General features: G+C 41.6%; 2 protein-coding genes across 20 annotated transcripts; both read right to left on the bottom strand.

The window, feature by feature from the left end:
• Positions 1-15,285: 15,285 nt before the first annotated feature.
• LOC110877897 (E3 ubiquitin-protein ligase PRT1) lies at positions 15,286-18,873 on the bottom strand. Of its 19 annotated transcripts, none has more exons than XM_035979725.1 (8): positions 18,729-18,873; positions 18,081-18,109; positions 17,811-17,990; positions 17,519-17,725; positions 17,259-17,450; positions 17,020-17,129; positions 15,712-16,044; positions 15,286-15,469 (listed from the first exon to the last, which is right to left on the bottom strand). In XM_035979725.1, exons 1-7 carry the CDS (start codon positions 18,788-18,790, stop codon positions 15,715-15,717), a joined length of 1,110 nt encoding a protein of 369 aa, XP_035835618.1. In that variant the 5' UTR covers positions 18,791-18,873; the 3' UTR covers positions 15,286-15,469; positions 15,712-15,714. The 19 variants fall into 19 exon arrangements, with proteins under 19 accessions (XP_035835618.1, XP_035835616.1, XP_021981812.1 ...); XM_035979723.1 differs by having other exon boundaries at positions 17,519-17,749; XM_022126120.2 differs by having other exon boundaries at positions 17,020-17,132; positions 17,519-17,749.
• A 5,610-nt stretch (positions 18,874-24,483) lies between these two features.
• LOC110875851 lies at positions 24,484-43,190 on the bottom strand. The gene is made up of 3 exons (XM_022124045.1): positions 42,591-43,190; positions 41,608-42,419; positions 24,484-24,607 (listed from the first exon to the last, which is right to left on the bottom strand). The coding sequence occupies exons 1-3, from the start codon at positions 43,188-43,190 to the stop codon at positions 24,484-24,486; spliced, it is 1,536 nt and encodes a 511-aa protein (XP_021979737.1).
• Positions 43,191-72,089: the final 28,899 nt, after the last annotated feature.

Genomic DNA, 72,089 nt, shown 5'->3' on the forward strand with positions numbered 1-72,089 from the left:
GGTATCTTGGGTTGCTGGAGTAGGCCTAATGGTTTCTGATATTCCTCCTTGACTCTCGCACAGGTCAAACATTTGCCGACATAGGTGGCAATGTGGGCCTTCATACTAGGCCACCAATACGTTGTTCTGATATCGTGGTACATCTTATCCGAACCTGGATGTACCGAGTATCGAGACTTATGAGCTTCGTCCATCACAAGTTCTCGTAAACCACCATACAGTGGGACCCAAATACGCCCCGTTACATAATAGGCACCGTCTTCCTTTTGTTCTAATCGTTGCCTTGAGCCACGTTAGGCTTCAGCCCTTATGTTTTCTGGTTTCAATGCTTCCATCTGAGCGACTCGTATCTGTGCACGAAGACTAGACTGAATAGTAAGCTGTAGTGCTCGCATGCGTCTAGGTATAGTGTCTTTTCGACTAACAGCGTCAGCCACAACATTGGCTTTGCCTGGATGGTACTTGATGGCGCATTCATAGTCGTTCAGTAGTTCAACCCATCGACGTTGACGCATGTTCAATTCCTTCTGCTTGAAGATATGCTCGAGACTCCTGTGATCGGTGTAGATAGTGCACTTGGTACCGTACAGGTAGTGTCGCCATGTCTTGAGCGCGAAAACAACAGCTCCCAGCTCTAAATCGTGCGTCGTGTAGTTCCGTTCATGAACCTAGAGTTGGCGCGAAGCGTAAGCAATGACCTTGTCGCGCTGCATTAACACACATCCAAGACCCTGAATGGATGCATCGCAATAAACCACGAAATCGTCCGTGCCCTCTGGCAATGAGAGGATAGGTGCACTGCAAAGTCTATCCTTTAAGTGCTGAAAAGCAGTTTCCTGAGTATTACCCCAACGGTAGGTGACACCCTTCTGTGTCAGTAGTGTAAGCAGCTGCGCAATTTTTGAGAAGTCTTTAATGAATCGTCTGTAATAACCCGCCAAACCTAAGAATTGGCATATTTCCGTTGGTGTACGCGGTGCAGGCCAGTTCCTGATCGAGTCTACCTTAGATGGATCCACATGAATCCCATCCTTGTTCACCACATAGCCTAGAAAATGGACTTCACGAAGCCAGAAGTCGCATTTTGAAAACTTGGCGTACAGTTGTTCCTTTCGAAGAAGTTCCAAGATAAGTCGTAAGTGCTGCTCGTGTTCCTCCTGACTCTTGGAGTAGATCAGGATGTCGTCGATGAATACAATCACAAACTTGTCTAGATAGGGTTTGCACACCCTGTTCATAAGGTCCATAAAGACTGCCGGTGCGTTTGTTAACCCGAATGGCATGACAAGAAACTCGTAGTGGCCGTAGCGAGTTCTGAATGCTGTTTTAGAGACGTCCTCATCCCGGACTCTCAGCTGATGGTAACCTGACCTCAGGTCTATCTTGGAGTAGTAGCTCGACCCTTGCAACTGGTCGAATAAATCATCAATACGTGGAAGAGGGTAGCGGTTCTTCACCGTCACCTTGTTCAGTTCACGGTAATCAATGCACATCCTGAAAGTACCATCCTTCTTCTTCACAAATAGTACTGGAGCTCCCCAAGGCGAAGAGCTAGGTTGGATAAATCCCTTATCCAAGAGCTCTTGTAGTTGTGTCGATAGTTCTTCCAATTCTGATGGAGCTAAGCGATACGGTGCACGTGCTATCGGTGTTGCTCCTGGTGCTAGCTCGATTTGAAACTCGACCTGGCGATGAGGCGGTAGACCAGGTAAATCTTCAGGGAACACCTGAGGAAAGTCGCGTACAACTGGAATATCTTCCAATTTCTTTTCCTTTGCCGATGCATCGGTAACAAGTGCCAGAATGGCAGTGTGGCCCTTACGCAAACACTTCAGAGCCTTTAGAAAGGAGATGATGCCAACCACGGCACCACTCTTGTCGCCTTGAACTTCGAGAGGTTCCCGACCAGAACGAGGGATACGAACAATCTTCTCTTTGCACAAGATCTCTGCGTGATGTTGAGATAACCAGTCCATACCAATGACGATGTCGAAACTACCCAAAGCTATGGGAATGAGATCGATCGAGAAAGTCTGACCCGCGAGGATAAGTTTACAACCCTGAACTATGTGTGTGGCCTCTAGACTCTTACCATTAGCTAATTCTACAACATGCTTGGTGTTTAAGGGAGTTGATGCACGTTTTAACATTTGGCTAACTTTTAGAGACATATAACTTGTATCCGCACCCGAATCAAACAAAACAGTAACATAAAAGTCGTCGAGAAGAAACTTACCCATAACTACGTTGGGATCATTCCTGGCATCACCCTGCCCCAGCACAAATGCACGTCCCCTAGCTTCGTTGCCGTTGTTGTTCCCACCGTTGTTGTTTCCATTGCCTTGGTTATTATTGTTGTTGTTGTTCTGGTTTCGGTTTAACTGGGGGCAGTGTCTTTTGAAGTGACCTTCCGCGCCACAATGAAAGCATCCCTTGTTACCCTGTAGCTGATTCTGTTGTGCTTGCTGTTGCTGCTGATTCTGAGATACAGGCCGTGGGCTCCTACAATCCTTGGCCTCATAACCCATCTTGAGACACCTCTGGCAACGACCCTTGTTGCACTGGCCACTGTGGTGTCTGTTACAGTTGTTACACCTGGGGTGATTTCCGCGATAAACTCTCTGCCCGCGACTACCAGAAGACTGCTGACTGGGACTCTGGTAGTGGTCAGTCTTTTGCTGCTGAACCTGAGACTGAACTGTAGCTGAACCCTTGCTGGAATCCCCCTCCCATTTTCTCTTGTTGTCACTGGGAGTAGCTGGAGTAGCAGAAGTGGTAGTGAAAGCAGTAGCGCTGATACGTTTAGGCAGCCTGTCCTGTTCCACTGCCTGATCCGTGAGGCGATGAGTAAGTCGCTAAATATCCTGGATATTATCGAGGTTAGCCGACGTCACATGGCTCTGGATTTCTGGCGCTAGACCCTTGAGATACAACTCAATGCGCTTGATTGGAGGGTCCACCATGGTTGGACACAAAATGGCCAGTTCGTGTGACTGTGTCGTATAAGCCTCGATTTCCGATCCTGACATCTTTAGGTGATAAAGCTCCACTTCCAACTTGTGGATGTCATCACGCGTGCAGTATTCTCGCTTGATCAGTTCCTTAAAATCGTTCCAAGGGGTGGCGTTAGCAGCTGCCAACCCTAAAATCTGAACTTGCGCGTTCCACCAAGTCAGCGCAATTCCTTCCAAAGTACCAGTGGCGTATTTCACCCTGCGAGCCTCAGGGCATTCACACATTTCGAACACCGAATTGAGCTTCTCAAACCAATGGAGGAGTCCCACTGCTCCTTTCGTGCCACTAAACGTGCTTGGACGACAGTCCTTGAAGTTCTTGAAAGTGCAAACTGGTTGCAGTGCGTGTTGACCTCCTGCGTGTGCAGCTGCAAGTGCCGCAGCAACTTGTTCGTTAATGAGAGTCGTCAACTGGGCTTTAGTCATGTTAACGCGTCCAGACATGATCTTCATAGTAAAGGTAACATAGTGAGGGAGGTTCGCGAAAAGTGCGATGACAGAAAAGAGTAAGCACACAAGTGTTCTCAAGCAATAGTGTCATGTGTATCTAAGCATACTACGAGCAAAGTTTTATGTAATCTAGCAAGTAGGCAATATAACATGTACCATATTACCTAGAATGTTGAGTCTTGCACGTGAAGCGAGGCGTCGTTGTGGATCGTTGAGCACTGTACAGGTTATAGTCTGGTTTTAATAAAAACGTTTTTCCCTTTTTAAAACCAAGTTCTCTATAACCAATGGCTCTGATACCAATCTGTCACACCCCCAAAATCCACCCGCGGAGTACCACCGCTTGGAGGCGTGACATGACCAGGATCAAGCCACCAATCATATTGAACATAAGTGTAAATAATAAATGTCATTCATCAATACGAAAGGTGTTTTCAAAACCAAACATAATCAATTGTGTACGGAAGCATTAATGTAAAAATCCAACATAAGTATCATGTTCTCATAAAGTAAATGATTAACATGGAACTCAACAGTCCATGTGCCCACAATGATCGCGCCTCCCGTGCAAGCTCCATGTACCTATGGTCCTGCAAGGCATGTAACAGAGAGTCGACAACTAGTTGAGCGAGTTCACAGTAAGTATGCTCATGTCGTAACAGGTGGCTCTACTAGGCCGGTAATAAGTTCTATTGGTGGGGGCTTCCCACATTTGTATATACACTAGACTATTTGTAACCATAGTGTTCTTCTTAACCCGAGAACAGTGCTACGTACGAGGTTTACGTAGGTTTTACGTAAGTGTCCTTCTTATCCCGAGGACAGTGGTACGCGGGGGTTTACGTAGGTTTTACGTAAGTGTCCTTCATAACCCTAAGACAGTAGTAAGTATGAGTTTACGTAGGTTTTACGTAAGTGTCCCTCGAACCCTGAGGACAGTGGTAATCACAAGTATTACGTAGGTTTTACGTAAGGGTCCTTCGCAACCGAGGACGATGGTGGATAGTCTAGTAACAGTGTAAATCCAAATAATTCATCAATCCTTTTTCCTTCAATCCCATTCCCTACCCACCGGGAATCCCATGCCTTGGTAAGGGTGTGAACTCACCTTGGTTTGCTCGGCAGATACACAGCAAAGTTCAATTAAGCTATATGGTGGTCAACCACGTCCTACCATGGTTACCATACAAGTCAGGTTCGTATTCAAATAGTGCACGTATGTTCTACACGTATTGTACACAAGTAGTGACCATAGCATACACGTATAATCATGGCAGGTCAACAACAGAACAGTCACGTAAATAAAGTCCAAGTATGCGGCCCAAATGGTTGGGCTCGTAACAGTGTGCAAAGTCCAAAACAGTGTGCCCGTGTAAATGGTCTCGAATCGAGACTAGAGATCTCGAGTCGAGACAGTGCGGTCTCGAGTTGTGCTGGCCTCAAGGTCTCGAGTCGCTACCAAAGAGGTCTCGAGTCATGCATGTACTTGTTGAGACTAGGCGGTCTCGAGTCGCAACAGGACCCGCAACCATGGTCTCGAGTGGTGCTGTTTGTGTCGGTGTTGTGGTCTCGAGTCGAGACAGTGAGTTCTCGACTCGCAATCTGTGTCGAGACTAGGTGGTGTAACAGACTTCCTGATTTGCAGCTCATGATTTCCGTAACAATTGCTAACAGTTTTGGCAGTTTCACAATTCAGATCAAATCACAATTATTCGGCAATCATGCACATTCATATTACCATTATCATCAATTAACGACTTTCCAACTATCCAATTATCATACAATCGATTGAACAAGGCATATTCTAATCAATCTCATGAACCCTAACATGATCATCAACCACAACTTCAACATGTTAACAGATTTGTGTCTTTGATTTCTAGCATGCACTCGGACATATCATCACCACAATTCGTCTAACATAAGCACAATCACATCACAGCCGATTAACAAGCATTCGGTTCTAGTTCATCATGTAATCAATTCGAAAACAGGCTATGATAACCAATTATCATCATCACACACATCCGATTCACAAGAACATAATCATATAGTACATTATTGTTCATCATACATGCAACCCTAGTCGTTTAGTCAAAACATGGAATCATAACAACATTAATCAAACACGTATCATGAAACACTAACCGAATTGAAGGTAGAGAAGAGTGATCTGAATCAAGGAGCTTCGATGGAGAGGGCGTTTGGCTGCCGTCGTTTCGTGAGGGAGACTGAGAGAGCACTAGGGTTTGAGTGTAAAGTGTTTGCAAGTTATGAGAAACTATTCCCCCTAAGGGTTCCTGTATGCGTGCAAGGAGTGAGTAGGCCGAACCCTTACTTGGATTGCCCTCTTGGTCTCGAGTAGTATAGAGTGGGCCGAGAGAGAGAGAGAGAGAGATGTACGAGAGATGAAGTGTGCGGCCCTAAAGGCTTGCGTGACAAGTATACATATCCACATTCATTCACATAACAGGTAGCATTTATTCATTACTATCAACATATCAAATAATCGCATAGAGTTCATACACATCACAGTAATCACAAAGATAGGTTTTGAAATACGAGTTGTCACACTGTAGCTGGTCGGTGCTGAGGTTGCTGCTGAGCTGGTACAACTTGGAGCGGGGCAGCGGTGGTAACAGCACAGTTCTTGTTGCTGGAGTTGCTGTTCTTCCTCTTGCGACGAGAGGCTTTCGATGACTGAGGGGCGGTGGCGGTTTCGGTGGTTGGTGCGGCGGTAGCTTGATGCAGGTTCTTCGAAGCTTTATCCTAAAAACCAGCTTTGACTCGTTTGTCGTTGATCTCAGCAGCAAGCAAGTAAGTTTCTTCGATTGTTGCTGGCTTTGAGGCATGCACAAAATCTGCAACACAGTCTGGCAGAGCTCGAATGTACTTCTTGATCGTCATATCAGCAGTCTTGACTTGATTAGGACAGACTATACTAAGCTGCTTAAAGCGAGCAGTCAGAGCAGCGTTGTCACCATCTTTCTGCTTCATGTGCCACAATTCGTCCTCCAACTTTTGGCGCTCATGGGGAGGGCAGAACTCTTCCAACATGACGTTCTTCAACTCGTCCTATGTTAAACCATAAGCTGCATCGTTTCCGCGTTTGTTCCTCTCGGCCGTCCACTAGTCTAGAGCGCGGGACTAGAAGACGCCGGTAGCATTCAGAGTGCGGAGATTGTCAGGACAGCCATTCTAGTGCAGGGTGACCTCGATCGAATTAAACCATTGAAAGAAGGCCGTAGGGCCATTTTCGCCAGTGAATTCTTTCAGTCCGCAAGCTTTAAACTGCTTGAAGCTGAAAGCAGCTTTAGGGGTTTCAGTCCTGGACTCCTCAGACGATTTGCTCACATTTTCGTATAGTTCACTCATGATCTGAGGAACAACTTTTGCCATCTGCTTAGCGACGAGAGCAGCAAGGCGTTTGTCTTTCTGGCTCTGGCGAGCAGCACGCGAGTGACGGGAACCAGATGACGACATTGTCTGCAACAGACATCGCCATAGGACTCAGACACAATATAATCGAATCTCACCTCACACGCCTAATACTACTAAAGCTCAGGAACACGATCACGTAACACATAAACACATAGGCACATAATCACAGATTCTCATAAGCATAGAAGCACATAAACACGTAAAGCACAGAAGCACATAAGCACAAGAGGCAGTCAGAATACAGAAACCTATCATTCAAAGTCCGCGAGCGTTCGAGAACAACGATTGCGATTAGCGATTACACAGCGAGTAGTATACCATAAGCGAGTAACATAGCATGCGATCACCCATAAGTAGCGATTTGTTAGCGTATTAGGATAGATGTGCAGTGCGGTTCATGTGTGTCGATCAAAACGAAGTGAAAGGCGAATAAGCCACCAAAATCGAAACACATAAACAGATAAAACCACATAAAACACATAAAATCACACATAAAAGCGATAAATATTAGAGTCAGTGGTGGCAAATCCAGAATCGAAACACATAAAATCGAGTATAGATCGTCTCGGCTAGATAGACATCGACTTCCCAAAGTGATTCGACTATTCACAAGGACCTTCAGTACACACTTTGACCTTCGGTACTGTGCTCTCGCCTCGTGTGTGGGCGATTGGCACGCATCCTTCTAGTTATGGCGTGACTTCAAGTCGTTGGAGTCCGTCGAGACTTTGGTGAGAGTTTTGTAAAACAAAATAGGGCGGAATAAGTCGTCAAGGTTCGGGTTTCACCCCTGACTTAACAACTTTGTTCCTATTTTTTTTTTTTTGATAAAAATAGAGGAGAATTATTCATCAGAGTATGGATTTCACTCCTGATTCAATGCAAATTTCTCCTTTTTATAGATAAAAATGCGGGTCGAACAGGAACTTTAGTCGAGAGTTTGCGGTTTTCACACCTAATCCCGACCTAATCGCTTGTTCCTTTTCGAAAATTAGAGTGCAGTGATAGTGTAGCGTAAGCGAGAATAGCGAGGGATAGCAAGAAAGCTCGTACATAATCCCTGCAGGGTATGCACAAGTCGGTCTGTTGGTACCTAACGATAGACTAGGTCGTTTCTAAGACATCGACCCGGACTAGGTCGAGTCTTGCCTAATTCCCTATAGTTATGGCTCTGATACCAATCTGTCACACCTCAACCGATGACGGAAACATCGGGGCATGGCACTGAGCGAAACAGATTGGCCAGAAGTTTCGATAACAACTATGATTACCAATTATTTAAAGCATCATGTCCCATACCGTATGACATAAAAAGTAACATAATTATTACAGGCAAAATCAAGACAAATTGTTCTGATTCGATAACTCAGAATTTAAGTACAGACAATTCGTTTATTTGTTTCTAGACCTTTCCTAGCCTCGATTTCACAGCAATGCCAAGCATTTAAACATCTTAAGCACCTGCCACATACGTTAAAGTAAAAGTCAATACACATAGTGTAAAGGTGAGCATACAAGTTTAATAGATATAATAGAGTTCGAAATCGTTTACGCATAATCAACTAGTACACAGTGTGAAATGAAGCACGTAAGTTATCGACATGATCCTATCAATACCAATGACTGCGGGTTGACTGCGCAAGGCAGTTTTTAATACATATTCACCACTGTGAACCATGTAATTAATTGTCCTTAACAACCCCTGAGTGAACAAGTGCTGAGTCCAAACTATAGTACTATCGTTGCTAAGGCATGTAGACAGCAATCCATGTGTAAACATAACAAACAAGCATTCATTAAGTAACGTATAACATGCAGTAACGGTTAGCGTTAAAGTATTGCGTAGTGTGTTCGATGTGATTTAGAATAAGTAACGTATGTAACACCCAAAGTGCGTAAAGCAAAAACGGTTCGAGTATACTCACAACGATGGTGGATTGAAGGGAGCGCTAGGGTGAGTTCAGCCTGATCAGAACGATAGCATAAACGATAAGAGATGCGTAAAAAGGTGCGATGTGTCAATGGATAGGACAGCAACCCGATCGGGTGGCCGGTCGATCGGGTGACAATCCGTTCGGATGGACATCCAATTGGGTGACCATTCGATTGGAGAGAAGGATGTGTTTGTGTTTGTGTTTGATGGCTTGTACTTTGAAGTTTTTGTTGTAGCATTTTGAAAACAGAGAAATATCTCTACCCTTCAGGTCGATCGATCGAATGGTGGTTCGATCGGGTGACGATCCGATTGGTGGACACTTAGTGAGAACAAGTTCACAGCACTTTGTCACTCGATCGGATAGCAATCCGATCGGGTGGCAATCCGTTTATCTTGTTCATACATTGAACATGTTGAAAATTGTTTAAGTCCCCAAACGTCACACGATCAGACGGTCACTCGATCGAATGGCAATCCGATCGGGTGGTAATCCGTTTCAACGTTCAGACCCTTTGAATAGTTTGAGAGATAGTTTAAGTATGGAACCAAGTGCAGCTCGATTGGACGGCCGGTCGATCGGGCGGCAATCCGTTTCCGGCGGTCTGATCGTCCTATCACTTGTTTCTGTTTGAAGTGTTGTAGCTTTGAACGAGATGTTTTGACATCTTGCTTGAACAACAGGACCCTTATCTCGTCCCAAGTGACCCGGCCGAACAGGAATCACCCTAGTCCGAACAGTTCACGGTTCGAGTCGGTTGTTCAAGTTTAAACCCGAAATCAACATCTCTCCCGGATAGAATTCAGATCTGGAACTGAGGCATCACTAAGAATGAGTAGAAGATCAGAACAAGCTCCGATTCCATCGGGTTTGAGTGCATTGAGTGTAAAAGAGTTGAAAGAAAGTTAGAAACCACCTTTCAATCCTTTTCACCATGAATATGTTCAGATCTGTGTAAGATCTTTGTTTATTTATGTAGATCCTTCAGATCTAAGTTGTTCTTGGTGGATTGAAGCCAAAACATGAAGTTCATAAGAACATCATGATGACATCATCCTAGAACACCTTGAATCTAGTGATTTCACGGTTAAAAGTTTAGATTTAAAAGATAGAAAGGTGTAGGAGTGCGTATAGATAAAGAAAGTACAAGATTTAGGTGGAAAACTTACAAGAATCGCAAGAAAACGAGAGAAATAGAGGCTGGAGCGAGCTGGTCGAGTGAGAGGCTGTCAACATCAAGTGATGTTGACATATGAGGGGTATTTATAGGGTTTCCCAAAATGGAAAGTGGGGGAAGTGGCTGGTCGATCGGGTGGCAGCTCGATCGGGTGGCAACTCGATCGGTTGGCCACTCGATTGGAGTGATCGGTGCGACTAGTTTTGCGATTTCGATTCGCGTGTAGAGCGTTGTGATGCGATTGAGTTTCTCATTAAATTACTTTTAATCCCAACTACTATATCTAACATACAATCATCATAATTAACTTGCGTTTAGCGTTTGCGATTCGATTGCGATAGCGTTGCCATTGTGTTTCGATTAATCACCACACATAAACATAAATAAACATGCACAAGTAACACATAAAAAGCACACACACATATAACAGTATCCAGAACGCATAATTCGATTTGCGAGTGCGATTGCGATGCGATAAGCGATAAAACATGCGATAAACATCGATTAAGCCTCGATTATTAATAAGTACTCCACATAATGCAACTAACGTAACAACACACATAGACTAACTATGAGTTAGAGAAGTCAAAACAGGAATTGAGCAAGGAGAGACAGATCACAATTAGCAATCTTTTCTTCATTTGACTTCAATCTTGACTTTGACTTTCGAAACACGGGGTGTTACACTTATGACTTGTATCTTTGCATTATGGTAATGGATAAACATCGTGCATGTTTTATTTCATATAGTTTATTTACTTACATCGTATGCTATGAAAACCGATCAAGTCACACTACGCGCTTCTGCCTCTGATGCGGGTGTGACAGCTACCAACGAACTAAACTTGTACCGAACGGTTCATGAACCGTTCAGCGGGAAGTTCGTTTAGTTAAACGAACGGACATGAACAGAGGTTGCATTTGTTCATTTACGTTCGTGAACGTTCGGTACCAAAATTAGGTTATGTTCATTTGGATAATTAGGTTAGTGTATTTTGAGTGGATCTACTTAATGCCTGTGATGAAAGATGCCGATTTTATTCGAAATGTAATATGTGTTAGATTATATTCTTGAACGCTTGTTTGTGTTTGTATGTATTCATTTGTTGAACGTTCGTTGTGTTCGTTTAATGAACGCTTGTTTGTGTTCGTTTGTATTCACTTGTGTTGATGAACGTTCGTTTGTGTTCGGTACCTAAAATTAATAAACGAACACGAACATGTTCATTTCCTTAATGAACGAACACGAACATAAAATGTTCGGTAAGTGTTCATTAACTATTCATGAACACATTATTTCCTTAACAAATGAACACGAATACGGGCTTGTACATGTTCGTTTGGTTCGTTTACAGCCCTACAAGTTGCACTTTACTCCTTTTTAAATTATGTACGATTACGTTTTTGTCCTCTTAATATGTAGGTGAAAGATCTTTTGAGAACAAAATTTAATTTGAGAAGAGAAAGAACAAAGGGTATAATGGTAAAACACTAAATAGTTTATCTCTTCTCCCATTACATTCTATATATATCGATTTTTTTATATATATCCTACACATATTGAAATTCTATCTATATTTATCCTACACATATCGAAATTTGTCCTACATCATAAATTATGTTTGCTTTCAAACAATATATTTTGAAAAAAAAAAAAAAACTATTAGTTTAATGTGTAGTTAGCTAATTTAATGGAATACAATAAATTAATCAATAATGTAAATTTACCTTTATGAGAATACAATAACATTAAATACAAAAATAAATATGTTCATTTTCCATTCTAGTTTTTATTTTTTTAAAAGCAATGGCATTTTGGTTGGTTTATATATGAGTAACTTAGGGGGTGTTTGTTTTTGCTTAAAACATCTGTAAGGAGCCTATGTCTGCAGGCGGGCAGACATAAGGGGTTGAAGACTGTTTGTTTTTTTTTTAAAGAAGATCTGAAAATGGCTTATTTTATCTTAAAATAAAAGCTATAAACCCTTGCTTCAATTGTCTTCACACAACTCCTTCAACACATCTCCAGCTCCCTCTCCTTCCACCCCCCTCTTCTTCTTCTCAATTCCCGGACCACCTCCAATGTCCTCATCATCCACCACAGAAAATCATCTTCATCATTAGACCGCCGCCGGAGACGGCTCCGGCTCTGCCGGTTCTCTCTCTTTCTCTGCCGACGGCTCCGGCTCTGCCGGTTCTCTCTCTTTCTCTGGTCCTTACGCCGCCGTCGGAGACGGCTCCGGCTCTGCCGATTTCTCTCCTCCTTTCCCGATTCCTCTCTCATCAGTCTCTCTCTCTCCTTGTTCTTCAGGGTGTCGGAGTGTGGGAGGGTGTTCGTGAGAAGGAGAGTTGTGAGGGTGTGGCCGGCCGATTAACCAGCTCCGATCAGTCATCGAGAGGAAGAAGCAGGGGTTGAGTTGATGTGAGTTGGATCATGGATATGGTGGATGTTGAATGTGTAGACATTATCAGGTTATAAAACAAACAGTCTTATATTTTCAGCTTGCAGATCTTCAAACTACATCTTCAGTTGCAGATATAAAAACAGATAAAATCAGCTCGCAGACAATTTATGTCTGCAAAAACAAACAGCACCTTATAGATAGACAATGTTAATCTCAAAGACCAAAATGACAAGAAATGAAAACCACAAAGGTTCGTATGCAAAAAAAGCCTAGGGAGAAAAATTGAAATTTTCGTTAAACCACATAAACAAAAGCCATAATCATGATATATTTAACAATTAATTATGTACCGAAACTATTGGTTATAAGTTAATCGAGTAAATTACGATTTTGGCCCATGTGGTTGTATCACTTTTACTCTATTAGCCTAAAAAGGAAACTTTTGTCATTTGTACCCCCAACGTCTCTTTATCTAACTATTTTGGCCCCTACCACTAACACCATCCATAACCTAAGTTAATAAACGGTCACGTGCTCCTCACATGATGGGCAGTTAAGTAATTTCAGCTATCCGACTAAATAAATATAATATATAATATATAAGCACCACCATCACCTCTCTCTCCCCTTCCCTCTCCCTCTCTCTCTGAAGGTTGTTTAAAATTTTGTACAGAACTACAATTCAACTAGATTCCTGAACTAAAATCCAATAAGAACCCTAGTGTCTATCCTCCTAAAATCAACCATGCTTTGTTACTGATGCTACAAATTATATTAGGGCTTTGATTCAGAGTAAATCAACGAATAAAAGGCATACTTAAAATTACATGTATGCAATCGAATAGAAGTAAATGGGTGTCGTCAGCGTTCCGAGTGCTCAGGCGAGTTCTAAGAGTTGTAGAAGGTTTCAGTTGCGAAACTGGAAGTGTAGGTGAGTCAGGGAAAATTCGAAGGAGAGTTATGGGTTTGGGTTTTATAAAATCATTACCGACAGTCGAGTTTTAGAAAGGAGAGTGATTGGCGGATTTTCGGTTCTAAATTAATTAGTCATACAAAACTGTTATGATCTGTAAATCATACATGAATAACTACAGGGTGTACAGATGACACCATCGTCATTCACCAAGATTGGATCCTGGTCGGCAACTGATGTGTTTGATGGTGGTGGGCGGGTGTCGGTGGAGTTTGGAGAGGAAGAATAGTGTTCTTGAGGAGTGTGGTACTCATCAGAGCTTTCTAACAGAGTGATTGTTGCTAGTTCGATATTTGTAAATGAAGATGACTGATTATGGTTCAGTAAGTGGTGGGAAAGATGATGGTTGTAGGTGGTGATGGTGATGGTGGTGGTTTCGAAGAGAGAGAGAGAGAGAGAGAGAGAGAGAGAGAGAGAGAGAGAGAGGTGATTGATGGTGGTTATATATTACTTATTATATTATATTTATTTAGTGGAGTAGCTGAAATTACTTAATTACTAATCATGTGAGGAGCATGTGACCATTTATTAACCTGGGTTATGAATAGTGTTAGCCGCTAAAGCCAAAATAGTTAGATAAAGAGACAGTGGTACAAATGACAAAAATTTCCTTTTTGGACTATTAGAGAAAAAATAATATAACCAGAGGGCAAAAATCATAATTTACTCAAGTTAATCTATCATCTATCCATATACATGGATTCACCTGCTAATAATATTAATAATTTTCAATTATTTGACGATTCATCTAAATCCATATGATCATGGATACATAAATCTATCCATGGTTGGTAGTTTTAGACTGGTAAAAAAGTCTAGTCAGAGTCGCATAAACTCATTCGTTTATCATTAAATTTAATTTTAGTATATATTTCAGAGCCGGTTATGGGCCTGTGCGGGTGGTGCCACCGCATAGGGCCTATAATATCAGAGGGCCCAAAATGTTTAAAAGATATATCTATATTTTGTAGATAAATGAATTGTAGAACTAGTGTACACAAATAACTATTCGGCTCAATGGAAGCGGCACTTGGTTATAGAGATTTGGTTCCGAGTTCGAATCCCACTAGCTATAGTTTTTCTTTTTTTTTTCTTGGGTTGCTCCATGTTTTGTTTGGCCCCATAAAAAGGTGAAAGGCCCCATAAAATTTATTTTTAACCTTAAGCTTGAAATTTTCAAAGCCTCTATTTATTTATAAGTTTTTTTTTCTCATTTAACCATGTACATAAAAAACTTACAAATTTTCTTGTTTAAATTTATAAATTTTCACATTTAAATTTTGGCTTCCTTTGTAAGTTCTTTTTTTCTCATTTAACCATTTATATAGAAAAAGTTTACATGTTTTGTTGTTTAAATTTCTAATTCTTTTTTTCTCATTTAACCATTTACATAAATCATTTAAAGAGCCTAGATTTATGAGCCAAACACGTTAAAGCCCAATTGTTTCGAAGCCCAACTATTTTTGCCAATCAAATTCAGAAGCCCAGCTGCTTTAGTGTGTAATGAATTAATATCAATAAACAAACATAATGAATTAATGAACAGGGCCCACATTTTTTATCTTGCACAGGGCCAAAAAAATTTCTGTAATTTTCGGAGACGGCCCTGATATATTTTTACCAATGGTTGTTTAAGATAGTGTTTAATTAAAAAAAAATAAAAAAACAAGGCATTGCAAAGCAACATTTGCAAAATGTACTTTAATGTCAATAATGTACTTGGTGAAAAGTAATTTATATGGTTGGTCAAGAACCACACACCCACATACACTACACCATGTCTTAAACAAGACTTCCGAACCCTCGTTCTCTCTCAAGGATACCTCTAGACCAAAATAGACCCACTTTGATTACAATTAAGCCTTATGATTTATTTTTCAATATAAACACAAATTCAAAACTTTTAAATATTTAATAATTGGATTTTCACCTAATATAATGACAAAACACACATACATGTGTTTAAGAACGTATGTATACCTCAATGGTTGAACATACAACATATTTAATATTATCAGGCTAAACCAATTACCTTCCATAATTCCTGCACATGATTGGGTTTAACCCTCTCCATTCTGTAAGAAAAATATGAAAAATAAAAGCTAAATTGACAGACATCTGTAAAAGGTATGCAAGGGTCGGGTCAAAACGAGTAGTAACTTTTGATTGATACATCCTGTAAACAATCTATTGATATGAAATGTGGTTACATGCATTTTGGGCTACTTATCTGACCCGTTAAGAGATAAAGCATAACACGTAAATCAACCCTGTTATAAGTAAATGGTCCATGTTGTAATAGTTAAGGCATATTTACCTATCACACAGCAGTTTGGTTGCTACTTTGACCTCTTGAGTCAATTGCAGATTCTGTTGGACCATCACCATCTACATCAAGAGAAGAAGATGCAAATTCTAGAGTTGGATTACGAGATGCAGAAAGAAGGGCCAACTGTCCACTTAACAATCTGTAGATAACATCTTGGTTTATGACTGCTTTCACCATCTCAAGCCGGTGTTGGGAGGTATGTTTCTGATTAAACCTGCCAGGAACCTTTCTACCTGTTTTCTGGCAATCTCCACAAAGATCATAACTTCTTTTTCCCTTGCAATCTTTACACTCATATCTATCTCCAATTATTGGACACATCTGTCACAAAATAAACTATTCACTTAAACTAATAATTAATTTGGTTCACACAACAGCTGTTTTTAGTTAGCAGAAGATAAAATTCTACAAACTGTAAGCCAACTTAATGTGTTGGTAATATTCATAAATTTTCTCTATCTGAGTGTCATTTGTGTTGAGTTCAAAGGTAGTTGATGGTTAATCAAGTTTAAGATAAAACTTTCATTAATGATTCCTAGCCAAATAACTCTCACTGGTTTAAGAGTGTAGTTTTATAATCTCTAATTTCCCAAAGAAAAAAAAAGCGAATGGGTCAAATGGTTGACCAGGTTTGAAAGTCCGCCCAAAGTCCATTGTTAGGGCATCCAGCCTCATACATCGTTTTCATTCTTAATAATGATTGATTTCTAATCATTATTAATAAACTAAATTTATATGTTCATTGTAAAATGAAGAAAAAAGGTTTGCCAGTAGGCCCAATACCTGTGCATGAGGGAGTCTCATGCATCGGGAATGCGTTTTGTTATCCTAATAACCCGTTACCCAACCCATCCTGCTACCTTTATAGCAACCATTCCATAAGGGATTAAAGACAACATATCTTATTTCTAATAAAATCCCAAATATTAACCATAATATATCTTGGTTATATATTAAATTAGAAAATATAGATAAAAAATAAGATGAAATAAATAGTATGTAAAAAGTTATATCCAACTTACATATAACAATTAACTACTGAAAACAAAAATAATATGTTAAATCTTATATGTGTATATATATATAATATAATAAAATACCATACATTTTTGTATTGAAATGTTTTTTAAATAGTAAAAGGCCTTGTCTAGTACACTTTTAAATTTTGCTCAACCTCAAACTTAACTAATAAAAAAGGCCTCAAATTTATTGTTTGCTTTAGGCCCCTGAAAACATTACTAGGAAATTTTATTAATGAAAGATGGCATTAAAGTATAAGTAAAATAAATAAGTTACCCCACACATATCGCAACCATGCCCTGGATGATATTTAGAACCATGAACAGCCCACCATTGAAGAAAATTCTCTCCGGATGGATATGCAAACTCGGAACCTTGCTCATTCACTTCTGATCAACCCAAAGAAAATATTTGCAATTATGCATGCATCACTACTTAAAGAATAACTGAGACGTATGACCTCGATCCCATAAAACATTAAATAAATAAATAACTGTACGATCATGAAAACTCACCTTCGAACAGATTTCTTTTTTGGGAGAGCTGCGTACTGCTTTTTCTAAGCGTGTATTCTGATGGAAATTGTTCCTCCAATACGTAATCAAGCTCCTTGCAGACATTTGGAAATCCACTTGGATGTTGACATTCACAGCTATGACATTTAATCACACCGTCTTCTGGGATGGTGATGCACGCCTCACAGTAAACTAAATAGTAATTAAGAAGTGTAAATAATAATAGTAACTAAAAACTAAGCAAGTGATAGTAAGCATACCGTGCCCACAGTTAAGAGCAACGGGCTGAAATAGCAGTTGCTTGCACGCAGTACAGAGCACGTCAGCAACCGTTACCTGCTTATAACAATATCCACCACCCGATTTCCCATCATTTGATTTATTTTCGTCGGCGGAAGAAGTACTTGCTGTCAAATTATCTTCAGAAGGCTGGTCCACAATGCTTAGTTCTTCATCCAGTGCAAACCCTAACGAGTTTTGTTGTTCATCATCTAAAGAAAGAATTTAAATACTGATTCCATGAAAAACACTATTTGAAAATATAGAGTTTACCAAGTGTCTGTTTTTTCCTTCTATCGTAGGAAATTGGATACATTTTGTTGAGAAAAATGTCTAGCGTCCGACAGATGGCGGGAAAATGACGATAAGGGTGCCTGCATAATGGACAGTGAGATTGACCCCTCTTATCCATGGATTGGTAGCAGCACCAGAGGCAGGTGACATGGCCACAAACTGCAAAATCAACCAAGAACAAACCCACTTGTAAAAATAATAACAATAATACCAAACAACACAACTCACAAAATCCACAAGTGTTGCTACCTAGAACAATGGGTTTGTATAGAAGGTCTCTGCAGCAAGAAAGCGACAAATTTAGTTCGTAAGCATCATCACCAATTATGCAATTAGAAACACCTTACTATCAATAGATATGGCTACAGTTCAATGTTTTGAGCTTATTATTATTATTATTATTATTAGCCCGGGAACCCTTCAATGTTCTCCGTGCTATGTCTTTTTATTATCTCAATATACGAATAATTTCTATTACAAAATAATGAACTTCTTCTTATACACATAACAAACTGAATTCAGCTGATTCCAACAGAATTATCAAAATACATACTATGTGACAAATCCCACATTGTTCTGTTTTGTCCAGATTATAAACTATGGAATTTATAATTTAAACATATGTTTATACATTGTGTTATAATTTAAACGAGTAGCTTACTAGGGCCATAATAAGGATTTAACATGACAAAGGCACTCTTAAGTTAAGGGCGCTCGGGTTAGAGCATTCATTCCTATGAAACAATAAATAAATAAATAAATAAATAAATAAATAAATTTTAATAATATTGCTGTAGGTGATTAGGAGTGGATCTTCCATACAGGAATTGCAAACAACACATTCAATAGAAAACCCTAAACATAATTAAAGAAATTGAATTTCGGAAAAGTAATTACAAGCAAACGGCGCACATAAAATGATCAGAAACCTGCTCCGATTCCTTGCCTTCTTCTTCCATTGCGGATTCAACTCATCATTCCATTCCGCCCAATTTTATTTAATAAACCACCACCACCGCTAATCTAATCTAATATGATTGACTTTCTCTTAGTGGGCTGGGCTCTGAACATGGTGGGCTTTCATAAAGGATCATATAACTTCTTTTTTCCTACCCATCTGTGGTGGTCACCGTCACATAAAATAAAATTAGGGTTGTGCAACGGTTCAGAATTGAACTGAACCGGTTTGAAACTGTTCCGAGACCGTTTAGTTTTAAAAATAAGAATCGGAACCGAACTGTATTTTAACGGTTCCGGTTTGGTTTAGAACCGATTAAACGGTTATTGTGGAAACGGTTCTCGTCGGAATCGGTTGTTAATTAAATCCTAAAATTTACAATTCAATAAAAATCAATCCAATCATTTGCAACATTTAAGTTCAAACCATGCAAAATAATCATTTTAACTAATAACTTTCTAACCTTAATCGGGTCAAACTTCCATGTTCTTAGCGTACCTTGGCCATCATCGGTTTTGTTAAAAACCAAGTTACGTTGATCTCTTTCTTGGTTAGCTGGATTCTTTTCACAGCTTTTATAATGCTTATACGTTGATGATGTCCCGTTTTTACCAAACAATTCTTTTTCACAGTATTTGCATTTTCTTTTTCTATTGTCCTCCTCGTCATAAAATTCATCAAAATGTTTCCAACATTCACCTTTGAGCTTCCTTTTCCTAGTTATCATTCTTATATTCACGGTTTGCGTTTCATCAGTGGTTTCGTTTTCCTCGGTCTCATCATTACTATATACAAAATTTCACGTCGGGCTTAACTACAGTTCCGGTTTCTCGGTATATCTAACCTGCATCTGTCGGTGTTGCACGCGGTCACAGAATCCCATGTTAACCGTGCAACACTGACCCAGTGGATTTAAATGAAAGTCTGTCATGTGAAGAACTGAATCATGCAAGAATTAATATTAATTTGTTCATTGTATGAAGTTGATATATTTTTTAAATTCAAATTTACGTTTACTTATTTGAATCGATTTAGCCGTTTAGAGAGACAGAGCTCTAGATACAAAGAACAAAGAGAGAGAGCCGGCTATGAATCTGGCAACCCTTGCGGAGTTTCTGTGACACCCGGCTTTTCAGGCCGTACCGTACAACTGTAACACGTGTTGTGAATAGATAAAAGACTGTATTTGACTGATTATGATGTTTATATGTGAAATTTAATGAGTTGATAAATTTAAACCTTGGTAAAAATTATGTTGGCAACGATAAGATAAACGCTTATCGCGTAACGGTTAAAATGCGAAACGAACGTCCGTGACCACCCGATCAGTGTTAAAATCCTAAAAATAGTCTGTTATGATTAGAATAGTAATTGTAATCATATTCGTGAGGAAAAATAAATTAAAACGCTAAGAAACTCTATTTTTCGAGTTTGAGCGCGTACCGCGCGATACTACTCGCATTAGACAAAATACCGTCAACACAGCTAGTCAAGGCAACTGGTAATTATTTCAGTGATAATTTTGTGTGATTATTTTTATAAAATGATAAAAATAAATAAAAACGCTTAAATTCCTATTTTTGCGATTATAAGCGCATACCGCGCAGCACAGCGCATACTGCCAAATACCGGCAACATAGCCAGACTAGGCAAACAAAATATTGTTCAGTAAAATTTTGGTGAGTTTATTTTTATAGAGCGTTAAAAATAATTTAAAACGCACTAAAATGGGTTAAAACGCTAGATAAAATACCCGGTAACGGGTTAAATACCAGTTTTTACAAAATATTACATATGTATATGTATATATATATATACGGTATGTGTGTGTATAAGAGATATGTGGCAGCCATAGAAATATGTTTACACTCTCTCTCCTCCATGTGTTGGTTCTAGGGAGTGTGCATGATGATTACACGTTTTCCAATTCTTCCATAAGTATTACAATTCCAAGAAATACACTTCAAACATTCAACTTCATCTCTCTCACTAAACAAAGCTGGCAGAACACCCCTATAACCAGCCATATTTCAAAAATTCCAACTTGTTTTTGAAGATTAAAGTTCATTCCAAGAAGGTTTCTAGGTGTTTTGAAGATCCGAAAGTGTTTTCTTGATGAAACAAGCTTCCAACCATCAAAAATCTTGTTAAAACCCAATAAAAACTTGAAAGGTGTAAACTTATTTTCAAAATTACATTTTTGATTTTTAGTGATGATAAAGATGATGGAAAGTTTCTCTTAAACTTGGAATTAAACATGAACTTGAAAATGATAAAGGATGAGACTTTAAACAAAATGGAAATGGGTGTGTATGTATATGCATGTATGGCCGAAAGTTTATGAGTGTGTGTAGGTGATTGTGTTTTGATTTTTTGATTGAAAGATTCTTGAATAACATGATACAAGAATTAAGAGTGTCATAAAAGAATGTTCAAAAAGTGTTTCATGATTTAAAAGGGATTTGATGAAAAGTGAAATTTTGGAAGTTCATGTGGGTATATATATTTTTTGTGTATATGCATGTATATGTGTATGCATGCATGTAATTTTTGGTCATATACTCATAAATGTAAGAATGTTTCCATTTATTTATGAATAATTAGATAATCATGATGATGTATGTTATGTTTTGTAAGAAGATAGAGTTAATGTGTTTTTGGATATAATTAAATCATAAGTGATGATAATAATGTGCATGAGTGCATTAGATGCACATATGTGAACTTACATGATGATGTGAAGGCATGAAATGATCATATGAGTATGATTTAATAAAAATTAGTTTTAATCAGATTATAAACAATAAAATAAAGTTATTTTGCAGTGTTTAGTGACATATAACTTTGTCATAATGTTTACTAGCTTTGCATGTTGTACTTGGTGCATTAGAAGTTGTAAAATACGTGAAATCGCATGATTTATGTGACTTACACAAAAACTGCACTAATCTAATTATAACCACTATTTAAATCAGTAAATAATATGTACTGTGTTAAAATATCAAGTCATTCCGAGTTGGGATGATTATAGTAACGTTTAACGCAAAACTATGCATTAAAACGGTCAAAAATCGGCTTTTCGAATGATTTTTATAAAACTAATTTAGATCAGTAAGTAAACTGATATTTTTAGTTTAAAAATAAGTATTTTAACTAATTTCAAGTTTGCTTGGTGTTTGGTTAGTCATATGTGACTTTCGACGCCCGAAAACGTTACCGAATCGCTAAAATACGCATTTTTCCGATGAACACTAGTAAAGGTAAATTTTGGGTAAACCTTATGTGTTAAGATGTGTTATGTGATTTAAACATGTGAAAGTGAAAATATGTTAAGCTTTAACATGATATTGGAAATTTAGATTATGCATGTATACTTGTGCTTTTTGTGCGGTAGAAACGGTAAAAATCGCGTTAAATGTGTAACTTGTTTGTCAAGCATGAAAATTGGAACATATAAGATAATTTATGTATACTTGCCTTAAAAATGACAAAATAGATAAGTTAACAAGATTACGCGTGTTTCGATAATAATTTATGTGAACGTTTATGTATATATATTACGACGCGCAAATCATAGATATATTATATATAAACGGGAGTGTTAATGGATTTACATGATAACGGTCACCAATAAAATCGTTCAAGTCACAAAAATATTGAAAATATACATATATATGGACTCATATATATATATATTAACGTGCCAACATAATCAAAAACGAAGATTTTTCGAGAAAATCTCAAAGTTATGTGAAAATTCTAAGAAAAAAGAGAAACTTAGGATTTTTGTGATATATTGATTTATAAATCGTTCCTACATATAATAGGACGTGTAGAAATCAAACTGTGGGATTGCGCTATTTAAAAATACGCACCTAAAGGTGAGTGTCACTAAACCCATCTTTTACTGCTTTGTATATATTTTGAGACGCCAAAAAGGGTTTAATAATGTTTTTGAATTAAAACATACCTTTTAATATAAATCATATATTTTCGTTGAAAATATATGAAGTTTGATAAATCATACATTTCGAGGTAAAACGTTTTTGATGAATATATGTTTTCGGGGGAAAACAATGGTGTGGTTGGAACGAATATTGCTTGGTCTCAAGAGAGTAAGTAGCAACATAGGCTTACATTTTGGTGGGGATTTCAGGGGATTCGTACAACATCATATATTAAATTTGTCATATTAGTAGGATATATATATTGTACATGAGACAGATATCATGTATGTTCTCAATATGGACCCTGCGCCAATGATGTCGTTTAATCGATTAAGTATTGTACGCGATGAATTGTTGGTAGATCTATCGGGTTGACAACCCCTTCGTGACCGGTCACCCCGTGTCAAGTCAAACGACGAATTTAAATTCTGGTTATTGTCTAGCATTGATTATCCCTGCATGGTAAATATATAGTTTGTATTGTCTAGCTAACATACGAGTCTGAATGTTGACGCTATGAATTTAATATACAAAACTTGGGAAAATGCCTTAATGTCGGGTTTTTGAACTTACGACGGATGACCCATGGATTTTATTAAGGAAATAAATGGACTTTCTAAAAATTATATGGATGTTTTACAATAAACACATAATTAGAAAGTTTTCCTTAGGATCAAATTGTTTAAATTTGAATATGTGAACTCACATTCCTTTGTGTTGACACTTGATTTTAAACGTGTTCTACAGGTACTTGCGTTCGGCTTCGGGAATTATGGCGTATCTTGTGTTGGTCGATGCATGTTTTGTCACTTAAAATGTTGGACTGACTTTTAAACTTTCTGGGACAATGTAATAAGATCCGTGAGGATCAAAGACAACTTTATCATGTCATGGTTATATCGTGTTTTGGGACGTTAAGTTAAAAATCTATGTTTAAAATAAGTAATATTGTCCAACAATATAATGCATCGAACATCAAGATAGAAATGGGCACCAACTTCCGTCACCACTACGTTTTAAATTCCGCTGTGACGTTTTTGGGTGTGACAGAAGTTGGTATCAGAGCCAATGGTTGTCAACCGAAGAATTTTGAGATTTAAAGTCCAAAATTTGCGAAGCCAAGATTTTTAAATAAACAAGGAAAATATTATCATGTATGAAAACCATTATGTGTTTATGTGCATACGTGATTTTCTGTTTATTTGGGCCTTATGTGTTACTATTCATATTGATCACACACTTACTTGTACAGTTACATATGTGTCATAGATGTCGCACGAGCACGAGGTCATCGAGATCCCCGACTCAGGTAGCGAGCTAGATTTCGAGACTTCACCCAGATCCATTCTACCAGAAATACCTATCAAGACCCCACAGATGGTTGGTATGGCTGAGTTTGCTTCATCTTTCCACGTCGACCCTGCTGCTTTTGCCAGCCAGGCAGACCCCCGATACGCTTTCACTAGCAACGGGTGGATTGATGACAACGATGACGCTCCTCTCTCGATTCATGAGACGGGACAATCATCTGGCACAGTACCAGTTATCGATGACGTGATCAGAGGTGTCCCTGTTGTCATACCCCCAAAATACCACAAGCGGAAACTCCCGCGAGGTGGGTGTGACGTACAGGATCTAGCCACTAATCACATTGAACCATAAATAAAATAGAACCTTCCATTAAATAAAATAGTATAATTCCAACACAGGTTTAGATAGTCAACATGTTCAGCGGAAGCATAATAGTTTATTCAATAAGTTTAAATAAGATGTTCAAAGGCAAAGCAATGTCAAGGAGCGTTCCATTTGCCACAACCCATGACCACTCAAACTTCCCAGACAACAAGTCCCATGACAGTGTACCTAAGGGCCTGCAAGCATGCAGAAAAGTGTATCAGCGAAAGCTGGCGAGTTCATAGTGTTTTAACCATTTGTTACCCAGTAATGATTTATGTTATGCTGATAATAACTCGATACCGTAGATGGCTCCTTTTTGCCATTCTCCAATGCTCTATCAAACATTGGTCATGATTTTAAAGTTATTAGTTCACGCCTGTCCTATCCAGGTACGTCGTGAGGGTGCCAAACCTAATAGTGCTATCAACTAATAACCCTGTTGCCCTACAAGCAACTAGTTCGGTAGTATGATGGGACTTAAGTGATAGAAAGTGAGTGTATCATCCAACATAAACATTTATCCCCTACAGGGATATGGGTTTGTGAAAACTGCCTCATATCCCCCACAAGGGTATGGGTTTATGAAAATCCGTTTATTTGTTTGCCTGTTTGATTGTCCCCACTGGACGCATGCTTGTGTTGAGAGAAGTGAACTCACCTTAGATTAGCTTGGCCGATAAACAAAAGGTCACTTGAGCTATTTGTGGTCAACCACGTCCTAACATGGTTACCATACAAGTCAGGTCTAGGTTCAGGTAATGCACGTAGGTTTACACATAAAGTAGCAAGTTACGTACACACAACGATCATGGCATACACATAGAAACATGTTAAAAATATCGATCAAGTATACACATAAGCCCAAATTGTGCGATTAAAGTGATTGGGCCGTTGCGGTTGTGCGAGCCCAATCACTTTGTGCGATTTAGAAGAATAAGCCCAATAATTTTCCGACCCAACGTGTTGTGCGATCAACACAAACTTGTGTGATCCACAACAGGTTGTGCGATCCAACATATCCCGGCCCAATAAAACATGCAGTCAAATAATATGTGCGGCCCAAAAGTATTAAACAAGGAAACTTCTTGTGCGGCCCAATATATTGTGCGATCAGCACAGTCTTGTGCGATCCACAATATATTGTGCCGTCATGCATAAGCAGACAGTACCATGTGCTTACACAGTTGTACTTCATGCATTCCTATCTTGTTCGACTAACTTGTGGGGTCCAAGAGCTTGTGAGTTCAGCTCTTGTGCGATCAGACCATGTACGATCTGATCTTGTGCGACTGAGGACATGTGCGATCAGTTACATACTTCCTAAAATCATGCGATCAGTTACCTTGTTTCCATTTATTTTGCAAGACTAATTCTAACAGTTTCCAATTTTTACATTGATCGATCAATCAAGGGTTTTTAATTAATTCCTTTGAACACTAATTATTACTTAATCATAAACATATCAGATCAAACGGTTTAACTTTCTTAGATTCCTATGAACATCAATAATGATTAAATCATGTATAACCACTAACCATACATCAACCGAATCATTCATTCATATCCCAACTATCATCCGATTCGGTTTTGCGAACAATCAAAACAACCCTATTATGTAGTTCTAGTTAATCATTCATCATCACAACACCAAAATTATATCAAACATTAAATTAATCATACACATATACCGGATTCCTATGATTAAATCTTCTAGCATGAACCCTAGTTTTTCATATAATTCATAACATCAAGATCATAACAATCAATCATGGAAACTAACAAAAGTATAATACTAACCTGAAGTGTGTGCAATATGACAAGCTTGATCAAGATGGGAGGCTTCGGTTGAGGGAGATGTTGCCGTCAAACAAAAGAGAGAAGAAGAGGACTTTAGGGGTTGCTAAACTTTATGTGTTTTGATAAAGTGTAGGATTTATACTACACCCTTGGTGTTATGCGAAAATAATAGGGGCCGACCCATCCCGGGCTGCCCTTTGGGTCATGCATACGAACAAGAGTTGGGTCGAGAGAAAAGGAGTGTGCGATCGAGGTGTGCGGCCCAAAAGGGTTTATGCGATCGGGTTCCTATTGTGCGACTAAGCATACATACACTCATTACACACACATAACACATAACATAATAAAACATATCATTTCATTAAAATCAGCATATCACGTAATCACATGATGTTCATATTGGTTACATCACGGTACAACGAAAGGTTCTGAAATACAAGTTGTCACATCATCCCCAAGTTGAAAGAAATTTCATCCCGAAATTTGATAAGCAGTATCAGAGGAGTGAAGTGATATCAAGGTAGGTAAGTCAAGATGGCTGTGGATTTTTCTCGGGTGCCACATCATCCCCAACTTGAAAGGGAATTTCGTCGCGAAATTCACAAGTTGCATCAGGATTAGATTGGTCAGTTGGGAATAGTTGAGGATACTTGAGCTTCATCTGATCTTCACGTTCCCACGTGAACTCCGGTCCATGCCTTGAGTTCCACGAACTCTAATGATTAGAATTCGACTGTGTTTACGGACTTTGACTTCCCGGTCCATAATTTTGATGGGTTATTCGACAAACTGCAATTTGTCGTCGATTTTCAGTTCTTGGAATGGTACTACAAGTGTTTCATCGGACAAACACTTCTTTAGTTGCGAAACATGGAAGACATCGTGAACGTTACCCAACTCAGCAGGTAACTCGAGCTTGTAGGCTACTTTACCAATTCGTTCCAGAATTTTAAATGGCCCAACATAACGTGGATTAAGTTTACCGCGCTTTCCAAAGCGTACCACACCCTTCCAGGGTGAGACTTTCAACATAACGCGATCGCCTATAGCGAACTCCAAGGGCTTCCTATGCTTGTCAGCGTAGCTTTTCTGACGGTCACGTGCCACCGCCATACGATTCCTGATCTGGACAATCTTCTCAGAAGTTTCAAGCACAAGTTCCGGACATGTGATTTGGCTGTCACCCACTTTAGCCCAACAGAGAGGAGATCGACATTTCCGTCCGTATAGAGCCTCGAACGGAGCTGCCTGTATAATGGTATGGTAACTGTTATTGTAGGAAAACTCCACCAAGGGCAAGTGTCTCTCCCAACCTTTACCAAAATCGATAACACATGCCCGCAGCATGTCTTCTAACGTCTGGATGGTTCGCTCACTCTGACCATCCGTTTGAGGGTGATAGGCAGTGCTCATGCCAAGACGTGAGCCAAATGATTTGTGCATCGGTTGCCACAAATCAGATATGAAACGCGGATCACGATTAGAGATAATGGATGTTGGCACTCCGTGCCTGGAAACCACTTCCTTCAGATAGATAGCAGCCAGCTGTGAAAACTTGTTAGTTTCCTTGATTGGAGGAAATGCACTGATTTCGTGAGACGGTCGACGATCACCCAAATGGTATCATTTCCATTTTGAGTTCTTGGTAAGCCAGTGACAAAATCCATAGCAATTTCCTCTCATTTCCACATGGGTATTTCTGGTTGCTAAAGCAAACCGGAGGGTTTCTGGTATTCCACCTTGACTTTCGCGCAAGTCAAACATTTACTCACATACGTTGCAATGTGGGCTTTCATCTTCGGCCACCAGTACAAGACTTTTAGATCCTGATACATCTTATCAGAACCCGGGTGAACAGAGTATCGAGAATTGTGCGCTTCTTCCATCACGAGCTCTCAAAGTTTACCATACAAAGGAACCCATATCCGTTCCATAAAATAATAAATGCCGTCAGATCTCTCTACGAGTCGTTTCTCCATGCCCCGCAAATATTCAGCTTCCAGGTTTTCTTCCTTCAACGCTTTAGTCTGAGCAGAACGGATTTCATCAGGTAAATTAGAGTGGATAGTGAGCTGCAAAGCTCGAACATGTCACACCCCGACCACGTAGGACAACAAACCGTGGCGGAAACGTCAGGGAGTCTTGTAACAGAAGCTATTGTTTCACAACCATGGATACAAAAAAGTGTTTCGTTTTATTGATAAAATTAAGCATTAACATTGTCTTAACATAGAACAAACAAGTTTTATATTGTCTATCATAGTTATTATGTCACTAAGGCCTTGTCCGGATCCTATGTGACGCATGCATCCTAGAAATCGATCAAGCATCAACACCTGAAACATATGTAAAAACTTAGTCAGCAAAGAAATGCTGGCGAGTACATAGGTTTTATAAGAGTAACAGAAATCATGGCTCGTTTATATGTTGCAGTACTTTATTAGACTACAAGAGTCAAAGTACAAACCTTGTTTTGAAAAATGTATTGCAACATAGTTAACCAACTCAAATCAAGTTGATTATAGTTTATAAAATCTCGTAGCCATGCTTCTTAACCCCAAAAACATTTGTTTTAGAAAACCAACTTGCAAAATATCTTGTAAAAGCTCGTTAAAACTCGTATAGTTTATATCTCTTAGAAAAACATCGTTGTGTGACATCGTTTCAAAATCGTTTACCCAAGTGAACTAAATAACGCCACGATATGTAATATGATGAAAACACTTATATATAAGAAGTACCAGCGGCGTATCTACCATGTTTTCACCATATTACCCCCGCCTCGTTATCTATACACTTAACAAAAAAAAAAAAACAATCGTTTATCGAAATCGTTTAACATTGTTTCCATATCGTTTCCAATTCGTTCCCAAATCGTTCCCATATCGTTCCCAAATCGTTCTTATATCGTTCCCAAATCGTTTACTCGTTTAGATCGTTTAAATCGTCCTCGTTTTAATTGTGAAAACTTATTTATGGTTGTCTCGTTAATAACATTCAAACCTTTGTGACTCGTCCATCGTTCAACTCGTTCTCGTATTAACAAACCACCAAAGGGTAAGTTAACAAACATCATATTCAGTCACTACCCACAACCCCCACACATAACCATAGGTGTAGTAAAGTAACGGGATTTGTCAGATCCTGTGGTACCATAACCTAATACTGGTCGGCTTGATCAATGCTAATGAATGTCATTCGTTATGTAACTACAACCAACAAGTTCGTTCACTTTATCGAAATCGTTCTTAGTTTAGTAAAAATCGTTTGAAATCCTCGTTTAAACTTTGAAAACATTTCGTACATGTGAATCACCCCAAAACATTTAAAAACAGTAAAATAGGGGAACTATGTACTCACATGTAGTGCAAAGTATCCTCGATCAAATAGAACTTCAACAAACTCGAGCAAACCAGAGAAATCAAGTAGCTCCTAGCAATCGAACCACTAGTTAAACAATAGACGCCTAAATCGGGAGATCGGATAGAATGAGGTCTTGTAAACCAAATGAGTGTTGGAACTCATGTGATATGGTTTAACAAAGCCTACATCCTAAATCGGAACCTAACCTAAGTGCTTTCGACCCATCGCGACCCATTAAGGTAGCTTACGCTACTTTAACGCGTCGTGCACGCAAAAGTGCGTTCGAGACGTCTAACTAGTCCTATGACAAGTATTATATGCCCATACATGTTTAATTATGTTACATAATTAGTTACGTGTCAAAAGTTTAGGTTACATATGCTTAATTACCAATTATGTATGAAAAGGGTATTTTGGTAATTTACCAAAGGCATATAACTACCAATCATGCGACTAATTAAACCTAAGTGACCATAAGGTATAACCTCGAAAGGTTATTCCCTATGCTACTATGGTCACTAAACATGTTTGGTCGGATCCTAATGATCAACCAAACGGGTCGTGTTCGAAAGTCTAAGCGGGTGTTTAGTCTGCTTGACTTACGACTCTACACAAGCACTAAACTAACAAGTGACGAGCTAAACATGTCGAAACATGTTTAGTTAAGTTAGAAAACAAGTTTTGATATCAAAATAAACGGTTTTGATATCCTAGAGTAGTTTGGTTACAAAATACGCGAGAAAACGCATTTTGGCCGAAACTACGACTCGTCACTGAGCCTAGATAACGTGGTAATCAGTAGGTATAGTCACTAGGGACTATAACCATCATGATTACGCTCACGTTATGAAGTTCAAACGAACTTCGCGTTGACCATAAACTGGTCAAAGCAGAAAGTCAAACACAGTTTGACTTTTACGATAGAAATGAACGAAAAGAACGAAGGAATACTTACAAAAGGTCCCCGCAAGCTTTGACCCGATTCACTCTCAGGTAGGAAGCAATTACTTCCACTTAGAGAGCAAGAATCAGATCAAATGTGAGGAAACCAAGTGAAAGCAAGTGGGTATTTATAGATTTTCAAGAGCCGTTAGGATCGTTTCTCGAAGATTGAGCTTTGATCTCATCCGTACAAGTGGGCACATGGTATTAGGATACCATGGGCTCTCAAAAACCATCAAAATTGGCCCATAGAATGATCAAAACCATATCCAAAAACCCTGCAAACCAGCTGCTGTTTCAAAAACTGGTTTTCTGTTACTGGGCAACTCACGCGGCCCACGTCAGCATATAGACAAAACTCAGGCGGGCCGCCTGGCCTTGTCTGATCTGCACAACTTTCAGAAATGGCAGTTTTAGTCCCTGAACTTGCAAAACATGCATTTCGGCCCATTTTGACACGTTTAAGCCCCGTTAACCTCATTTCAAGGCTCTAAAATGAAGTTAAAGTATAGGGAACTCAAAACATGCTCAAAAATATCTCGGATGTCGGTTCGTTTGGTCGTACGGTTGCGTTATTCGCTTAATTACGACGGAAGTCGTAACAAACGCAAAAACGATCCAAATTAAGCGACGAATGGAATTTTATCATGCCAAACACTAAAATAAAATATTTTAATGTTTACATAAATTTTTGGATGTCCAGATATATTCAGAACGTAAGATATGCGCGAAAATGCAAACTATTGCACTTTTTGACGCTTTTAGTCCCTATTGATCAATAAAGTTTATTCTAGCATACCGAACCCCTCAAAGCCTATTTCTAAGCTATGTAAAGGTTATTTAGGGTATGTTTAACTTATGATCAAGTTCCGGAGTGTTCGTTACTATACAAATCGGTATAGTTTTGCAATTTGACATAAATAGTCCCTGTGATCGAACAAGGTTGATTTTAACACACCGAACCATCCAAAACTTATTTCTAAGTTATGTGGAGGTTATTTGAGGTATGTTAAGCCTATTTCACTATTCCAGAGTGTTTGTTGCATTAAACTGGTTATATTTACGCATTAGTGCGCGTATAACCTTCCAGAAAGCGATTTAGAGCTTGAAATTGGAATCGAATCGAATTGTAAAAATCACCAAACACAAATACACACATAATACATCAAAACACATATAATAACACCAAAGCACATTGTTTTATTAATAATCAACATTGTTTTACATCGTACAGAGATTACAGAGCACAGTTGTCACAGTCTCCCCTACTTCAGGAAATTTCGTCCCGAAATTTTAACTAGAAGAAGCTTGTGAAAACAATTGCGGATATTTGGTCATCATTTGATCCTTACGTTCCCAAGTAAATTATGGGCCACGTTTGGACTCCCAACGAAATTTTACCAAATGAATCCGTTTGTTCTTCAACTGCTTGAATGTACGGTCCACTATCTCCACGGGTTTCTCGACAAAGTGCATTGTTTCATCGATTTGGATCTCGTCGAGAGGTATGTGAAGATCAGCGTCAGCTAAACACTTTCGCAGATTGCACACGTGAAAAGTCGGATGAATATTTCCAAGCTCTGGAGGTAGCTCTAGTCGATAGGCAACCTTCCCAATTCTTTCCACAATCTTAAATGGTCCCACATATCGAAGTGCAAGTTTTCCTTTCTTTCCAAATCTCACCACTCCTTTCCAAGGTGAAACCTTGAGTAGGACACGGTCTCCGACTTGAAATTCCAAGGGCTTGCGTCGCATATCCGCATAACTCTTTTGACGGCTTCGAGCTGTCACAAGATTATCGCGGATTTTCTTGATTTTATCTGTTGTTTCCAGAACGAGCTCAGGTCCAGTAAGCTGAGCTTCACCGGTCTCGTTCCAACAGACAGGTGAACGACATTTTCGACCGTAGAGAGCTTCGAATGGTGCCATATTGATGCTAGCATGATAACTATTGTTGTAAGAGAACTCGATCATTGGCAGATGAGAATCCCAATTTCCACCAAAGTCTATCACGCATGCTCTAAGCATATCCTCCAAAGTTTGAATCGTCCTTTCAGATTGACCATCTGTTTGGGGATGATAAGCAGTGCTTAGATTTTGTTGGGTTCCCATAGCAGATTGCATGGTCTTCCAGAAATGAGATGAAAATCGAGCATCACGATCAGAAATGATATCCAAAGGAACACCATGTCGTGAAACAATTTCATCAACATAAATCTTTGCAAGTTTATCAGCAGATAGGTCCTCGCGAATCGGGAGAAAATGAGCTGACTTCGTTAATCGATCCATAACAACCCAAATAGCATCATGACCTTTAGATGTACGCGGTAATTTAGTGATGAGATCCATTGTAAGGCTCTCCCACTTCCAAACCGGTATCTCTGGTTGTACAAGCAAACCAGAAGGTCGTTGATGTTCAGCCTTGACTTTAAGACAAGTTAGGCATTTCGATACATACAAGGCAACATTTTTCTTCATACCAGGCCACCAGAACTTAGTACGAAGATCTTTGTACATCTTATCAGCACCAGGATGGATAGAATATCGAGACTTGTGAGATTCATCCATCACTAGGGCGCGAAGATCATCTTGTTTCGGGACCCACAAACGATCCTTGAAATAAAGTAAACCATCGCCTTTTGCTTCGAGTTTAAGCTCAAGCTGATGTGGTAATTCCATACCCATCAAATTTTGTGAGACACAAGATTGCTAAGCTTGAAGAACACGAGTTTGAATATCAGATAGTGTTTGAACAGAATGAAGCTTGACTAGCTCTTTTCGACTAAGCGCATCGGCCACGACATTCGCCTTACTAGGGTGGTAGCGAATCTCGCAATCGTAATCGTTCAAGAGTTCAACCCAACGTCGTTGCCTCATGTTCAGCTCTTTCTGATTAAGAATATGCTGGAGACTTTTGTGGTCTGTGAAAACCACACACTTTGTGCCATAGAGGTAATGTCTCCAGATTTTAAGTGCGAAAACCACAGCTCCTAACTCAAGATCATGAGTCGTATAGTTCTTCCCGTGGATTTTCAGCTGTCTAGATGCATATGCAATAACTTTACCTCGTTGCATGAGGACGCAACCAAGGCCTAAGTTGGATGCATCGCAATAGACAACGAAATCATCGTTTCCCTCGGGCAGAGATAGAACAGGAGCATTACATAACTTCCGCTTCAGTGTTTGGAATGCTTCTTCTTGTTTGGGTCCCCACTCAAAAGGTTTATTCTTCTGAGTCAAAGCAGTGAGTGGAACCGCAATCTTTGAGAAGTTTGAAATGAATCGACGATAATAACCAGCAAGACCAAGAAAAGATCGAATCTCTGTAGGTGTCGTTGGCGTACTCCAATCCTTAATAGCAACAATCTTGGATGGATCCACATGAATACCCTGCTCGTTGACTATATGACCCAGAAACTGAACTTCTTTAAGCCAGAATTCACACTTGGAGAATTTAGCGAAAAGTTGTTCCTTCTTAAGGAGTTCCAACGTTAAGCGAAGGTGTTGCTCGTGATCGGCTCGAGTCTTCGAATAAATGAGAATATCGTCGATGAACACAATAATGAACTTGTCTAAATAAGGTTTACAGACCCTATTCATTAAGTCCATAAAGATAGCTGGAGCATTTGTCAAGCCAAAAGGCATGACTGTGAACTCGTAATGCCCATATCTCGTGCGGAAAGCAGTTTTGGGAATATCTTCTTCGAAAACACGAAGTTGATGATACCCAGAACGCAAATCGATCTTAGAAAAACATGAAGCACCTTGTAGCTGGTCAAAGAGATCATCAATTCGAGGTAGGGGATATCGATTCTTGATGGTAAGCTTGTTAAGCTCACGATAATCGATACACATTTGGAAAGACCCATCTTTCTTTTTCACGAAGAGGACTGGAGCTCCCCAAGGTGAAAAGCTCGGACGAATGAATCCTTTATCAGATAACTCTTGAAGCTGTTTCGATAACTCTTGCATCTCTGAAGGTGCAAGACGATAAGGTGCTTTCGCAATCGAGTTGGCATTGGGTACAAGGTCGATATGAAACTCCACTTGACGAACCGGAGGCAAACCAGGCAGTTCATCAGGAAACACCTCTGGATAATCCCGAACAATCGGAATATCCTGAATACTCTTACTCTTGTCTTTCTCCTCGGTGACATGTGCTAGAAAAGCAACATATCCTTTTCTCAAATAACTCTGGGCCTTTGTACACGACATAAGCTTCAAACCACCAGATGGCTTCTCGCCACGAACTTCCAAAACATCGCCAGACGGAAGAGGAATACAAAAAATCTTATCAAAACAAACCACCTCAGCGTGGTGTTTGGTTAACCAATCCATTCCAACGATAATGTCGAAGCTCCCAAGTTGCATTGGCGTGAGGTCAATAGGAAAAAGATGGTTATCAAGGTTCAACTGACAATCACGAATAACAGAATCGAGAACAAGAGGTTTACCAGTAGCAACTTCGACAGACAAGGGTTTCCTCAATTTAGTTCTAGGTATCGCAAGCAAAGGCTCAAAAGATAACGAAACAAAACTTTTATCGGCACCAGAATCAAAAAGAATAGATGCGGGTCGATTGTTGACAAGAAACGTACCATTGACAACCTCGTTGTCAGCCCTCGCTTCGTTTGCATTCAAATTGTATGCTCGCCCTCGAGCAGGATTCACGTTGATGTTCGTATTCGGATTCGCATTAGCATTTGCCAGCCTCGGACAATTGTTGCGGAAGTGGCCAAACTCTCCACAATTAAAACATGAACCTGGTGGGAATCTAGCAGCATTCCCTTGTGCCGGAGCTTGAACCTGGGCAACCTGATTTTGTCCTGAACGACAAACATTGGCTAAATGCCCAAGTCTACCACACGTCGTGCATTGCTTACAAGCTTGCTGTGCAACATGATGACCGTTGCAGCGAGCACAATGAGGTGCGGTACCGGCATACGCCTTTTTCGCAGGAGGTTGAGCTGGTGTGTTCTGTTCAGTCTGTGTCGTAACAGCAAAGTTTTGTGCACCCTTTCGCTTCCTTGATTTCTTCGACGACTCACCTTCTTTACCTTTACCCTTCTTCTTGTCTTTCGCAGAATCAGACGATTTCTTCTTGTCACCCTTGCGGGTGAGTTTACCCTTCCTGACTTGGGATTCAGTTAGGGTAGCAGATAACTCGATCGCTTGACGAAGGGTAGTAGGTTTAACAGCGGTCACAATATCCAGCATAGAATCGGGTAGACCATCGATATATCTTTCGATTGCTTTGTCTGGTGGGGTAACCATGGTGGGACACAATAGACTGAGTTCCTCAAAGTGATCCGTGTACGCACGGTGCTCAGCCCCATCTTGTTTTAAATTGTCAAACTCTCGCTCCAAAGTTCGAATCTCGTGACGGGGACAGAACTCTCTCATCATGAGAGCCCGAAGCTCATCCCATGTTTGTGCCAATGCCACTTCGGCACCCCTATCGCGCATAATACCATTCCACCAGGTAAGCGCTCGCTTCCAAACACGCTTGAAGCAAATTCAACCTTACGTGCATTCGGACACTGCACATGCCTGAATGTGTTCTCAATACTCTCGAACCACTGTAGGAGCACAGTTGCTCCTTGCGACCCAGGAAACTTTAGAGGTTTAGCAGAATTGAAGTTCTTGAAATTACACTGCGCATTGTTGTTGTTATTATTGTTGTATATCTCGTGAACTTGAGTTACAACACCGGGAAGCACAGCAGCCACTTGCTGAGAGACCAGGGCTGCGATTTCTTCAATGGTGAAAGACTGTGCTTCACGTCGTGGAGGCATTGTCTAACAAGGAAATATGAGAAACGAGTAAGGTTGATAATTAGGAAAAGCAAAAGATGTATCGACAAAACACAAGGAAGGCGATAATTTGTCCGTTACCTCAAACAAACAAACGACACGCAGTGACTAATCAAAGTAAATGAATCAAAATAATGCATCGCGAAGACATGCTCGCCTATAAGTGAACACTCACCCCAAGAGTTCCCAGGTAAGAGTGACTGGTCCGATTATGTGGATTTGTACGAACACTCTAGCCTTAGACAGAAAACTCAGGGTACAGGCATTCACTCTTCCAGTTTGCACGTGTTCACATTATTTTAACCCAAACTTTGACGAGATTTTGAAAATTCAAAAGGCACTAAGCCAAATATGAATCAAACTGGAAGGGCTTAAAACCATAAAACAGAGGGTTCAAAACCTAGTAATCAATCATCCTAGAACGGATGATTAATTTTCGAAGCAGATTCGGATTTGTGTTCTCGTTGTGGTTATCACCTAAGGATAGGTGACGGTTTTGTTTTAAAATCTAAACACAAGTAAACTTGTGTTAGGGTCCTAAAGTTATAGTCTAGGTCAAAGCATTACTAACAACCTAATTCCCTATAACCATTGGCTCTGATACCAACTTCTTCTGTCACACCCCGACCACGTAGGACAACAAACCGTGGCGGAAACGTCGGGGAGTGTTGTAACAGAAGCTATTGTTTCACAACCATGGATATAAAAAAGTGTTTCGTTTTATTGATAAAATTAAGCATTAACATTTTCTTAACATAGAACAAACAAGTTTTATATTGTCTATCATAGTTATTATGTCACTAAGGCCTTGTCCGGATCCTATGTTTTATATTATGTCACTAAGTATTAACATCCTAGAAATCGATCAAGCATCAACACCTGAAACATATGTAAAAACTTAGTCAGCAAAGAAATGCTGGCGAGTACATAGGTTTTATAAGAGTAACGGAAATCATGGCTCGTTTATATGTTGCAGTACTTTATTAGACTACAAGAGTCAAAGTACAAACCTTGTTTTGAAAAATGTATTGCAACATAGTTAACCAACTCAAATCAAGTTGATTATAGTTTATAAAATCTCGTAGCCATGCTTCTTAACCCCAAAAACATTTGTTTTAGAAAACCAACTTGCAAAATATCTTGTAAAAGCTCGTTAAAAACTCGTATAGTTTGTATCTCTTAGAAAAACATCGTTGTGTGACATCGTTTCAAAATCGTTTACCCAAGTGAACTAAATAACGCCACGATATGTAATATGATGAAAACACTTATATATAAGAAGTACCAGCGGCGTATCTACCATGTTTTCACCATATTACCCCCGCCTCGTTATCTATACACTTAACAAAAAAAAAAAACAATCGTTTAACATTGTTTCCATATCGTTTCCAATTCGTTCCCAAATCGTTCCCAAATCGTTCCCAAATCGTTCTTATATCGTTCCCAAATCGTTTACTCGTTTAGATCGTTTAAATCGTCCTCGTTTTAATTGTGAAAACTTATTTATGGTTGTCTCGTTAATAACATTCAAACCTTTGTGACTCGTCCATCGTTCAACTCGTTCTCGTATTAACAAACCACCAAAGGGTAAGTTAACAAACATCATATTCAGTCACTACCCACAACCCCCACACATAACCATAGGTGTAGTAAAGTAACGGGATTTGTCAGATCCTGTGGTACCATAACCTAATACTGGTCGGATTGATCAATGCTAATGAATGTCATTCGTTATGTAACTACAACCAACAAGTTCGTTCACTTTATCGAAATCGTTCTTAGTTTAGTAAAAATCGTTTGAAATCCTCGTTTAAACTTTGAAAACATTTCGTACATGTGAATCACCCCAAAACATTTAAAAACAGTAAAATAGGGGAACTATGTACTCACATGTAGTGCAAAGTATCCTCGATCAAATAGAACTTCAACAAACTCGAGCAAACCAGAGAAATCAAGTAGCTCCTAGCAATCGAACCACTAGTTAAACAATAGACGCCTAAATCGGGAGATCGGATAGAATGAGGTCTTGTAAACCAAATGAGTGTTGGAACTCATGTGATATGGTTTAACAAAGCCTACATCCTAAATCGGAACCTAACCTAAGTGCTTTCGACCCATCGCGACCCATTAAGGTAGCTTACGCTACTTTAACGCGTCGTGCACGCAAAAGTGCGTTCGAGACGTCTAACTAGTCCTATGACAAGTATTATATGCCCATACATGTTTAATTATGTTACATAATTAGTTACGTGTCAAAAGTTTAGGTTACATATGCTTAATTACCAATTATGTATGAAAAGGGTATTTTGGTAATTTACCAAAGGCATATAACTACCAATCATGCGACTAATTAAACCTAAGTGACCATAAGGTATAACCTCGAAAGGTTATTCCCTATGCTACTATGGTCACTAAACATGTTTGGTCGGATCCTAATGATCAACCAAACGGGTCGTGTTCGAAAGTCTAAGCGGGTGTTTAGTCTGCTTGACTTACGACTCTACACAAGCACTAAACTAACAAGTGACGAGCTAAACATGTCGAAACATGTTTAGTTAAGTTAGAAAACAAGTTTTGATATCAAAACAAACGGTTTTGATATCCTAGAGTAGTTTGGTTACAAAATACGCGAGAAAACGCATTTTGGCCGAAACTACGACTCGTCACTGAGCCTAGATAACGAGGTAATCATTAGGTATAGTCACTAGGGACTATAACCATCGTGATTACGCTCACGTTATGAAGTTCAAACGAACTTCGCGTTGACCATAAACTGGTCAAAGCAGAAAGTCAAGCACAGTTTGACTTTAACGATAGAAATGAACAAAAAGAACGAAGGAATACTTACAAAAGGTCCCCGCAAGCTTTGACCCGATTCACTCTCAGGTAGGAAGCAATTACTTCCACTTAGAGAGCAAGAATCAGATCAAATGTGAGGAAACCAAGTGAAAGCAAGTGGGTATTTATAGATTTTCAAGAGCCATTAGGATCGTTTCTCGAAGATTGAGCTTTGATCTCATCCGTACAACTGGGCACATGGTATTAGGATACCATGGGCTCTCAAAAACCATCAAAATTGGCCCATAGAATGATCAAAACCATGTCCAAAAACCCTGCAAACCAGCTGCTGTTTCAAAAACTGGTTTTCTGTTACTGGGCAACTCACGCGGCCCACGTCAGCATATAGACAAAACTCAGGCGGGCCGCCTGGCCTTGTCTGATCTGCACAACTTTCAGAAATGGCAGTTTTAGTCCTTGAACTTGCAAAACATGCATTTCGGCCCATTTTTGACACGTTTAAGCCCCGTTAACCTCATTTCAAGGCTCTAAAATGAAGTTAAAGTATAGGGAACTCAAAACATGCTCAAAAATATCTCGGATGTCGGTTCGTTAGGTCGTACGGTTGCGTTATTCGCTTAATTACGACGGAAGTCGTAACGAACGCAAAAACGATCCAAATTAAGCGACGAATGGAATTTTATCATGCCAAACACTAAAATAAAATATTTTAATGCTTACATAAATTTTTGGATGTCCGGATATATTCAGAACGTAAGATATGCGCGAAAATGCAAACTTGTGCACTTTTTGACGCTTTTAGTCCCTATTGATCAATAAAGTTTATTTTAGCTTACCGAACCCCTCAAAGCCTATTTCTAAGCTATGTAAAGGTTATTTAGGGTATGTTTAACTTATGATCAAGTCCCGGAGTGTTCGTTACTATACAAATCGGTATAGTTTCGCAATTTGACATAAATAGTCCCTGTGATCGAACAAGGTTGATTTTAACACACCGAACCATCCAAAACTTATTTCTAAGTTATGTGGAGGTTATTTGAGGTATGTTAAGCTTATTTCACTATTCCGGAGTGTTTGTTGCATTAAACTGGTTATATTTACGCATTAGTGCGCGTATAACCTTCTAGAAAGCGATTTAGAGCTTGAAATTGGAATCGAATCGAATTGTAAAAATCACCAAACACAAATACACACATAATACATCAAAACACATATAATAACACCAAAGCACATTGTTTTATTAATAATTAACATTGTTTTACATCGTACAGAGATTACAGAGCACAGTTGTCACAGAACATGCCTGGGTTTCGTCTCCTTGCGACTAAGGGCGTCAGCTATAACGTTAGCTTTGTCTGGATGTATTTGATTGCATAGTCATAATCGTTTAAGAGCTCTACCCAACGATGTTGTCGCATATTCAATTCCTTCCGATCAAGGATGTGCTGAAGGCTCTTGTGGTCGGTATAAATAGTGCATTTAGTACCGTACAAGTAATGCCTCCAGATTTTAAGCGTAAACACCACGACCCCCAACTCTAAGTCGTGAGTCGTGTAATTCTTCTCGTGAACCTTCAACTGTCGAGAGGCGTAAGCTATCACCTTTTTGCGTTGCATTAGCACACAACTGAGACCCTGAATAGAGACGTCACAGTACACCACGAAGTCTTCAGTACCCTCAGGTAAAGACAGAATCGGTGCACTGCAGAGTTTTTGCTTCAGAAGCTGGAAGGCATCTTCCTGTTTCGTTCCCCAAGAATACGCGACACCTTTCTGGGTCAGTGCGGTGGAGGTTGAGCGATCTTTGAAAATCCCTCAAAGAATCTATGATAATACCCGGCGAGACCAAGAAATTTTCGCACCTCCGAAGGATTCTTTGGTGCGGCCCAATTCCTGATAGAGTTGATTTTGGCGGGATCTACATGTATTCCTAGCTCGTTAACTATGTGACCCAGGAAGTGTACTTCTTGAATCCAAAAGTCACACTTAGAGAATTTCGCGTAAAGCTGCTCCTTCCTCAGGAGCTCCAAGATAAGACGCAAGTGTCGTTCGTGGTCCTCCTTGCTCTTAGAATAGATCAGAATGTCATCGATAAACACGATGACAAAATCGTCAAGGTATGGTTTACATACGCGGTTCATGAGATCCATGAATACCACTGGTGCGTTGATTTACCCGAATGGCATGACCAGAAACTCGTAATGGCCATACCGTGTTCTGAAGGCTGTTTTGGGAACATCCTTTTCCCGGATTCTCATCTGATGATAGCCCGACCTTAGATCAATCTTTGAGTAGAAGCTTGACCCTTGCAACTGGTCAAACAGATCGTCAATGCGTGGTAAAGGATAACGATTCTTGACTGTCACCTTGTTGAGCTCACGGTAGTCAATACACATGCGAAAAGATCCGTCTTTCTTCTTCACAAACAAAACTGGGGCTCCCCAAGGTGAAGAACTGGGTCGGATAAAGCCTATATCCAACAGTTCCTGGAGTTGGTTAGCCAGTTCTTGCAACTCTCCAGATGCAAGACGGTAAGGTGCATGGGCAATCGGAGCTGCTCCTGGAGTAAGATCAATTTGGAACTTCACCTGACGGTGTGGAGGTACGCCTAGAAGTTCCTCGGGAAAAACATCAGGAAACTCACGAACAACTGGTAGATCCTCAATTCTCTTCTCTTTAGGCTGGGTATCGGTAATAAGCGCGAGGATAGCAGGATAGCCCTTCCGCATACATTTTTGGGTTTTCATGGATGAAATGATGCTGACGATCGCACCACTTCTATGACCCAGAACAGATAGCGATTCCCCACTAGGGAGGGGTATACACACGCTTTTCTCCTTGCAAAGTATTTCGGCTCGGTGCTTTGACAACCAATCCATACCAATAACTATATCAAAGCTACCAAGTGTGACGGGAAGGAGATCCATGTTGAACACTTGACCCAAGAGATCAAGTTTGCACCCTAAAAGAACATGTGAGGCTTCAATCGACTTCCCATCAGCCAATTCTACTACGTGTTTGACCTCGAGAGGCGTTAGAGTTAACCCTAACTGACGACTAAACCCCAGAGACACATAACTCCAATCGGCACCAGAGTCGAATAATACAGAAGCGAAACAACCATTGACAGAGAACGTACCAGTCACGACGCTGCCATCGTTCCTTACATCACCAGCTCCAATAGTGAACACTCTTCCACGAGCGCCATTCCCACCGTTATTCCCATTGTTGTTATTTCCCGCATTATTATTGTTGTGACGATTATTGTTCCCACCGTTGTTGTTGTTAGCATTCTGATTCAATTATGGGAAATCCTTCTTAAAGTGCCCTTCGTTGCCATATTGGTAACATCCCCTTTGGTTACCCCGATTCTGCTGGGGTTGCTGCCTCTGTTGCTGTTGTTGGGGCTGTTGCTGCTGCTGTTTTGGATGTGGAGCCCTACAATCTTTCGCCATGTGACCCACCTTGTCATACCTTTGACATGCTCGGTTACACGAGGCATAGTGGTGAAAACCGCACTTGTTGCACTTCGGCTGTTTCCCCGCATAAGAGCCCGAGGTTTGACTATTGCTCTGATTCTGGTTGACTGAAGATGACTGACTGAAACTGTGACTGTTGTTGTTGTCAGGCTTCTTTTGCGACTGGTTCGAGTTAGCTGCCTTGTCTGCGTCATTGCATTTATGCTTGTTGTCAGGGGTGGGGGTAGTAGTAGTAGTAGTGGCAGTAGTACGGGGTGGCAACGAGCCACACTCCACTTCCTGATCAGTGATCTTATGAGCCAGTCTGATGATCTGTGGCAGGTTGTCAAGATTTGCCGCAGTGACTAAACCCTTGACTTGTGGTGCCAATCCCTTGATGTAGAGTTCGATTTTGCGATGAGGCGGTCGGGATAGATTGGGACACATGTTTGCCAGCTCATGAGACCATTTCGTATATGCCTCGATCTCAGATCCCAACATTTTCAAGTTATAGTACTCGTTTTCCAACTTTTGAATTTCATCACGAGGGTAGTACTCTTCCCGAATTAACTCCTTGAAATCGTCCCAAGTAGTCGCGTTTGCCATCTTAATGCCCAGCATCTGCACCTGAGCATTCCACCAAGTCAAGGCACCATCCTCCAAGGTGCCTGAAGCAAACTTCACTCTGTCCCAGCTGGACAGTTACACATGGCGAAGATGGATTCAGCTTTCTCGAACCAACGGAGCAGTCCCACGGGACCTTCAGTCCCACTGAATGTTTGAGGCTTGCAATCCATGAACGTTTTGAACGTACACACAGGTGGATTGTTCTGGTTTTGGTTCGCAGGTTGACCTAAAATAAAAAGAAAGTACGCACGAATAAGAATCGAGTGAAATTACCGAGGACTATGCTTTGTCTGGTATACATCGTACCAGCTTGCTGAGCCGCCAAAGCCTTAGCCACACGCGTGTTAATCAGATCAGTCAAACTCTGCTTGAGTCATGACAATGTTGCCACATCCACCACGCCCGCTCATTATTCTATATAAGAAGAGTGGAAGAGATAAGGATCGCAATCAAGTAGGAGTCAATTATCTCTATGTCTTCATAGATTAAGGAACTCTACTACTACATCAGATAAGAGAACAGAACCCCTTTCACAGTTATTAAGCCTCACAGGGATTTACATGCACCCCACATTATTATTATGTGTGCACCAATAATAATAAGGCAATTTGCATGCTTATCTCAGTGCCTCTTAACTCGTGCTAACAGGTTCCTCACATTCAGAATAGCAAAAAGAAAGACGTCACAAAACTAGGGATTTCAATAGTCAGAGTGTAGTGCCACACTATCAAGTATTTACTTAAGTGAGCAGCACATGTAATCACATCATAGTGTCTAGTATGTAGTTTCATGCAGGTCGTGGGCGTGTGTATACTAGGTATGTAATACATAAAGTAAACAGAGGATGAACCTTGCAATCAGGAGCAGAGTGTCATGGTCGTTTTTGTGACACCCCAGGAAAACCAGGAAAACCATGCAACTTAACTAGCTGCCTCAGTGAGTACGTACCAAATTTCGGGACGAAATTTCTTTCAACTTGGGGATAATGTGACAACTCGTATTTCAGAACCTATCATTATGTTTACTGTGACATGTATGAACTCTATGTGATCAATCGATATGTTGATTTTAACTAATGGATGCTACATGTTATATGAATGTATGTATGTATGTATAATAAATTTGGTCACGCAACGACTTCTAATCGCACAAGCCTTTAGGGTCGCACACCTTGTCCCTCGCCACACACTATTCTCGGCCCACTATGCTTCACTCGAGACCAAGGGCAACCCGTAATGGGTCCGGCCTATTCTTTTATTTGCGCACAACATAACATTAGGGGGAGGAGGTGTAATCCTCATAATGCAGAAAAACACACACGCCTAACCCTAGCTCCCTCCTCTCCTCTCTCCTGTTCGACGGCAATCATCACAACCGAAGCACCATCTCGGTTTGTTTAGTTATTCGGTTTTAAGGTTAGTGCTCTCTTGATTGTTGTTATGCTTTTGATGCTGTTTGTTGTTATATGACAACTAGGGTTTCATGCTAGTGATGTTTATTAATGAGCTTATGTTGTGAAATCGGATCATGTGTTTAGATGAATAGATGGTTTACAAGCAGCCTTGGTTTGGGTATTGCATTTATGTTCGTGTGGCTAGGTTCGATGCCATAATCGATAATTGTATGTTGCGTGATGATTGGTTTTGTGATCAACTGATGATTGTTTGATCTAGCTCAATGATTTCAGGATTAATTGATTGGCCGTGATGTAGGGATTACATGCTAGCCCTTGAATTTGTTAATCAGATGATTTGATTGAATGTGTAATGGTTGTTCATGATTAGAGAAATATTTAGGGTGCATGATTGTTGAATAATTGTGATTTGATCTGATTTGTGAAACTGCCAAAGTTGTTTGCTGATATTACAGAGTCAATGAGCTGCAAAGTAGGAAACTTTTACACATTCATAGTCTCGACAAGGGATTGCGAGTCGAGACCCCACTGTCTCGACTCGAGACCACAACACCAACACACAAACAGCACAACTCGAGACCACTGATGCGGGCCTTGTTGCGACTCGAGACCTGACCCGAGAATATCCAGTCTCGAGTGATAAATGCATAAGTCGAGATCACCTTTAGTTGCGAGTCAAGATCGTTGAGACTATAACTCGAGATCACTGTCTCGACTCGAGATCTCTAGTCTCGACTCGAGACCATATACACGTGCACACTGTTGGACCTGCACACTGTTACGGGCCTAAGTAATTGGGCCGCACTGTTGGACTTTGATTGTTTACGTGATGCTACTGTTGAATTTGTATGAACTGATGATAATTGCCATATTTACATGTGTATGCCATGATCAATACTTGTACACAACTTGTTAGAATACGTGAAGAACATATACGTGCACTACCTAAATACGAACCTGACTTGTATGGTAACCATGGTAGGACGTGGTTGACCACCAAATAGCTTGATTGAATTTTCTGTGTATCTGCCGAGCAAACCAAGGTGAGTTCACACTCTTACCAAGGCATGGGATTCCCGGAGTTGGGAATGGGATTGAAGGAATGGGATTGTACTTACACTGTTACTAGACTATCTACCATCGCCCTCGGATGCGAAGGATACATACGTAAAACCTAGGTATACTTGTACTCATCACTGTCCTAAGGATGCGAAGGACGCTTACGTAAAACCTACGTAAACTTATATATTCTACTGCCTCGGGTTGTGATAGGCACTTACGTAAAACCTACGTAAACTCTCGCGTACCACTGTCCTCGGGTTGAGAAGGATGCTTACGTAAAACCTACGTAAACCTTGTACGTACTACCGTTCTCGGGTGAAGAAGAACACTTATGGTTACAAATAGTCTAGTGTATATACAAACATGGGAAGCCCCCACTAATAGAGCATACTATCGGCCTAGTAGAGCCACATGTTACAAAACGAACTTACTATTACGAACTTACTTACTGTGAACTCGCTCAACTAGTTGTTGACTCTCTGTTACATGCCTTGCAGGACCATAGGTACTCATGGACTTGCACGGGAGGCGCGATCTTGTGGGCACATGGACTGTTGAGTTCCATGTTAAACATTTATATTTTGAGAACTTGATTCTTATGTTGGGTTTTTCATTAATGCTTCCGCTACACTTGATTATGTTTGGTTTTGAAAACACCTTTCGTATTGATGAATAACTTTGACTATTTACTTATATGTTCAATATGATTGGTGGCTTGATCCTGGTCATGTCACGCCTCCAAGCGGTGGTACTCCGCGTGTGGATTTTGGGGGTGTGACAGATTGGTATCAGTGCCATTGGTTCTAGAGAACTTGGTTTTAATATGGGGAAAACGTTTTTATTAAAACCAGATTATAACCAGTACAGTGCTCAACGATCCACAACGACGCCTCGCTCCACGTGCAAGACTCAACATCCTAGGTAATATGGTATATGTTTTATTGCCTACTTGCTAGATTACATAGAACTTTGCTCATGGTATGCTTAGATACACATAACCCCTATTGCTTGAGAATACTTGTGTGCTTACTCTCTTCTGTCATCGCACTTTTCGCGAACCTCTCTCACTTATGTTCCCTTGATATGAAGATCATGAGTGGACGCGTTAACATGACTCACGCCCAGTTAACGGCTCTGATTAACGAACAAGTTGCTGCGGCACTTGCAACCGCACAAGCAGGAGGTATACCCTGCAGTCGTAACTCACACTAGGATCTCTAGATCCTACACTCCTAAACCAACTCTTGTGTTTAACCTTGTCCTATTCTTATACACAATAGGTCAACACGCTCAGCCACCTATTTGCACTTTTAAGAATTTTGTGACAACTTGACTTTTTGACTTACACTATCGCATTAAATGCACGTTGACTTTGACCGTGTAATATTTGACTGATTTGATTTGTAATAATATACGTTGTGTTTGAATGAAACGTACTGTTTGTGTTGAATGTGTTATGTGCTATGTGGAAAATGTATGTGTTAATGATATCATGTGACATTTGAACCTAGTACCACACACTCGAACTAACTAAGCCTTACACAATTGTCATGAATCAACTCGACGAATTTGGAGCATGATCCGTCAACCTAACCTCGACGAAATAGGAGTTCTGTTTCGCCAAAAATCATCTTTCTGTTTCGCCAAAACCATCTCGACGAAACATGTAATCCGTCGGCTCAGTTTCGCTGAAAGCCCAGTTAGGGCCCAATAGTTACGGTTTTATGTATTTAAGTTCATAGGCTCGTGAGTTGTTATTTTTGCGAAAACCCTAGAACTTTACTGCTTTTGACGGCAACACTGTGTACTCTCCAAGCTATTTGCGAACGATCAAACCTTCGTACCATTCACCACGGTTAGTTGTGCGGTTGTTTTAACGATTACTTAATTCCTTGGTTTGCTTAAGCATGTTTGTTTATATTTGATTTCTGAACGGATGAGTATACGTGGGTAGAATAGTTTGGATTTGTTTGGCATGATAAATTATATGGTTTTGTGTGAAGCATGATGATTGACTTGGGATTATATGTGTTTTAGTGAAATCAGACTCTATTGATGCTCACGACTGTTTGATGTTTAGTGAATTTGATTGAGTGATTATGGATCAATGCGGGTTATTATCATTGATTATGGATTAGATGATGATTGTCTGATGAATGATTCTGAATGATTGTTGTTCATGATAGCATGACGGTAGATTAGGGTTCCTGTTATTTTTTTTTACGAAACTGATAAGATCGTAAATGAATTGACGTAACTGATTAATATTGACGTAATAAAATTATTAACGAAACAGAACCTTTGGCGAAACAGATTATGTTTCGCCAAGACTCAGTCGACGAAATAGAATTTATGATTCGCCGAAAGACAGTTGACGAAACAGAATTAGTTCCGCCAACCTGTTTCGCCGACCTTGTGATTCGCCAAAGCTGTATTTCGCCAAATTGTTTAACTGTGAACAGTAGACTGATGTAACATTTTAAATGCTAACTGGAATGGTTAACTGCTGATAACTATTATGCATGACTTATATGAACTCGCATACGTGCAACGTGATACTGATGTGAACATACTTATGTGCCAACTTCGTGAATACAAACTGATTGTGTATACGTGCATACCATAGGACGTGATTGATTTACTTTGAGCACATACTTAGCATACCGAGCAAACCCAAGGTGAGTTCACACTTTTACTAAGGCATGGGATTCCCGGGTTGTGGGAATGGGATAAAGGATTGATGATGACTAAAAACGTACTCATACTATGCTTTCCTAGACTATCTACCATGGTCCTCGGATGTCAGGACACTTCCGTATAACCTACGTGGACTTATGCCAATTATTGCCTCGGATGTCAGGCACGCACGTAAAACCTACGTGTACGCATTGCTTACTTCTATCCTCGGTTCGAAGGATACGTGCGCGAAACCCGCGTACACGCCCGCGTCTCCTATCCTCGGTTCTGAAGGATACGTACGTAAAACCTACGTACACCCCATACGCGCTACTGTTCTCGGATGTGAAGAACAGGGATAGTACGGATAGTCTAGTGGTTCACTAACATGGGAAGCCCCCGCTAATAGAACTTGCTATCGGCCCAGTAGAATCACCTGACATATATACTGTTATACATTTACTTACTGTGAACTCGCTCAACCATTTTGTTGATTCTTCTGCTACATGCCTTGCAGGACCTTAGGTACATTTGGAGCTTGCACTGGAGGAGCGGGTCGTTGTGGGCAATGGATCGTGAATACTATGTTTAACGTTTCGAATATTTGAACTTATGATTTACCTTGGGTTTACATTAATATGCTTCCGCTATTGATACTATGTTTGGTTTAGAACATCAATTATATTGAATGGGGTTTTAACGAATTATCTTATTTATTTAAATTATGCTATGTTCAATATGATTGATGGCTTGATCCTGGTCAGTCACGCCTCCAAGCGGTGGTATTCCGCGTGTGGATTTTGGGGGTGTGACAGATTGGTATCAGAGCCATTGGTTATAGAGAACTTGGTTTTAATATGGGAAAACGTTTTTATTAAAACCAGACTATAACCAGAACAGTGCTCTCAACGATCCACAACGACGCTTCGCTCCACGTGCAAGACTCGACATCCTAGGTAATAAGGTTTATGTTTATTCCCTGCTTGCTAGAATTGCATAGAACTTTGCTCGTAGTATGCTTACCTTACTTTTGCTCACTACTTGTTACTGCCTAAAAACCTCTATGTGCTTACACTCTTCTGTCATCGCTCTATTCGCGAACCTCTCTAACTCATGTTGCATTTGCTATGAAGAATCATGTCTGGACGAATTAACATGACTCAAGCCCAGCTAGAGGCTCTCGTTCAAGCTCAAGTTGCTGCGGCACTTGCAGCTGCTCAAGCAGGTAGTATACCCTGCAGTATAGATTCATACTAGGATCCTTAGATCCTGCATTAACTCTCGTATTTAACTTTCTCCTATTCGTACACAATAGGTCAACACGCGCAGCAACCTGTCTGCACTTTCAAGAACTTCATGGACTGTCGTCCAAGTACTTTCAGTGGCACCGAGGGGGCAGTGGGACTCCTTCATTTGTTTTGAAAAGCTCGAGTCTGTGTTCGAGATGTGTGAATGCCCTGAGGCTCGCAGGGTCAAGTACGCCACTGGCACTTTGGAAGGAATCGCGTTGACTTGGTGGAACGCGCAAGTACAGATCTTAGGGTTGGCAGCTGCTAACGCCACACCCAGGAACGATTTTAAGGAACTTATCAAAAGGGAATATTGCACGCGTGAAGATATTCACAAGTTGGAAGACGAGCTGTATAACTTGAAAATGGTTGGGTCAGAGATCGAAGCCTACACCAAAAGGTCAAACGAACTGGCCGTGCTGTGTCCAACCATGGTGGACCCTCCAATTAAACGCATTGAGTTGTATCTCAAAGGGTTGGCGCCAGAGATCCAGAGCCATGTTACTTCGGCTAACCTTGATAACATCCAGGATATTCAACGCCTCGCTCACCGCATCACAGACCAGGCAGTGGATCAGAACAAACTGCCTAAACGTATCAGCGCTACTACCACCGCTACTACTTCAGCTACTCCTACTACTCCCAGTGACAGCAAGAGAAAATGGGATGGGGATTCCAGCAAGGGATCAGCTTCAGTTCAGTCTCAGGCCCAGCAGCGAAAGACTAACAGTTATCAGAGTCCCAGCCAGCATTCTTCAGGTAGTCACAGGCAGGGCGGATATCGTGGGAACCTCCCAAAGTGTAACAACTGCAACAGGCACCACAGCGGTCAGTGTAACAGGGGCCGTTGTCAAAGATGCCTCAAGATGGGTCACGAGGCCAAAGACTGTAGAAGCCCTCGTCCTGCGAATCAGAATCAGCAGCAGCCACCGGCACAGCAGAATCAGCAATAGGGCAACAAGGGGTGCTATAATTGTGGTGCTGAAGGTCACATCAAGAGACACTGCCCTCAGCTAAACAGGAACCAGAACAACAACAACAATGGCAACGAAGCTCGGGGTCGTGCTTTTGTGCTAGGTCGGGGTGACGCAGTGAATGATCCCAATGTGGTTATGGGTAAGTTTCTTCTCGACGATATTTATGTTACTGTCTTATTTGATTCGGGTGCTGATACAAGTTATATGTCATTGAAAATGAGTAAATTGTTAAAACGCACATCAACACCCCTAAACACTAAACACGTCGTAGAACTAGCAAATGGTAAAAGTGTAGAAGCGGCACATGTAATCAAGGGTTGTAACATCGTTCTAGCTGGTCAGACCTTCTCGATTGATCTTATACCCATAGTTTTGGGTAGTTTCGACGTCGTTATCGGTATGGATTGGTTGTCCCAACATCACGCAGAGATTTTGTGCAAGGAAAAGGTTATTCGTATTCCACGTTCTGGTCAAGAACCTCTCGAAGTACAAGGCGACAAGAGTGGTGCAGTGGTTGGCATCATCTCCTTTTTGAAGGCACAGAAATGTTTACGAAAGGGGCACACTGCCATTCTGGCACTCGTTACTGACGCATCAGCAAAGGAAAAGAAACTGGGGGATATACCAGTTGTGCGTGATTTTCCTCAAGTGTTTCCTGAAGATTTACCCGGTTTACCTCCTCATCGCCAAGTCGAGTTTCAGATTGAGTTAGCTCCTGGAGCAGCACCTATAGCCCGCGCACCGTATCGTTTAGCTCCAACCGAACTGGAAGAGTTGTCAAGGCAGCTACAAGAGCTCTTGGAAAAGGGCTTTATTCGTCCAAGCTCTTCGCCTTTGGGAGCACCAGTACTTTTCGTAAAGAAGAAGGATGGCACTTTCAGGATGTGCATCGACTACCGTGAACTGAACAAGGTGACAGTGAAGAACCGTTATCCTCTTCCGCGTATAGACGACTTATTCGACCAGTTGCAGGGGTCGAGTTACTATTCCAAGATAGACTTGAGGTCAGGGTATCATCAGCTGAGAGTCCGGGATGAGGACGTCTCCAAAACCGCTTTCAGAACTCGTTACGGACACTACGAGTTTCTTGTCATGCCATTTGGGTTAACGAATGCGCCTGCCGTATTTATGGATCTGATGAACAGGGTGTGCAAGCCGTACTTAGACAAGTTTGTGATTGTCTTCATCGATGACATACTGATTTACTCCAAGAGTCAGGAGGAGCACGAACATCATCTGCGATTGATCTTGGAACTTCTTCGAAAGGAACAGCTGTACGCCAAGTTTTCCAAATGCGACTTCTGGCTTCGTGAAGTCCACTTCTTAGGCCATGTGGTGAACCAGGATGGGATTCATGTTGATCCATCCAAGGTAGATTCGATCAAGAACTGGCCTGCACCACGTACACCAACAGAAATACGCCAATTCTTGGGTTTGGCGGGTTACTACAGACGATTTATAAAAGACTTCTCCAAAATCGCACAGCCGCTTACGCTACTGACACAGAAAGGTGTCACCTATCACTGGGGAGAGCCCCAGGAGACCGCTTTTCAGTACCTAAAGGATAGGCTTTGCAGCGCGCCAATTCTCTCATTGCCAGAGGGCACAGATGACTTCGTGGTTTATTGTGACGCATCGATACAGGGACTTGGGTGCGTATTGATGCAACGGGATAAGGTTATTGCCTACGCTTCTCGTCAACTCAAGGTTCACGAACGGAACTACACGACGCACGATTTAGAGCTGGGAGCTGTTGTTTTCGCGCTTAAGATATGGCGACACTACCTGTACGGTACCAGGTGCACGATTTACACCGATCACAGGAGTCTCGAGCATATCCTTAAGCAAAAGGATTTGAACATGCGTCAACGAAGATGGGTCGAACTACTAAACGATTACGAATGCGCTATCAAGTACCATCCAGGCAAGGCCAATGTTGTGGCTGACGCCCTTAGTCGGAAAGACACTCTACCTAGACGCGTACGAGCCTTGCAGCTCACTATTCAGTCCAGTCTTCCTGCACAGATACGAACTGCTCAGATAGAAGCTCTAAAGCCCGAAAACGTCAAGGCTGAAGCCTTACGTGGCTCAAGGCAACGAATGGAACTAAAGGAAGACGGCGCCTACTATGTAACGGGGCGTATTTGGGTCCCACTTTTTGGCGGATTACGCGAGCTGGTAATGGATGAAGCTCACAAGTCCCGCTACTCGGTACATCCAGGGTTGGATAAAATGTACCACGACATCAGAACTACATACTGGTGGCCTAGTATGAAGGCCCACATCGCTACTTACGTCGGCAAGTGTTTGACATGTGCAAAGGTCAAAGTGGAATATCAGAAACCAGCGGGTCTACTTCAGCAGCCTAAGATACCTCAATGGAAATGGGAAGAAATTTCCATGGATTTCGTTACAGGCCTACCTAGATCCCAGCGGGGGAATGATACTATATGGGTGATCGTGGATCGACTCACCAAGTCTGCACACTTCCTAGCTATAAAGGAAACGGATAAGTTCTCCACTCTCGCAGACATCTACCTTAAGGAAGTTGTTTCGAGGCACGGAGTGCCCACTTCCATCATTTCGGATCGGGATGCACGATTCACGTCAGAACTTTGGCAAGCGATGCATAAATCCTTCGGCTCACGATTAGACATGAGCACAGCATATCATCCTCAGACGGATGGGCAGTCTGAGCGAACGATTCAAACTCTTGAAGACATGCTTCGGGCATGTGTTATCGATTTCGGCAACGGCTGGGAAAAGCATCTCCCTTTGGTGGAGTTCTCATACAATAACAGTTATCACACCAGCATACAAGCCGCCCCATTCGAGGCATTGTACGGGCGTAAATGCCGGTCACCTCTCTGTTGGGCAGAGGTGGGGGATAGTCAGATTACGGGTCCAGAAATTGTGGTGGACGCCACAGAAAAGATTGCACAGATACGACAACGCATGGCGGCAGCACGCGACCGTCAGAAAGCCTACGCGGACAAGCGCAGAAAGCCTTTGGAATTTCAGGTCGGGGACCAGGTTTTACTTAAAGTTTCACCCTGGAAGGGTGTGGTTCGTTTTGGCAAACGGGGCAAACTAAATCCGCGATATGTCGGACCGTTCGAGATCATTGAGAAAATAGGCAAAGTGGCCTACAAGTTGAACCTACCAGCTGAACTCGGTGCAGTTCACAATGTCTTTCACGTGTCGAATCTGAAGAAGTGCCTGTCAGATGAGACCCTCATAGTTCCTTTTAAGGAACTCACTATCGATGAGCGGTTGCAGTTCGTCGAGGAGCCAGTTGAAATCACGGACCGGGATGTTAAGGTCCTCAAACACAAGAGAATCCCTCTTGTTCGAGTTCGTTGGAACTCCCGTCGTGGCCCAGAGTACACCTGGGAACGCGAAGACCAGATGACAGAAAAGTATCCCCAGTTATTCGGAACCAATACAACTACTGCTGAGGCTGAAGCTACTATCACGGAATTTCGGGACGAAATTCCAGATCAACGGGGGGAGGATGTGACACTCCAGGAAAACCAGTGAACGATGCAACCTATCTAGCTTCCTCAGTATGTACGTATCAAATTTCGGGACGAAATTTCTTTTAAGTTGGGGATAATGTGACAACCTGACTTTTCGACTTACACTATCGCATTAAATGCACGTTGACTTTGACCGTGTAATATTTGACTGATTTGATTTGTAATAATATATGTTGTGTTTGAATGAAACGTACTGTTTGTGTTGAATGTGTTATGTGCTATGTGGAAAATGTATGTGTTAATGATATCATGTGACATTTGAACCTAGTACCACACACTCGAACTAACTAAGCCTTACACAATTGTCATGAATCAACTCGACGAATTTGGAGCATGATCCGTCAACCTAACCTCGGCGAAATAGGAGTTCTGTTTCGCCAAAAATCATCTTTCTGTTTCGCCAAAACCATCTCGACGAAACATGTAATCCGTCGGCTCAGTTTCGCTGAAAGCCCAGTTAGGGCCCAATAGTTACGGTTTTATGTATTTAAGTTCATAGGCTCGTGAGTTGTTATTTTTGCGAAAACCCTAGAACTTTACTGCTTTTGACGGCAACACTGTGTACTCTCCAAGCTATTTGCGAACGATCAAACCTTCGTAGCATTCACCACGGTTAGTTGTGCGGTTGTTTTAACGATTACTTAATTCCTTGGTTTGCTTAAGCATGTTTGTTTATATTTGATTTCTGAACGGATGAGTATACGTGGGTAGAATAGTTTGGATTTGTTTGGCATGATAAATTATATGGTTTTGTGTGAAGCATGATGATTGACTTGGGATTATATGTGTTTTAGTGAAATCAGACTCTATTGATGCTCACGACTGTTTGATGTTTAGTGAATTTGATTGAGTGATTATGGATCAATGCGGGTTATTATCATTGATTATGGATTAGATGATGATTGTCTGATGAATGATTCTGAATGATTGTTGTTCATGATAGCATGACGGCAGATTAGGGTTCCTGTTATTTTTTTTTTGCGAAACTGATAAGATCGTAAATGAATTGACGTAACTGATTAATATTGACGTAATAAAATTATTAACGAAACAGAACCTTTGGCGAAACAGATTATGTTTCGCCAAGACTCAGTCGACGAAATAGAATTTATGATTCGCCGAAAGACAGTTGACGAAACAGAATCAGTTCCGCCAACCTGTTTCGCCGACCTTGTGATTCGCCAAAGCTGTATTTCGCCAAATTGTTTAACTGTGAACAGTAGACTGATGTAACATTTTAAATGCTAACTGGAATGGTTAACTGCTGATAACTATTATGCATAACTTATATGAACTCGCATACGTGCAACGTGATACTTATGTGAACATACTTATGTGCCAACTTCGTGAATACAAACTGATTGTGTATACGTGCATACCATAGGACGTGATTGATTTACTTTGAGCACATACTTAGCATACCGAGCAAACCCAAGGTGAGTTCACACTTTTACTAAGGCATGGGATTCCCGGGTTGTGGGAATGGGATAAAGGATTGATGATGACTAAAAACGTACTCATACTATGCTTTCCTAGACTATCTACCATGGTCCTCGGATGTCAGGACACTTCCGTATAACCTACGTGGACTTATGCCAATTATTGCCTCGGATGTCAGGCACGCACGTAAAACCTACGTGTACGCATTGCTTACTTCTATCCTCGGTTCGAAGGATACGTGCGCGATGTGACAACTCGAGTTCCTGACTTTCACTTTCGCATTAAATGCGCGTTGACTTTGACTGTTTAGTTGTTTGGATTATGGACTTGTAATTGTACACGTTGTGTTTTGATGAAATGAATTGTCGTGTTGCACATATGTGATTACTTGCTGTGGTATTAAAGTTATTATTAGAATATTATTAAAACACTTAGTTTAGATCGAAACATGTTATGCCAATCGAAGGACCCCGAAAGATATCCTTCGATTCGAAGGATCAACTGCCGGTTCGAAGGATCTCGAAACATATCCTTCGAACCAAGACCATATCCTTCGACTGGAACCCAGATCCTTCGGCCCAGTCTTTCAGATGGGCTTGGCCCATTTCTGTAATACGTATAAATACGTATCAGCATGTATCGGCTGTCATTTTCTATCATATTCCCAACCCTAGAGCTCTCCAAACTGTGACGGCAAGCTAGTAACCACAGGAGACCCTTGCGACCAAACCCTCATTTCGGTTAGTAAAATCTATTTGATTCGATCGTTCGTTTATATGCGTATGTGTTCACGTGTAGTGTGTTCTTGATTGTTGATGTAACCTGAACTGATACATGCCTGAATATTATGATTTTGAATACGATTGAATATCGATATAGATTTCACATAGGGTTTGATGATGTGTTAATGTGCGTTAACCGGTTTCGTGATACGTTTAAACTAGGTTCATGCTAGACAATGATTTCTGGATGATTGCGTTATGATTAGATGTGCTAAATGATTCTGATGTTTTGGTAATGATGATGACGGCTGTACAGATGATTAGGGTTGCTGTTCCTGTGAAAACGTAACTGATTGTGAAAACGTAACTGTTGATTGATCGAAAGATGCTTGTAGTCGAAACATAGCATTGACCGAAGGATAGATATGACCGAAACATAATTAAGTTGACCGAAAGATACCTTAGGTCGAAAGATGACTGATGGTACGAAACATACCAACTAGTCCGAAAGATAACTGTGAAAACTTGTAAGTGTCGAAAGATCACTGATGTGTCGAAAGTTAACAGTGGATCGAAGGATAGTAGCAATTATAAACATCCTTCGAAGGATGGAATGTATACATGAACTATTTGACATGCCATGCTTGATGATGAATGTTTACATTTGTAATTGTGTGCACTAGCTGATGAGTAACTAGGAAATGGTACGTGTTGCGCCGATGTACAAACTGACTGTTACGTGAACATTATATTGCATGCGAATCATTGTGAACATGAACTGATTTGTTATACGTGCGTACAGTAGGACGTGATTAATTACTAGTGAGCGCATAACTTAGCATACCGAGCAAACCAAGGTGAGTTCACACAGCCAAGGCATGGGTTCCCAGGGTGGGAATGGGTTGGATGATTAATTGTGCATACTTTGATACTGTAACGAACGATTAAACTGTTGATGCTTACGAACTACTCAACTGCCTTCGCACCCACCCTGGTCGGTAAAGACTATGGTCGCGAACGAACTGATAAATTGCCTTCGCACACACCCTGGTCGGTAAAGACTATGGTCGCGAACTAACAGGAAAACGTGGAACACCACCACAGGAAAACGTGGAACACCACCACAGGAAAACGTGGAACCCCACCACAGGAAAACGTGGAACACCACCACAGGAAAACGTGGAACCCCACCACAGGAAAACGTGGAACACCACCACAGGAAAACGTGGAACCCACCACAGTAAAATATACAAACGGCCCAGTAGAGCCACCTATTACAAATGAACTTACTATTACGCATTCTCTTTATGTGAACTCGCTCAACTAGTTTGTTGATCATTCTGTTGCATGCCTTGCAGATCGCTAGGTACTTGGAGCTTGCACTGGAGATGCGGGTCGTTGTGGACAAGGATCGTGGCTCTTCCGCTTTACTATTGTGATACTTAAAACTATTGATACTGGTTTATTTACTATGCTTCCGCAACACTTTTGAAACGATTTAATGTTTGAACACCTTTTGTATTGAATGGATGGTTTTCATTTACTTTATTTAATATTAAATGCATGTTCAATATGATTGGTGGCTTGATCCTGGTCAGTCACGCTCCCAAGCGGTGATACTCCGCAGGTGGATTTTGGGGGTGTGACAGATTGGTATCAGAGCCATTGGTTATAGAGAACTTGGTTTTAATATGGGAAAACGTTTTTATTAAAACCAGACTATAACCAGAACAGTGCTCTCAACGATCCACAACGACGCTTCGCTCCACGTGCAAGACTCGACATCCTAGGTAATAAGGTTTATGTTTATTGCCTACATGCTAGAATTGCATAGAACTTTGCTCGTAGTATGCTTACATTACTTTGCTCACAACTTGTCATTGCATGAGAATACTTATGTGCTTACACTTTTCTGTCATCGCCCTACTCGCGAACCATTCTCACTTACGTTACATTTGCCATAAAGGTCATGGCCGAATATATCAACATGACACAAGCCCAGTTGACGGCTCTCATTAACGAACGAATTGCTGCGGCACTTGCAGCCATACAAGCGGGAGGTCAACACGCTCAGTCCCCTGTTTACACCTTCAAAAATCTCAAGGATTGCCAGCTTTGTACCTTCAGCGGAACTGAGGGGGTTGAAGGCCTCCTCCATTGGTTCGAGAGACTCGAAACTGACTTCGAGGTGCATGATTGCCCTGAGTCACGTAGGGTAAAGTTTGCTGCTGGAGCACTCGAAGGTGCTGCATTTACCTGGTGGAAAGCACAGGTTCAGATGTTAGGGCTGGCAGCTGCTAATGCCACCCCCTGGAACGAGTTCAAGGAACTGATTAAGGAAGAGTTTTGTAGTCGTGAAGACATCCACAAACTAGAGGTAGAGTTCCTCAACCTACAGATGGTGGGGTCTGAAATTGAAGCTTATACGAGGAGATCGAATGAATTAGCCACATTTTGTCCTACTATGGTAGACCCTCCCACCAAACGCATCGAACTGTATCTCAAGGGTCTGGTGCCCGAAATTCAGAATCATATGACCACAGCTAACCTTGGCACTATCCAGCAAGCCACTCGATTGGCTCATCGTCTCACAGACCAGGCTGTAGAACAGAACAAACTACCGAAACGAGCTAAGACTGATACTGCATGTGCTTCTAGAGATAACAAACGCAAGTGGGATGAAAACCTGAGCACGGGATTAATTTTGGTCCAACCTCTGACGCAGCAGCAAGAGATAGATGACTACCAGAGCCCCAAACAGCAGTTTTCTAGTAGTCATGGGCAGAAAAGATATCGAGGAATTCACCCATGGTGCAACAAATGTAACAGACACCACGGTGGCCAGTGCAACAGGGGTCGTTGCCAGCGGTGTCTCAAGATTGGTCATGAAGCAAAGGATTGTCGAAACTCACGTCCTGTAACCCAAGAACAACAACGACTGCCTCAACCTTCACAGAACCAGCAACTGCAACTACCAGCTCCACAGAGCACACAGCAGCAGCCACAGCGTGGAAACGGGGGATGTTTCCAGTGTAGGGCTGAAGGTCATTTTAAACGCGATTGCCCTCAATTAAACCAGGATCAGACTCAAAACCACGACCATGGAAACAGGGATGACAACGGGGAAAGTGTTGGGGGAAGCAATGGAAACCATGACGCCGAGGCAGCGTGTACATGATTGGTCAGGGAGACGCAATGAACGATATTTGAACTTATAACTTCTTTTTGGGTTTTTCATTATTATGTTTCCGCTATTCGAACAAAGTTTGGTTTGAACATCAAATGTCTTGGGTTTTATGAATTATTTTAACTACTATATTTTATGTTTGATGTGATGGATGGGTTGATATTATTGAACACACCTGCCGTATTTACGGACTTTACGAACAGGGTGCGCAAACCTTATCTTGACAAGTTCGTTATTGTCTTTATCGACGACATTCTGATCTACTCCAAGAGTCAGGAGGAGCACGAGCAACACTTACGTCTTATCTTGGAACTTATTCGAAAGGAGCAACTGTACGCAAAGTTTTCAAAATGCGACTTCTGGCTTCGTGAAGTCCACTTCTTAGGCCACGTAGTGAACAAGGATGGGATACATGTCGATCCATCCAAGGTAGATTCGATCAGAAACTGGCCTGCACCGCGTACACCGACAGAAATACGTCAATTCTTGGGTCTGGCAGGTTACTACAGACGGTTTATTAGGGACTTTTCAAAGATCACGCAACCACTTACGCTACTGACACAGAAGGGTGTTACCTATCGCTGGGGAGAGCCCCAGGAGACTGCTTTTCAGCACCTAAAGGATAGACTTTGCAGTGCACCTATCCTCTCATTGCCAGAGGGCACAGACGACTTCGTGGTTTATTGTGATGCATCCATTCGGGGACTGGGATGTGTGTTAATGCAGCGCGACAAGGTTATCGCTTACGCCTCTCGTCAACTCAAGGTTCACGAGCGCAACTACACGACGCACGATTTAGAGCTGGGAGCTGTTGTTTTCGCGCTTAAGATATGGCGACACTACCTGTACGGTACCAGGTGCACGATTTACACCGATCACAGGAGTCTCGAGCATATCCTTAAGCAGAAGGATTTGAATATGCGTCAACGACGATGGGTCGAGTTACTTAACGATTACGAATGCGCTATCAAGTATCATCCAGGCAAAGCCAATGTTGTGGCGGATGCCCTTAGTCGAAAGGACACTTTACCACGGCGCGTGCGAGCGCTACAGCTTACGATTCAGTCTAGCCTTCCTGCTCAGATACGAGCTGCTCAGACAGAAGCCCTGAAGCCCGAAAACGTCAAGGCTGAAGCCTTACGCGGCTCACGACAACAAATGGAACAAAAGGCGGACGGCGCCTACTATGTCACGGGCCGGAGTTGGGTCCCTTTCTATGGCGGTTTACGCGAACTCGTAATAGACGAAGCACACAAGTCTCGTTACTCGGTACATCCAGGGTCGGATAAAATGTACCACGACATCAGCACTGCATATTGGTGGCCTAGTATGAAGGCCCACATTGCTACGTACGTTGGAAAATGCTTGACCTGTGCGAGAGTCAGGGTCAAATATCAGAAACCAGCTGGCCTACCTCAACAGTCTACGATACCACAGTGGAAATGGGAAGAAATTTCCATGGACTTTGTTACAGGCCTACCGAGATCTCAGCGTGGGAACGACACAATATGGGTGATCGTGGATCGACTCACCAAGTCTGCACACTTCTTAGCTATTAAGGAAACGGATAAGTTCTCCACTCTCGCAGATATCTACCTCAAGGAAGTTGTTTCGAGGCACGGGGTGCCCATTTCTATTATTTCGGATCGCGATGCACGATTCACGACAGAGCTTTGGCAAGCGATGCACAAATCCTTCGGCTCAGAATTAGACATGAGCACAGTATATCACCCTCAGACGGATGGGCAGTCTGAGCGAACTATTCAAACTCTAGAAGACACGCTTCGAGCGTATGTTATCGATTTCGGCAACGGCTGGGAAAAGCACCTCCCTTTGGTGGAGTTCTCGTACAATAATAGTTATCACACCAGCATTCAAGCCGCTCCATTCGAGGCATTGTACGGGCGTAAATGCCAGTCACCTCTCTGTTGGGCAGAGGTGGGGGATAGTCAAATCACGGGTCCAGAGATTGTAGTGGACGCCACAGAAAAGATTTCACAGATACAACAACGCATGGCGGCAGCACGCGACCGTCTGAAAGCCTACGCGGACCAGCGTAGAAAGCCATTGGAAATTTCGGGTCGGGGACCGGGTTTTACTAAAAGTTTCACCCTGGAAGGGTGTAGTACGTTTTGGCAAACGGGGCAAACTAAATTCACGGTATGTCGGACCATTCTAGATCATAGAACGAATAGGCAGGGTAGCCTATAGATTGAATCTACCAACTGAACTCGGGGCAGTTCACAATGTCTTTCATGTATCGAACTTACAGAAGTGCCTATCAGATGAAAACCTTATCTTACCTTGTAAGGAACCCACTATCGACGAGCGGTTACAGTTCGTCAAGGAACCAGTAGAAATCACGGACCGGGATGTGAAGGTCCTCAAAAACAAGAGAATCCCTCTTGTTCGAGTTCGTTGGAACTCCAAACGTGGCCCAGTGTACACCTGGGAACGCGAAGATAGGATGACAGAAAAGTACCCCCAGTTATTCGGAACCAATGCAACCACTACTGAGGCTGAAGCTACTACTACTGAATTTCGGGACGAAATTCCAAATCAACGGGGGGATGATGTGACACCCCAGGAAAACCAGTAAACGATACAGCTTACCTAGCTTCCTCAGTGAGTGCATACCAAATTTCGGGACGAAATTTCCAATTAGTTGGGGATAATGTGACAACTCGAGTTCCTGACTTTCACTTTCGCATTAAATGCGCGTTGACTTTGACTGTTTAGTTGTTTGGATTATGGACTTGTAATTGTACACGTTGTGTTTTGATGAAATGAATTGTCGTGTTGCACATATGTGATTACTTGCTGTGGTATTAAAGTTATTATTAGAATATTATTAAAACACTTAGTTTAGATCGAAACATGTTATGCCAATCGAAGGACCCCGAAAGATATCCTTCGATTCGAAGGATCAACTGCCGGTTCGAAGGATCTCGAAACATATCCTTCGAACCAAGACCATATCCTTCGACTGGAACCCAGATCCTTCGGCCCAGTCTTTCAGATGGGCTTGGCCCATTTCTGTAATACGTATAAATACGTATCAGCATGTATCGGCTGTCATTTTCTATCATATTCCCAACCCTAGAGCTCTCCAAACTGTGACGGCAAGCTAGTAACCACAGGAGACCCTTGCGACCAAACCCTCATTTCGGTTAGTAAAATCTATTTGATTCGATCGTTCGTTTATATGCGTATGTGTTCACGTGTAGTGTGTTCTTGATTGTTGATGTAACCTGAACTGATACATGCCTGAATATTATGATTTTGAATACGATTGAATATCGATATAGATTTCACATAGGGTTTGATGATGTGTTAATGTGCGTTAACCGGTTTCGTGATACGTTTAAACTAGGTTCATGCTAGACAATGATTTCTGGATGATTGCGTTATGATTAGATGTGCTAAATGATTCTGATGTTTTGGTAATGATGATGACGGCTGTACAGATGATTAGGGTTGCTGTTCCTGTGAAAACGTAACTGATTGTGAAAACGTAACTGTTGATTGATCGAAAGATGCTTGTAGTCGAAACATAGCATTGACCGAAGGATAGATATGACCGAAACATAATTAAGTTGACCGAAAGATACCTTAGGTCGAAAGATGACTGATGGTACGAAACATACCAACTAGTCCGAAAGATAACTGTGAAAACTTGTAAGTGTCGAAAGATCACTGATGTGTCGAAAGTTAACAGTGGATCGAAGGATAGTAGCAATTATAAACATCCTTCGAAGGATGGAATGTATACATGAACTATTTGACATGCCATGCTTGATGATGAATGTTTACATTTGTAATTGTGTGCACTAGCTGATGAGTAACTAGGAAATGGTACGTGTTGCGCCGATGTACAAACTGACTGTTACGTGAACATTATATTGCATGCGAATCATTGTGAACATGAACTGATTTGTTATACGTGCGTACAGTAGGACGTGATTAATTACTAGTGAGCGCATAACTTAGCATACCGAGCAAACCAAGGTGAGTTCACACAGCCAAGGCATGGGTTCCCAGGGTGGGAATGGGTTGGATGATTAATTGTGCATACTTTGATACTGTAACGAACGATTAAACTGTTGATGCTTACGAACTACTCAACTGCCTTCGCACCCACCCTGGTCGGTAAAGACTATGGTCGCGAACGAACTGATAAATTGCCTTCGCACACACCCTGGTCGGTAAAGACTATGGTCGCGAACTAACAGGAAAACGTGGAACACCACCACAGGAAAACGTGGAACACCACCACAGGAAAACGTGGAACCCCACCACAGGAAAACGTGGAACACCACCACAGGAAAACGTGGAACCCCACCACAGGAAAACGTGGAACACCACCACAGGAAAACGTGGAACCCACCACAGTAAAATATACAAACGGCCCAGTAGAGCCACCTATTACAAATGAACTTACTATTACGCATTCTCTTTATGTGAACTCGCTCAACTAGTTTGTTGATCATTCTGTTGCATGCCTTGCAGATCGCTAGGTACTTGGAGCTTGCACTGGAGATGCGGGTCGTTGTGGACAAGGATCGTGGCTCTTCCGCTTTACTATTGTGATACTTAAAACTATTGATACTGGTTTATTTACTATGCTTCCGCAACACTTTTGAAACGATTTAATGTTTGAACACCTTTTGTATTGAATGGATGGTTTTCATTTACTTTATTTAATATTAAATGCATGTTCAATATGATTGGTGGCTTGATCCTGGTCAGTCACGCTCCCAAGCGGTGATACTCCGCAGGTGGATTTTGGGGGTGTGACACGCGAAACCCGCGTACACACCCGCGTCTCCTATCCTCGGTTCTGAAGGATACGTACGTAAAACCTACGTACACCCCATACGCGCTACTGTTCTCGGATGTGAAGAACAGGGATAGTACGGATAGTCTATTGGTTCACTAACATGGGAAGCCCCCGCTAATAGAACTTGCTATCGGCCCAGTAGAATCACCTGACATATATACTGTTATACATTTACTTACTGTGAACTCGCTCAACCATTTTGTTGATTCTTCTGCTACATACCTTGCAGGACCTTAGGTACATTTGGAGCTTGCACTGGAGGAGCGGGTCGTTGTGGGCAATGGATCGTGAATACTATGTTTAACGTTTCGAATATTTGAACTTATGATTTACCTTGGGTTTACATTAATATGCTTCCGCTATTGATACTATGTTTGGTTTAGAACATCAATTATATTGAATGGGGTTTTAACGAATTATCTTATTTATTTAAATTATGCTATGTTCAATATGATTGATGGCTTGATCCTGGTCAGTCACGCCTCCAAGCGGTGGTACTCCGCGTGTGGATTTTGGGGGTGTGACAAATTTCATGGACTGTCGTCCAAGCACGTTTAGTGGCACCGAAGGAGCAGTTGGACTCCTCCATTGGTTTGAAAAGCTCGAGTCCATATTTGAAATGTGTGAATGCCCTGAGGCTCGCAGGGTGAAGTACGCCACTGGTACTCTAGAAGGAATTGCGCTGACTTGGTGGAATGCGCAAGTTCAGATATTAGGGCTGGCAGCTGCTAACGCCACCCCTTGGAATGATTTCAAGGAGCTCATCAAACGAGAATACTGCGCACGTGATGACATCCACAAGTTGGAAGTGGAGCTCTTTCATCTGAAAATAACAGGGTCGGAAATTGAAGCTTATACGAAATGGTCAAACGAGCTGGCCATCTTGTGTCCAACTATGGTGGACCCTCCAATCAAGCGCATTGAGTTGTATCTCAAGGGGTTAGCACCAGAAATTCAGAGCCATGTGACATCGGCTAACCTTAATAATATCCAGGATATTCAGCGTCTTGCTCATCGCCTCACGGATCAGGCAGTGGAACAGAACAGGCTGCCTAAATGTATCAGCGCTACTGCTACCGTTACCACTTCTGCTACTCCTGCTACTCCCAGTGACACAGCAAGCGAAAATGGGAGGGGGATTCCAGCAAGGGTTCAGCTTCGGTTCAGTCTCAGGTTCAACAGCGAAAGACTGACAACTACCAGAGTCCTGGTCAGCAATCTTCGGGCAATCAGGGAAGGGGTGTGTATCGAGGAAATCACCCAAGGTGCAACAATTGTAACAGACACCACAGTGGCCAGTGCAACAAGGGTCGTTATCAGGGGTGTCTCAAGATGGGTCATGAGGCCAAGGATTGTAGGAGCCCACGGCCTGTAACTCAGAACCAGCAGCAACAGACGCCGCAGAATTAGCAACAGGGCAACAAGGGATGTTTTCAGTGTGGTGCTGAAGGTCACTTCAAAAGACACTGCCCTCAGTTAAACCGAAACCATAACAACAACAACAATAATAACCAAGGCAACGGAAACAACAACGGTGGAAACAACAATGGCAACGAAGCTAGGGGACGTGCATTTGTGCTGGGGCAGGGAGAAGCAAGGAATGATCCCAACGTAGTTATGGGTAAGTTTCTTCTCAACGACTTTTATGTTACTGTTTTGTTTGATTCAGGTGCGGATACCAGTTATATATCTTTGAAAGTTAGTCAAATGCTCAAACGTACCCCCCACACTTCTGATCACTAAGCATGTCGTAGAGTTAGCTAACGGTAAAAGTCTAGAGGCCACACACATAGTTCAGGGTTGTAATCTTATCCTCGCTGGTCAGACTTTCTCTATCGATTTAATTCCCATAGCTCTGGGTAGTTTCGATATCGTCATTGGAATGGACTGGTTATCCCAACAGCACGCAGAGATCTTGTGCAAAGAGAAGATTGTTCGTATCCCTCGTTCCGGTCGGGAACCTCTCGTAGTTCAAGGCGACAAGAGTGGTGCTGTGGTAGGCACCGTCTCCTTTCTAAAGGCCCAGAAGTGTTTACAAAAGGGTCACACTGCCATTTTGGCACTTGTTACGGACGCATCAACGAAAGAGAAGAGATTAGAGGATATCCCAGTTGTACACGACTTTCCTCAGGTGTTTCCTGAAGACTTACCTGGTCTACCGCCTCACCGCCAGGTTGAATTCCATATTGAACTAGCTCCACGAGCAGCACCCATAGCTCGTGCACCGTATCGCTTAGCTCCATCAAAATTGGAAGAACTATCTGCACAGCTACAAGAACTCTTGGATAAGGGTTTCATCCGACCTAGCTCTTCGCCTTGGGGAGCTCCAGTATTATTCGTGAAAAAGGAAGGACGGTACCTTCAGGATGTGCATTGATTACCGCAAACTGAACAAGGTGACAGTGAAGAATCGCTATCCTCTTCCACGTATTGATGACTTGTTCGACCAGTTGCAAGGGTCGAGCTACTACTCCAAGATTGATCTAAGGTTAGGTTACCATCAGCTGAGAGTCCGGGATGAGGACGTCTCTAAAACAGCATTCAGAACTCGCTACGGCCACTACGAGTTCCTAGTCATGCCATTCGGGCTAACGAACGCGCCTGCAGTCTTTATGGATCTTATGAACAGGGTGTGCAAACCCTACCTAGACAAGTTTGTCATTGTCTTCATCGACGACATCCTGATCTATTCCAAGAGTCAGGAGGAACACGAGCAACATTTACGACTTATTTTGAAGCTCCTTCGATCAGAACAGCTGTACGCCAAGTTTTCGAAATGTGATTTCTGGCTTCGTGAAGTCCATTTTCTAGGACATGTGGTAAACAAGGATGGGATCCATGTTGATCCATCCAAGGTAGATTCAATCAGGAACTGGCCTACACCGCGTACACCAACGGAAATACGCCAATTCTTGGGTTTGGCAAGTTACTACAGGAGGTTTATCAAATATTTCTCAAAGATTGCACAGCCGCTTACACTACTGACACAGAAGAATGTCACCTACCGTTGGGGCAATACTCAGGAGATTGCTTTTCAGCACCTAAAGGATAGGCTCTGCAGCGCACCTATTCTTTCATTGCCAGAGGGCACAGACGATTTCGTGGTTTATTGCGACGCATCCATCCAGGATCTTGGATGTGTGTTAATGCAGCGCGACAAGGTTATTGCATATGCTTCGCGTCAACTCAAGGTTCATGAACGGAACTACACTACGCACGATTTAGAGCTGGGAGCTGTTGTTTTCGCGCTCAAGATATGGCGACACTACCTGTACGGTACCAAGTGCACTATCTACACCGATCACAGGAGTCTCGAGCATATCTTCAAGCAGAAGGAATTGAACATGCGTCAACGTCGATGGGTTGAGCTACTAAATGATTACGAATGTGCCATCAAGTACCATCCGGGCAAAACCAATGTTGTGGCTGACGCCCTCAGTCGAAAGGATACTACGCCTAGGCGCGTACGAGCGCTACAACTTACTATCCAGTCTAGTCTTCCTTCCAAGATACGAGATGCTCAGGTAGAAGCATTGAAACCAGAAAACGTCAGGGCTGAAGCCCTACGCGGCTCAAGACAACAGTTAGAACAAAGGGAAGACCGCGCCTGCTACGTAACAGGGCGCATTTGGGTCCCATTATATGGCGGTTTACGAGAACTTGTGATGGATGAAACACATAAGTCTCGCTACTCGGTACATCCAGGTTCGGATAAAATGTACCACGATACCAGAACTACGTATTGGTGGCCTAGTATGAAGGCCCACATTGCAACTTACGTCGACAAATGTTTGACTTGTGTGAGAGTCAAAGCGGAATATCAGAAACGATCAGGCCTACTTCAGCAACCCAAGATACCACAATGGAAATGGGAGGAAATTTCCATGGATTTTGTTACTGGCCTACCTAGATCCCAGTGTGGGAATGATACTATTTGGGTGATCGTGGATCGACTCACAAAGTCTGCACACTTCCTGGCTATTAAGGAAACGGATAAGTTCTCCACTCTAGCAGACGTATATCTTAAGGAAGCTGTCTCAAGGCAAGGAGTGCCGACCTCTATTATCTCTAATCGAGATGCATGATTTACTTCAGAACTATGGCAAGCAATGCACAAAGCTTTTGGCTCTCTATTAGACATGAGCACAGCTTACCACCCTCAGACGGATGGGCAGTCTGAGCGCACTATCCAAACTCTAGAAGACATGCTTCGGGCGTGTGTTATCAATTTCGGCAACAGCTGGGAAAAGCATCTCCTGTTAGTGGAGTTTTCGTACAATAACAGTGACCACACCAGCATTCAAGCCGCTCCATTCGAGGCATTGTACGGACGTAAATGCCGGTCACCTCTCTGTTGGGCAGAGGTGGGGGATAGTCAAATCACAGGTCCAGAAATGGTAGTTGATGCTACCGAACGGATTGCACAGATACGGCAACGCATGGCGGCGGCTCGTGACCGTCAGAAAAGTTACGCTGATAAGCGCAGGAAACCACTCGAGTTCCAAGTTGGGGATTGAGTGCTACTCAAAGTCTCACCCTGGAAGGGTGTGGTTCGTTTTGGCAAACGGGCTAAACTGAATCCGCGGTATGTCGGACCGTTCGAAATCATAGAAAGAATAGGCAAAGTGGCCTACAAGCTAAACCTGCCAGCAGAACTCGGTGCAGTTCACAACGTCTTTCACGTGTCGAATATGAAGAAGTGTCTGTCAGATGAGACCCTCATAGTTCCTTTGAAGGAGCTCACTATCGACGAACAGTTGCGATTCGTCGAGGAACCTGTTGAAATCACGGACCGGGATGTCAAGGTCCTCAAGCACACTAGAGTACCTCTTGTTCGAGTTCGTTGGAACTCCCGTCGTGGCCCAGAGTTCACCTGGGAACGCGAAGATCTGATGAAACAAAAGTATCCTCAATTGTTCGCGAACAGTACAACCACTGCTGAGGCTGAAGCTACTGCGGAATTTCGGGACGAAATTCCAGATCAACGAGGGGAGGATGTGACACCCCAGGAAAACCAGGAAAACCATGCAACTTAACTAGTTGCCTCAGTGAGTACGTACCAAATTTCGGGACGAAATTTCTTTCAACTTGGGGATAATGTGACAACTCGTATTTCAGAACCTATCTTTGTGTTTACTGTGACGTGTATGAACTCTATGTGATCAATCGATATGTTGATGTTAACTAATGGATGCTACATGTTATGTGAATGTATGTATGTATGTATAATAAATTTGGTCACACAACGACTTCTAATCGCACAAGCCTTTAGGGCCGCACACCTTGTCCCTCGCCACACACTATTCTCGGCCCACTATGCTTGACTCGAGACCAAGGGCAACCCGTAATGGGTCCGGCCCATTCTTTTATTTGAGCACAACATAACATTAGGGGGATGAGGTGTAATCCTCATAATGCAGAAAAACACACACGCCTAACCCTAGCTCCCTCCTCTCCTCTCTCCTGTTCGACGGCAATCATCACAACCGAAGCACCATCTCGATTTGTTTAGTTATTCGGTTTTAAGGTTAGTGCTCTTTTGATTGTTGTTATGCTTTTGATGTTGTTTGTTGTTATATGACAACTAGGGTTTCATGCTAGTGATGTTTATTAATGAGCTTATGTTTTGAAATCGGATCATGTGTTTAGATGAATAGATGGTTTACAAGCAGCCTTGGTTTGGGTATTGCATGATGTTCGTGTGGCTAGGTTCGATGCCATAATCGATAATTGTATGTTGCGTGATGATTGGTTTTGTGATCAATTGATGATTGTTTGATCTAGCTCAATGATTTCAGGATTAATTGATTGGCCGTGATGTAGGGATTACATGCTAGCCGTTGAATTTGTTAATCAGATGATTCGATTGAATGTGTAACGGTTGTTCATGATTAGAGAAATATTTAGGGTGCATGATTGTTGAATAATTGTGACTTGACCTGATTTGTGAAACCGCCAAAGTTGTTTGCTGATATTACGGAGTCAATGAGCTGCAAAGTAGGAAACTGTTACACGTTCATAGTCTCGACAAGGGATTGCGAGTCGAGACCCCACTGTCTCGACTCGAGACCACAACACCCACACACAAACAGCACAACTCGAGACCACTGATGCGGGCCTTGTTGCGACTCGAGACCTGACCCGAGAACATCCAGTCTCGAGTGATAAATGCATAAGTCGAGATCTCCTTTAGTTGCGACTCGAGATCGTTGAGGCTATAACACGAGATCACTGTCTCGACTCGAGATCTCTAGTCTCGACTCGAGACCATATACACGTGCACACTGTTGGACTTGCACACTGTTACGGGCCTAAGTAATTGGGCCGCACTGTTGGACTTTGATTGTTTACGTGATGCTACTGTTGAATTCGTATGAACTGATGATAATTGCCATAGTTACATGTGTATGCCATGATCAATACTTGTACACAACTTGTTAGAATACGTGAAGAACATATACGTGCACTACCTAAATACGAACCTGACTTGTATGGTAACCATGGTAGGACGTGGTTGACCACCAAATAGCTTGATTGACTTTTCTGTGTATCTGCCGAGCAAACCAAGGTGAGTTCAGACTCTTACCAAGGCATGGGATTCCCGGAGTTGGGAATGGGATTGAAGGAATGGAATTGTACTTACACTGTTACTAGACTATCTACCATCGTCCTCGGATGCGAAGGATACATACGTAAAACCTACGTATACTTGTACTCATCACTGTCCTAAGGATGCGAAGGACACTTACGTAAAACCTACGTAAACTTATATATACTACTGCCTCGGGTTGTGACAGGCACTTACGTAAAACCTACGTAAACCCTCGCATACCACTGTCCTCGGGTTGAGAAGGACGCTTACGTAAAACCTACGTAAACCTTGTACGTACTACCATTCTCGGGTTAAGAAGAACACTTATGGTTACAAATAGTCTAGTGTATATACAAACATGGGAAGCCCCCACTAATAGAGCATACTATCGGCCTAGTAGAGCCACATGTTACAAAACGAACTTACTATTACGAACTTACTTACTATGAACTCGCTCAACTAGTTGACTCTCTGTTACATGCCTTGCAGGACCATAGGTACTCATGGAGCTTGCACGGGAGGCGCGATCGTTGTGGGCCCATGGACTGTTGAGTTCCATGTTAAACATTTATATTTTGAGAACTTGATTCTTATGTTGGGTTTTTCATTAATGCTTCCGCTACACTTGATTATGTTTGGTTTTGAAAACACCTTTCGTATTGATGAATAACTTTTACTATTTACTTATATGTTCAATATGATTGGTGGCTTGATCCTGGTCATGTCACGCCTCCAAGCGGTGGTACTCCGTGTGTGGATTTTGGGGGTGTGACAGTTTTCGATATTGTTTGGTTGTATGAAAACGTTTTAAAACCTACTTCGCTATAATCAGTGGCTCTGATACCAAACTGTCACACCCCCAAAAATACCACAAGCGGAAACCCCCGCGAGGTGGGTGTGACGTACAGGATCTAGCCACTAATCACATTGAACCATAAATAAAATAGAACCTTCCATTAAATAAAATAGTATAATTCCAACACAGGTTTAGATAGTCAACATGTTGAGCGGAAGCATAATAGTTTGTTCAATAAGTTTAAATAATATGTTCAAAGGCAAAGCAATGTCAAGGAGCGTTCCATTTGCCACGACCCGTGACCACTCCAGCTTCCCAGACAGCAAGTCCCATGACAGTGTACC

This window comes from Helianthus annuus, chromosome 11 (genome assembly GCF_002127325.2).
Source record: "Helianthus annuus cultivar XRQ/B chromosome 11, HanXRQr2.0-SUNRISE, whole genome shotgun sequence".
NCBI classification, from domain to species: domain Eukaryota; kingdom Viridiplantae; phylum Streptophyta; class Magnoliopsida; order Asterales; family Asteraceae; genus Helianthus; species Helianthus annuus.

What these genes read in the sequence shown, in the direction of transcription:
- LOC110875851 (XM_022124045.1), bottom strand. Translation starts at nt 43,190, where the DNA reads ATGGCAAACGCGACTACTTGGGACGATTTCAAGGAGTTAATTCGGGAA. An exon ending in CATGTCAAAGGTATGACAAG is followed by an intron (nt 42,420 to 42,590) that starts GTGGGTCACATG and finishes TAATTGAATCAG; the next exon opens with AATGCTAACAACAACAACGG. An exon ending in GCTAACCAACTCCAGGAACT is followed by an intron (nt 24,608 to 41,607) that starts GTTGGATATAGG and finishes GCATGCTTGCAG; the next exon opens with GCCCTTAGGTACACTGTCAT.
- LOC110877897 (XM_022126120.2), bottom strand. Translation starts at nt 18,790, where the DNA reads ATGGAAGAAGAAGGCAAGGAATCGGAGCAGGTTTCTGATCATTTTATG. An exon ending in ATACAAACCCATTGTTCTAG is followed by an intron (nt 17,991 to 18,080) that starts GTAGCAACACTT and finishes TTGATTTTGCAG; the next exon opens with TTTGTGGCCATGTCACCTGC. An exon ending in ATGGTTGCGATATGTGTGGG is followed by an intron (nt 16,045 to 17,019) that starts GTAACTTATTTA and finishes ATTTTGTGACAG; the next exon opens with ATGTGTCCAATAATTGGAGA.